Source organism: Adiantum capillus-veneris, chromosome 7 (genome assembly GCF_014529385.1).
Source record: "Adiantum capillus-veneris isolate H3 chromosome 7, ASM1452938v2, whole genome shotgun sequence".
In the NCBI taxonomy this organism is placed as follows: Eukaryota; Viridiplantae; Streptophyta; class Polypodiopsida; order Polypodiales; family Pteridaceae; genus Adiantum; species Adiantum capillus-veneris.
Window position 1 is genome coordinate 126,895,519 of NC_140937.1, and position 72,089 is coordinate 126,967,607.

General features: G+C 41.8%; 1 protein-coding gene across 1 annotated transcript; it reads right to left on the reverse strand.

Annotated features, from left to right (window-relative positions):
• Positions 1 to 20,557: 20,557 nt before the first annotated feature.
• On the reverse strand, positions 20,558 to 40,408 carry LOC147454585 (uncharacterized). The gene is made up of 4 exons (XM_086516487.1): positions 40,034 to 40,408; positions 21,402 to 22,073; positions 21,028 to 21,035; positions 20,558 to 20,891 (listed from the first exon to the last, which is right to left on the reverse strand). The coding sequence occupies exons 1-4, from the start codon at positions 40,260 to 40,262 to the stop codon at positions 20,706 to 20,708; spliced, it is 1,095 nt and encodes a 364-aa protein (XP_086372613.1). The 5' UTR covers positions 40,263 to 40,408; the 3' UTR covers positions 20,558 to 20,705.
• Positions 40,409 to 72,089: the final 31,681 nt, after the last annotated feature.

Sequence of the window (72,089 nt, forward strand, 5' to 3'; positions counted from 1 at the left end):
CTAGAGTTTTTTTGTAGCAGGTATCACCTAATTGGATACAACTGTTATTAAGTAGCCAAAAGATATACTTATATAAATCATCCTCTTTAAAGATGAACGGTGCGGATTTATTCGATTTTTTTACCCATCCTTTATTCCCTTTTTGTGAGATGCATGTGAAGCTCCTTTCTGTGGGCAAAGGCAATCTTTATAAGACAAGATAAGGTATAAACAACCCCATACGGTCCATCTAAAGGGATATTTTCATAACATTGAGTTACGTCTGCTGTGAAGATAGAGTAAATGTTTTCTAGGAGGTTGATATACACCTCGGCTGCGTTTTTTATGACCCAAAAAGGGCAATAATTTATATTTCTGAATCTCTTTATATCTTTGTGTTTGATGGCACAGATATCTTCGATTTCTAGTAGAACAAAATTTAAGCAGTGGGTGATATCATTCGTAACACAAGAGAACAGGCTTTTTGAAGCGTCGAAAATCCATCTAAATTTATGCTTATGATTCTTATATGTTGGGAAGAGTACAGGAATTTTCAGAGAGTCGGGACTATAACCGAGTCCAGATAATTCATTGTTCAATGTTGTAGCTACACAAAGCGGAGAGTTCTCAAGTTTAAGAAAGTCTTTACTATTAAGTCTTGAATTGGCAGCCTCGAAAGCTAATTTCTTACATATAAAGGACGTCGTATTTGAAACTTTATCTAGGCCAATAATGAGCCATTTCTTTTTAGTGTCAGAAATAGAGGTCTTCAATTTAGGCGTAAGCCAGGTAGTATCAGTGCTTAGCCATACTTGTGGAATAAGACTAGTCTTTTTCCAAAAAAATCCTTTGAGTGTTGAAGTAAGTTGGAAGTGAACTTCCTCCTCCACTTGGAGTTTTAAGGCCAAGTCGGCGAGGCATTCAAGTAGTGCCAATAAGGCACTTTGAGGATTTATTGGAAAAGGAGGAATATGATTCAAGCCTTTACTCAAGAGGCTCCTTACTTGTGGATCAGAAATGATTTCTCAGTTAGATGTACAAACATGTAAACCAAAGTCAGTGAAGTTTTTACAGAGTTTTTGAAATAGATGACAAGAGCAGATAGGTATCTCATTATTATGGAGAAATTCATTTGAATAAAAAAGATTCTTAATATGCGGCGAGTATTTCCATCCAATCATCACATCCTTTAGTAATAAATTCGATCCAAAAATATGTCCAAAACATTCTGAGAAAATAGCTTGGGGAGTAAAGAAATCCAAAATCTTGCTAGCAAACAAGCAATGTGATATAATCTTTTTACACGCTTCTTCCTTTGGAGGTAGGTAACGTCTTCCACAAGCACTCCTTCGATCCTGCATATTACATATCCAAAAGGTTTTTGATTGGTAGGTTTCTTCCCCGACCTCTCACATAACTTCTACCTCTCCCTCTTCCAAACACAGATTCACTCCAGGAGGGAGTTAAGAAAGAGGTGTAAGATGCTTTCGGAGAGACAAGAGTATTAGGACGTTTGGAAACTTGAGATTCATCCTCTTCAATATTCGGTTTGACTTGCCCAACCATACTTTTGATACCTTTAAAGCCGCCATAAGTGGTTAGAAGAGTACCACACCCATCCGATCCAAGCTCTTCAAGTGTGTCACACATAATTGATCTGTACTGAATAAAGGAAATTTGAGCTAAGACGAGATCCTTAGCTTGTCCACCAAGCCAAGAGCAAAAGAGGGAAAGGTGAAATTCTTTTGCTTTATCAGGAAAGATACTAGGGAGATTGTTGAGGGCGTACCAAATAGCATGGTCAAACCAAATTATGCTTGACTCGCACGCAGCTTTGGGGTCTAAGAATCTGCAAGCACACTTAAGGTAAGGCCTGAACACATTCCACACTGTCTCGGTGTAGTAATCAGCATTACTTTTACTAAAGGTCATAACCCCTTTAGTTCTTTCATATAAACCTGTATTCGAACTACATTTTTTATCATCAAGGAAACTCATATTGAAAGGAGCTTTAATCATATCCCCTTTGTCCAAGAGCTAGATCCCTTTCAAAACTTTAAGTTTGCATTCCTCAATAGTTGCAGGGGCCAAGTTGGCAAGGAAGACCCAGGTTTCCATGGATATGGGTGCTAGAAATCCTTTATTTGGGAACATCCACAGCCTGTGGTCTACCCCCAAGGATTCTACCTCAATTTTCCGTGAAGGTAAAAAAGGAAAGGCCCTAGAAACTTTCGGTACCGTGTCCAAAACCGAAGCTTCACTGAGTGAACAAAGGTCTTTCTGAAATTCTTTTACCGCTTCTAATGCAGCTGCATCTCTACAAAAGAGGCTATTCGGTGGAGGGACTATAGGCATAGAGGGAGCACTAACAAAGATAGGACTAAGTCCACAAAATTTTCTAAGAAGATTGGAAAGTTCAGAGCCTTTGGAAGAGAAAGATGCTAAGTCATGAATATGTGCTTTGGAAAGTCCAGCTAGATTAGAAGTAAATTCCATCAAAAGGTTGATACCATCAGATTTATTTTTTACAAGGAGAGCTAGTACTTTAACCCATTGGTCAAATGAAATAAGCTGGACAAGAGATAGACTAGACTCCTTCGAAGCATCGTAAATTAGGGCAGAGGCTTCTCTATCTTGTATACATTTTAGTACAAGAATAGAGGCAAGGGAAAGGGGTTCCACAAGAAGAGCGAGCCCTTGGGAAAGGGAAACAATCTGCAAAATTATCAGTAGTTAGAATTCCATAGTATTGGAAGAGAAGTGTAGACCTTAAGATCTAACACAAAGAGTTACATCTTTTTGAATTTTACAGCCCTATGTAGATAAGGCCTAATCCTAAGTGAGATATGAGGGAAGGTCTTTTCAATTTCTTTAGCGAGTCGTAACTTCTCCGAAATCAGAGCTCTTTTTTCTTGGTCAGAGCAGACTTTAATTCTTGCAGTGAGATTTCCCACAACCAGGTTAACAGAAGTCATAGATTATGTAAATGATAGTATTTAAGGTAAAGTGAGAAACATGAATATAAAGTGGAATGGTAGTGCTAGCAACCTTACACCAGCCAGGTTTTAAAAAAGCCACTGAGACTGTGTGATAGCACCCCAGCCTATTAGAGTATAAAACTTATACTATAATAGGCGAAAGTTTCTAGAGTCATTGTCTGAGAGAGATCAACAGCCAAGTCAATCTCTCTTTTGCATTTATTGTGTGTGTAGCAGTTCTAAATCTATATATATACGAAAACGAACACTAACTGTTCACAGACCAACAATTCTAGAAAAGTACAATGGATTTGTACAATAATCTATTTGCTATTGAAAATAAATTTTGTACAAGGTAATGAAGATAACAAAATATAGCTCAGGAATCCTCAAACCCAAAGTCTAGGAAATTTTGCTTCACAATAAGAGATCCACCATTTGTTAAGAACAGAACGTTTTAATCAAGGAAGGTAGCCCTCACCTGCACCCATAGCCACAAGAAAACAATTCGTTAGCACGTGACTGTACGTAGGTGATGCTGGGCATCCCAGTTGTTATCCATGTCACCATAAAAAAAACATAGTTCTTAACTTGTAATTTGTGTTTTTTTAGATTAAAAAGTTTCTTTTTAGAAAAAACAAAGTTTCATGGCTTTTCTGCAAACCTGAAACGGAAAGTGATCATCCTCATAGAGCAGCCATAAATCTGATTCCACTGTTTTTTATGCAAAGATTTCTTTAACCAATCCTTAAGATTTAAGGAGTTAAGTAAAATATCAAAAAATATTTACCAGAACTTCGTTCCTAACCGGATAGGAGAGAATCTATTGATTTATATACAAGCAATCTTAAGCCAGACCTAATCTTACCACTTCTTTTGTAAATACAACTTTTAGAACTAATCCTATATTTGGAACCAGATTTATAACCAAGCTGGGATCACACCCAAAAAAACAACTCAGGTTTTATCTCTTTACATTCCTCAGATACCCCTATCTTAGATAAATTCATAACTTTATTCAACAAATACCCTTGCTATTATGTTATGTCAAACATATTGCTGCCATATGTTAGCCAATCAAATGTATACCACAGTACACTGGACGACTCAGTCATAAAAGAGCCAGCTCAGACATCGTCCGAGAAATGTCTCAAAAGTCTTCGGCCAGGCTCAGATAAATGGAAAATTTATGACAACCTCATCGTATCAAGCACCCCCCTTTTTTATTTTTTATAAAAAACCAAAATACAAGGAACTATTGTTTCATACACAACAAGCTGTTTAGAAAAAGGACCAGTTAATATCCATTTGAGAGAAAAAAAAACCAGCAGTCAACGGCCAGCACTTATTATTGAGTATTCAAGGTTCCAAATGGCTAGTAAAAATTAGTGTGTATGCTGACTAGGTGAACAGTAATAGGAAAATTTCATTAATAATCTCCGTTAGTGAAGTAAAAAAAGTCCAGATACATTTGAAACCAGCTATCATCCATTTTCCTGTATATGTTGCCATTCATTTACTTCCAAAATATCCGGAACTAGGGCAACACACCAACAGTATTCAGTAGATTCCAAAATTCAGTAGTTTCAACATCTGTTCTAACAAATTCAGTCCAAGACCAGTACCATTATCTAGAGTACACTTTGTTTTTTAACTTACCAAGGTACCCGAACTTTCAGGCTCACTGTTTTTTGTTTATTTTTAAGTTTAACTTAATTTAAGAAATTCTAGCATTCAATCCGAGCCATGAAGTACACCCTACAACAGTGTTAACCTCCTTTTGGGAAGTAAACAAAACTCATAGAAATCCCAATTTCCATTTAGACATCATGCCCTAGTAATTAGTACAGTCATCATGAGCATACCATCAAAATCAGGCCGTAATCCCAGCTAAACAACGGTTTTCAAAACTCAGCCATTATTCGCCACTCCCCTTATTTTACAGAATTTTATAAGCGAATCACAAGTTCCCATTTGTTTTTTCAGTAAACCATAGTGAAATTCCCAATGCTTCATAGCAATATGAGAAAACATATCATAAACAAGAACGAAACAGTTATACAGTGCCTGGTTTTTTTTCAAAAAAACAGTTTTTTAAGCAAGTTTCAAGAATTCCATTCACCAAAAAAATACGCTACAGCCAAATCATCCAGCTATACAACAGTTCAAAGAGCATAACAGATTTAAGTTAACCTGTAGATTAGGAGCCGAGGAAACCTCCACAATCGTTTTTTCATATTTTTTCGACATGATGCGACCACAGCAGATATTCTCTCACCCAGTAATGAACTCACACACGTAGAGAGGTGAAAACGGAAAAAACGCTGCTAAGTGAGTATGAGTACTCACCTTTATTTATACGAGTTGTGCCATCTGCAGAAGACGCGACCCACAGTAGTACCAGCCCCTCCAATCGAGGTCACTTTATGCGGGCAAATCCTTAGGGATTACACCAAGCAAGAGATCCGGCAGAATCAAGCCCCTTACGCGCTAATTCTGCTTACCCTAATCGGCTGCAGATACCCCCCCACAGTGCAGGCGATAGCGTGCAGCAGGAGGCACGCTCACTCAATGCAAGGAGTAAAAGCCACCCACACAGTATTTCTAAATTTACCCTAAAAAAGGTAAAGATAACTTTAAGTTACATGCAAGGACAGGTATTGCCTGCCACCTTATGGCCCCCCAAAAAACTAAGCATTCCCATAGTCTACACCCAGTCGTAGTTATTGCAACCGGCCTCGAATCTATTATCATATAATTCCCCGAACCTTATAATAAGCTCTTTCCATACTAAAAGGTGAGAGATTTACCACCATTTGGGTAGTTTTATTTTTTCCATTTTGGTCTCGGAGTCGTACAGTGTGTTTACAAAAGAGAAAGTGATATTTTTTCAAAAAACCGAGTCCAGAGTCAATTTTCCGAAGCAACTCCAGCTACATTGCACACTTGAAACAAACCATGCTACAGAGCATTTTTTGAACAATGAACAGATAGTATAAAGTTAAATGCACGGACAACTCATATTGTACACCACATACCTAATTTGTAATGGATAACAAACTATTCCATAGTCGATACCTGGTCCGTAAATTAGTTAAGAATTTTATTGTATTAAGCCTTGGATGATCATAAATAGCAGTTTTACACCTACTTACCAACCCTATAGTAATCTTTATGTCATTCAGCTATCACTAGGGTAAAAAATCCACCAATCATAAAGGTGAGAGTATAACCAGTTTTGGGTTTAAAAAAATTTCTCTCTGGTTTAGGAGTCAAAAACCAGTGGGTCTATATAAGATGGGTGATATATTTACAAAAAACAAAGTCCAGAGTAACCTTTCCGGAGTTTAGCATCTTCAGCTAATCTTCTTACCAGGCGTATTGAATAAATTATGCCATACAGTCAAGAACAGGTTTTTTCCATAGCAACTGCACATCTTTATCTGTCCAGTACATCTACTCGGAGAGCAACCTTACTCCGGTATGAACTTCATTTATTTCCGCAGTTAGGAACCTCAGTTTGCCAAACCAAGTGGTGGACCTATCAGGACCGAGTGACTCGAGTGACTCTTTGGGGTCGAGAGCATTTCAAAAACAATATCCAATTGGCGATGGTTGCTGAGGTTGTGGGCCTAGGGCCACAGTATTATTACATAGAATATTCAATAAAGCCAGGTTTTTCAGATTGGTTATACCTGCTAGCCCAGTTTCTACCTTCTCATAAGATTTTCTTGTACCGTAGTTATGGTCATCAACTAAGAGGATATTTTAACATTACTCCCCGCACTCGGGAGTATGGGGTAGTCTTGGCGACTCGTATCCTACCTTTGGCCGATCGTCCAAACACGTGCTTCTACTGTGACAGTTGTTTGTGTGATCATGTAATGGGCGGTATAATAGAGATGTAGATGAAGGGTCCTGAAATAATCATCAGCTAAGCTTTTTTGTCCAGTGAAAGATTTTGTGTGTGTGTGTGTGTGTGTGTGTGTGTGTGTGTGTGTGTGTGTGTGTGTGTGTGTGTGTGTGTGTGTGTGTGTGTGTGTGTGTGTGTGTGTGTGTGTGTGTGTGTGTGTGTGTGTGTGTGTACTAGTGAAGGGTTGTTTGTACCTTGGGATTGTGAGGGTTTTGTTAGCAAGGGTATGTATTGTTAGAGTGGCTGGCTCTATGGCAAAAGGCAAAGACAACCAAGCTATCGTGGAGATGGCTGCTTCGACTCAATCTCAAGTGACTTAAGATATGGCTATGGAACTACTCTCCGAGCTTCGTGGATGTTTTGTGATTCACTTTTGATGTAGAACTCATGCATGTCTTGGCTATACTAAGTTTCAGTATAAATGTTATATGGTTGGCAACTTCCACTGACCCTTTGGTATATGCGGCCTTGTTTTTTACTCTCCTTTAAGTTTAGGGAATTCTTTCAATATATGTCTAATGACCTGTCATAGGCGTGTATATGAGCACCCTTTGGTATTTGCGAGATTGGTTTTTTACTCTCCTCTTGAGTTTAGGGAATTATTTCAATATATGTCTATTGACCTGTCTCATAGGCATGTATATGAGCAGTGAAATACTTTGAAAGGTTGTATCCTTTCTTTAATGCAGGATAATGGTTGCCTTGAGATTTTTTTTGGCTAAGAAAGTAATGATAGAATTTTTTTCGTACAACTTGGTGGATGACCCTATATTATATGGTAGGTACTGGCTTACTTTTGAGAGGTTTAAGATAAGAGGCATGGTCTATTTTATTGGGGTAGCTACTACGGTTATTTTTCTGATGAGGTGCCTCTGGGGTTTGTTATTGAGCTTGCCTTTCTTGCTCAGATACGGTCTATGCATGTTGATTGTTGTGTGACAGATCTTTGGCAAAGCTCTTGCACAGAATATAAGCCTGATGTTTTTTATGACGGTCGAAATATCGAGTAACATGGACAATTCTGTTAACTTAAACATGTACTTCTATCTAAGGATTGGGCTTGAACTTGGTACTTATAACTAGTCCTACCTTATAGCTACTCATATGGCCGAATATGTTTGTGAATGGTTGGTTGTGAATATGGCCAAATATGGTTGTGAAGGGTTGTGAAATGTGGTCGAACATGGTTATGAATGGCTACCTTATAGCTACTCACGTGGCCAAATATGGTTGCTTATTGCATCAATTTTCTGTTATTTAATGGGCCTTGGTGACACACTCCCTTGGCCTCTGGAACAACTGCGGGTTTTTGGAATATCCCACCTCTACATGTTTATGATTAAGAAGAATTGAGCATTCATACTTACTACCTTTTATGTGGTTTTTTCGACTCCATCTAGGAAGGTGTAGTACATACTTACTAACATCTCTTTGTGATACATGTGACTCCAAAGTATAGATTGACTGCATGTATGAGCACTATTACTAACCCAAAAAAAATAGCGTCAATTAATGCCAAACTCTGTAAAGTTAAGAAGCAGGTATATGGCCCACTTCGGGGCTAAAAAGCCTCATCGAACTCGTCTCCGGCATTATCTCATGAGAGCTTGCAAAGCAAAAGGGGCTCCACATTGTTTCCCTGCAGCCCCTTGTAAATGAAACCATCTCTAAATATATGTTATGATTAGCTTTACCTTTCTTACTATTTGTCTTTGAAAGAAAGCTAGTTGGGTGACATCTATAAATTGTGGGATACCCATCATATCACCTGCTTACGGTGCCAATGCTAACTATATGTTGTGTTGTTTCCATGGGTTCAAGTGAGGGTTACCTTCTCAACTATGGTTTTCAAAGTTCCTTGGCTTGAAGATGGCTGACTTATATATCTTTAGGCTCTTCATTCTCTTGTACTTGTGTATAAAGACTGTTTTGTACTGTGAATGGGAATTATACCACCTTTTCATTGACATAATTTCTAGTGTCTTTTATAATTTGTAAGGATTCTTTGGTGTATATGTTATATTGTTATTGGAACACACACACACACACGCATGCGTGCACATACATGGAGAGAGGGAAAGAGAGAGTGGAGATTCAATGTTGAAAATCATTGATGCTTGCTTTCCATCACTGTAGCTATGCTAGTAGACCAAGCTCCATATAAATTTTTACATGTGGTTACCCCCGTGGTATTTTGGATCCTCAAATGTAGAATTTTGTAAGGGTAAAGATGATGTTATAATGGATCTTGGTAAGAGTGAGTGGGCTAGGGTAGCAATAGGGGGAGCTGTGAGCATTAGTCTAGGCTATGTTGATATAAGTAGACAAAGGTTGAGTGTAGTAATGACTTGGGGTTGCATTGTGTTTAAGTTCAAGGGTACAATTGCAGAACAATGATGAAAGCAATCTCTTTTACTTTTGTTAATATAAAGTGATTAAGAAAAAATATTTTCTCTTTTTTTTCAAACAATGACAAGTAGAGAAGTAAGGCCAGCCTGAGCCTATACATGGCATTAACAGAGCCCCCTATCAAGCTTTCAAGATGGGAGATACTCTAACGGCTGACACAGCTTTCAAGGGACAGCAAGCCTTCGTTACTCCTTTGATTGGGAAGTTGAGGCTTCATGTCTAAAGCTATGTCAACGAAGAAGACTTTTTCATCTCTCCTCTCCAACATGAGGATGCTATCCTAGGGGCACCATGGTTCAATCGCATGGCTGCCAACATGAAGTTCCATGAAAGGAGAATCTACTTCACCTACAGGGGAAAGAACATGTATATAGATGCTAGTGAGTCTGATCGTACTGTACCACTTGTAAATCCTCTTGATTTTGATAAATCAATAAAGAGCTCAGTTTCTTTGTACATGATGTTTGTCAAAGAGTCCCTAAAAGGTACTATTGTTTCATCAAATGACAATGGTTGGAATCAAGAAGAGTTAGACTTGTTTAATTTTCTAAAAGGATTCCAAGATGTGTCCATCAATGATATCCCTAGGGACTTACCTCCAAAACGAGGGGATGATGACCATGGAATTGAGCTCCTACTAGGAAGCTCACCGCCTAACAAGACTCCTTATCGAGTATCCCAAGATCAATAAGAGGAGATCATGAGGCAAGTACAAGAATTGATTGACAAAGGGATGGTGATCCCTAGCTCCTCTCCCTTAAATTTGTTCTCCAGTCCTTTGAGTGCAAAAGAAAGATGGTACATATCGCATGTGTGTGGGCTATCGAGCATTAAACCATATCACTATCCAAAAGAGGTTTCTCGTGCCTCGGGTAGAAGGTATGTTTGATAAGCTACAAGGCTCTACCTACTTTAGTAGGATTGACCTTAAAAGTGGCTATCATCAAATAAGGATAGTGGATGAAGATATCCTAAAGACCGCGTTTCGTACAACGTTTGGTCTTTATGAATATCTAGTCATGTCTTTTGGCTTGACTAATGTACCAGCCACGTTCAATTGGTTAATGGAGAAAAATTTTAGACTCTATCGCAAATTCACTTGAGTGTTTACTGATGATATCAATATCTACTCCAAGTCCTTGGAGGAACACAAGCAACATCTCCAAGTGATTTTTTAGGCATTGAGGGAGAGCAAGCTTTTTCTCAACCAAAAGAAAAGCAAATTTTTCCTTCAAGAGATTCAATACTTAGTTCATATTATCTCTCAAGATGGTATTCATATGGATACCATGGAAGTTAGAGGTAATAAAAACATGGCTTAATCCAAGGAATCTACATGAGCTAAGAAGCTTTATTGATACGTGTCCATACTATAGACGCTTCATAGAAAAATTTTCTCAAATAACAGGACCATTACATGACTTAACAAAGAAGAAATTTAATTATTCAAGGACTACTAAGGAGCAAAATGCTTTTGACAAGCTCAAAGAGAAGTTTACCTCCCAACCACTCCTCATGCTTCCGGATCTTTCAAAGCCATTTGAGGTCCAATTTGATGCTTGTGGTGAATGCCTTGGAGCAATCTTGCTTCAAGAAGGGCATGGCATAGCATATGAGAGCCAAAGGCTTAATACGGATAAACGAGTCTTGGGCATTTATGAGAAAGATATTTTAGATGTTCTACATGCCTTAGACACATGGAAGTGCTGAACAGACCACCAAAGTCTCAAGTACTTCATGATGCAAACCAAGCTCTTCGACAAACAAATGAGGTGGGCAAACTATCTTTTGCAATTTTATTTTCATATTGCTCACATTGCTGGTAAGCACAATCAAGTGGCCGATGCACTTTCATGAAAACCAAAAGTTAATGTGATGTCTATAGCAACTCACAATGATCTATCTTCTATGATCGATGAGTATGCTACTGACCCTGACTTTAAAGACATAATGTCATCCCTTACTTTGGGAAAGAAAGAGGAACCATTCACCTTGCAGGATGGTTACCTTCTCCACAGCAATAGGTATGTGTTACCCACTCCCTTCGTGAGAAAGTTATGTATGAATCCCATGCTCCTCCCTAGCAGGGCATCGAGGCATTCAACCTACTCTCCCAGGAGCAGAGACGTATTTCTATTGGCCTACCATAAAAGTGGACATAAAGAGTATGTTTCAAAATGTGTGGTATGCCCAAAGACCAAGTATGATAGAGGGAAGCAACCTGGATTACTCCAGCCGTTGCCTATTCCAAATTCACCATGAGAGAGTATATCCATGGATTTCTTCTTTGGATTACCCAAGTCTATCCATGGGAATACAGGAATATGGATAATAGTTGACAGGTTTAGCAAGCAAGCACACTTTATTCATGTCAAAAAGCTATTAAGGCACACCAAATGGCAACTCTCTTCATATCACAGATTTTCAAACACCATGGATTGCCAACATCCATCATGTCAGATAGAGATCCTAGAATGACCAGTAATTTTTGGAAAGGTCTCTTTGAAAATCTAGGTACAAGATTGAATTTCTCTTTGGCCTATCACCCACAAACAGATGGCCAAAGTGAGATATCCAATCTTACGATACTCGATCTACTAAAGACTTATGTTATCAAAGTAAATCAACACTCACAATGGGAAAAGTACTTACCTCTTTTAGTTTATGCATACAATAATATTTTCCATGCTTCTACGGGAAAAGCACCTTTCAAAATCATTGACGGAAGACAGAAAAGTCCCTTGCTACTTAAAGTGCATGGGAAGATCTTCATTGCCGATGAGTATAGCCGTGACCTACAAGAATATTTTCAAAAGATCAAGGAGGCTATATCCATCTATCAACAAAGTCAAAAAGCTACTGCTGACAAGCACACAAGGGCCTTAACGTTCAAACAAAATAATTTGGTTTTACTTAAGTTTCCTAAGGCTCTCCTTGAGACAAACAACAGGCAAAAATCTTACCGGCCATCAAAAGTATTATGCTAAATTAGCAAAAAGATACTATGGTCCTTTTCAAATCTTGAAGCCAATCAATGAAATGGCTTATCAACTCAAGTTGCCCAACCATTGGCTCATACACAATGCTTTTCATGTGAGCCTACTCAAGCCCTACAAAGGAGAGCCACCAAGTGAACCAATTATTGAAGACCCTCCAGAAATCAAAGACCAGAAATCATACACAATGCTTTTCATGTGAGCCTACTCAAGCCCTACAAAGGAGAGCCACCAAGTGAACCAATTATTGAAGACCCTCCAAAAATCAAAGACCAAGAAGAGGTGCTACAACCCGAGGCTATCCTTCGGCATGAAGACAAGGTACTACAACATGGTAAGATTATCCGACGGTATCTTATTAATTTCAAACATTATCCTTTTGAAGATTCTAAACGGATGCAAGGAATATAGCTTAAGGATAATTCAAGTCTAAGTGATTTCTACCTAACTTGTTCTCAAATGTGTGCCAGACATCAAAAGCTACTTTCCTTACCGTAAGGTTATCTGGACAAATTTGTGCAGCTACGAGACTCTGAATACAACAAAACTTAATGCTTAGCATGAGCAGAGTACCCTTAACACTCTCGTGTTCTCAAATGTCATTTTTGACACCCGCAAAAAAATCACACATAAGATAAACAACCTATTTTAGATTGGTTGATTTCGGTATCCGAAGCACTCTATGGCTTCCTCTAGACGTACTCTATCTATTCCTAAGGTCAAAAACCAGTTTTGGTGCGTGTATTGTGCACAGGGAGCGAAAACAGCTCATAGATGGGCACGACTAAAAACACATTTTCATCACAAGAAACTTACTTTAAATGGAAGAGTTTTCACCTGCGAACGCGTTGGTATGCTTGGAATAGTAATGCAACACTGTATGAGAGAGACACAAAGGGTTAAAGAAAACAGTAGACTCATAGTAAGCTCTGCAACGTACGCTCACTTTCATTATCCAAAAACTTAGGTCAATAGTTACAAAAATTGGCTTGTATACCATAGCCAAGGTTTAAGAATGGATTCCTAGCTAATTGGGCTCAATGAGAAGGCTTAAGATTTGCATAAAGTTACAAACTTGGAATCGCTCAGTCCCTTTACACTCATTGTCAATCAATAATATTACAACTGCTTTGGACTTTGCGGGATTTCTCATTAATACAAAGGGTTTAAAACAATCAATTGGGGTAAAAAATGAGAGTGGTGTCCCTTTGATGCTCTTTCTCTGGCTTTGTTAGTTGAGCATCTAACGGGATTCCTCAAGCTCTCCCACATTTGTGCCAACACCAATTCCATCTTCCTTGCATGAAAATGCAACATGCTTAACCATCCTGATTTACACGCCAATTTAGTTAACTTTTGTTCTCGAGCACCCCATAAGCGCATTGATAATATTTAAAATAAGACGGTGAACATCTCTATAGAAGAGTTGAGACTTGGTTTGTTGGGATCCTCCATGGAGACACGTGACTTTAATAATTTGGCTTTTTTTTTTCCTTCAATCTGAGGACATATATCAATGAAGCTAGCAAGGCTAGAAAGACCTCTCAAGAACTAGGGGACTACAACAAGGTGAAACAATTGAAATGGCAAGTATGGAAGAATATTCAAATGAAGGCAATATTTGAAAATAGAAGGTTTATGATCCTTGGGTGGAAAGGAATGTTGCGTGTTGGCTCTCTCCATTGGTGAGGGACAAAGGCTACACACTATACTGGCCTATGGACTCACTAGTTCAACTCTAAGTTTGTCCCCTTGTAAACAAGAGATGAGGCATAGTATGGACTTCACTTGATTGAGTCGTCATTGTAGGGCCATCCTCTTTTTTAGAGGAAATGATCAATTTTCTAGAACTCCTTCTAGATGATAGATTTTTTGCTCTTCCATGTATGGATATCCTTGATTTCGACTTTCACCATATGGTGGTCTTTCTACTTGGTCTTGGTCTTGGACATTCCACAAGACCGATTGTAGCTCTCTTCTAATTTAAGTTTAATGTTTCCTCCTTAAAAACAAAAAAGTAAAATTTCCTAATGATTATGTGACCTTGGTCCCATCTAGAATAAAGATCCTTACCCTATACCAACTACAATCCTACACCCCCCACACCCATGGTCTTAGGCTGTTTGGCAAAACGGTTTTAGGATCCTAGAAAAAACGGTACATAGCGAGAACAATCTTTGGCATTGAAGATTTTGGCCTACTTTTCAAAATTTGATTCTTTTAACCCTATAGACCTAGGAGCTCTAATGATGTTAACCTCAAGTGACCAGAGCATTTGATTTTGGCCTTGACACCAAAACTTTGAGCAAAAAGATTTGAAACCTTAGACTAAAGGATAGGCTTTCCAACACAAACTTCATGCCTCTACTTGGTACCCCTATAATCATGCTCCCATCATAGCCAGATGCAATATAAGCTAGAGAGACCAAGCACGATAGTCGAGCTTGGGTTTCACTTAAAAATTGGCAACAAAAAGCTCAATTATCTTCAATAAACCCTAGTTTAGTTTGAGAGAGCTAATATCGAGTCATTGAGTAGAGAGAGAGAGAGAGAGAGAGAGAGAGAGAGAGAGAGAGAGCGAATGGAGAGCTCAAAGACTTAGCTGATGGAACCTTCCTTGAAGAAATCTTGGATGAGCAGAGTACGGATGCTCGACAACATAGTATCTTTGAGCCTTGAAGACACATAGAAGCAGCTGGCAGATATGCACACCTTACTAGTTGTAAGGAAGGCTCTGTGTTTAGGATATGCAGATGATGTTGAGACTTAGCTAAATTTCAAATGATGCATCCTCAACTCCCTTGCATTCTTGCATGCTTATCTAGAGAGTGTAACCAGAATGTGAGTTCTTGGCAATACAAGAAGCAGATCAATGAGCATGTAATGCAGCATCATAGTGGCCTAGACAAAGCACTTCTCCTCTTTCAACAACCAGGCTACTCCACTATAGGATGAGAAACCGAAGATAAAGGATGCCCCTCGGCATGTTTCACTTTCCTTGAGATGCTGGAGTGACAATGATATTCTACAACTGTAGGTGATGGTTGGCGGGTGTGAAAATAACATTGGGAAGTGTCTCTTCTCATTTGCATTCTAAAAGAGAGCGTGTGACATTTGAGGGTGTTCAAATAAGTGTTGTGGATCACTAAGCACACATTGTCTCATGTTTAGATCGGTAGTGAAACTTTTGGCTTTACCTTATAGTCATGTATTGTGTTGTGTTGCAAGATGACATAACAAAACCATATAATTAGCTTAGAGTCTACTTAAGCATTAAGCAGCTGAGTAAATTGATTCAAGTAGGATTGTCAAGGCATGGGTTCAACTATAAATTTTACTGAATTTGTCTTTTGATTAGCTAGGTTCACTTAGGGGTGTGAGACTGTCGGCCCAAGGTGGTGGATCTACAGTCCACCACCCTTGATTCAAGTAGGATTGTCAAGGCATGGGTTTAACTATAAATTTTACTGAGTTTGTCTTCTGATTATCTAGGTTCACTTAGGGGTGTGAGACTGTCGTCCCAAGGTGGGTCTACAATCCACCACCCTCGATTGCACCTAGCTAGGTATGTGGTTCCTCCCTTGTAGTAGCTAATGATGATGTTGTAATCTGTAATGTGGGGAATGTGCTAGAAACTTCTTATGTTAAGTGTAGCTTGAACAAATTTGCAAAGTAAGCTCACCAAGAAATATCTTTGTACAAAAACCTGGTTTGAAAGGTGTGGTAGCTATCGCCCTATTATCTAGTTTGCACAAAACCTCAATCTAGTGTCTCCAAAATGCAAATAGTGAGTGCACTATTAAGACCTTTGGCAATAATGGTGTCGAAATGTTATAGATATAAACCCGTTCTAACAAAACTTTCACCATGTCAAATTGCAATGAAGCAATTATTGATGCAAAGCAACAAAAAAAGTGCACAACCTCAAAGTGACAACAATTTTAGGTTTGTTACCTCGCTCTTGATAGAGTGGACTATGAACTTGGCTGTAGGGCATGGCATCAATTGCACCACTAGCAAAATGGTGCATTATCAAAGTGACACAGATTCTATAATACATGCATCATGAAGAGTTGGGTCATATTGCACACTAAAAGCCAATTTTGTATATTGCACCACATTTGCCAAAGCTGCATTGGCAAAAGCATCTTCAATGGCTAACATTTCCCTCTTTCTTTCGAGCCTCTTTAGCCTTAAGCTTAGGGCATTGCTTGATAAGATGGCTATTTGTCCTAAAGTAATGATATTTCAACTTTATCACGAGCCTTTTAACCCTATTTTTGTTAAAGAAGAAGAAGCTGTGGGAATAGCCCTGCATGTGCAGTAGCATTAGAAGTGGCAACATCGGCATTCCTTCTTTTGCTATGCAACTACAAATGCATGTTCAATAGTACGTTGTTTAGCCCTAGCTTTTTCATTGGGCCTCTTGCAGCAATGCAGAGACAAGACCATCAAACTTTAGATCATCAACTTTATTCTCTATCACAAGCCTAAAGGTGGAGGCAGAAGTCTGATAAAGATCGAACAAAACATCAAGCTGTGTGTGCGCAAATGTATTGTCAAAGAATGATCTCACCAATTTCAATTTACTACTAAGAAATACATACATATCAACCTCCTCGTATATAACCTTGGACTCCTGCTCCTTATGCAGGTAAGCATTTTTGTCAGCTTTGTACTGGAATACAACGAAGCTAGCCCATCCCATGCCTATTTTGTTGTTTGTGTTGAACAAAGGTGTGCAGTAATAAAACACTTGGCAAGCACAATCAATGCATGAGCCTATATATGCATCCGAACATGCGTGCTCAATAGTAGACATAACAATTTTAGCATCAAACCTGCTAGAACCTGCAGCACCATCCAGAGAACATGTATCCACAGAACCTAGTTTTACATCATATCCTTGCACAATGTTCCAAATGCCCTTTGCAACAAGGACATGATACATCATGTATGCCCAGGGTAGATGTCGCCATTGTTTGTCCTCAACAAACAACATAAAATATCATAGTTGTCAGCCATGGTTGATGACTATACATGATGCATGTATCCAAGAAAAACTACACAAAACCAACATGTGCTATATAGCACAACCCATAATAAAGTACAAGATGCCTATTTTGCAAAATTTGCAATGTTGAAAAAACCTGCACAAAAAAATAAAATTGCTTGCACAATACTATCGATAGTGGAAACGAAGGTCGAAATGAGCCATGCAAATTCTCATAAAAAATCACCTCACTTGGAGAACGTGAGCCGCCGCGGTGTTGTTTGTGACAGTGCCTTGGATGTCGAAGCCCGCCCTAATGTCAATTGGTACAAAAATGCACTAAAAAAAGGAGATAAAGAAGATGCTCAAGAGCACAGGAAGTAATATAACTGAGTGTGCCAATGCAAAGGTAAGGCTTGCACTAGAGTGATGGGAATATATACAAGCCGGAAAAATAACTCCTAAGGAGAGTTTAAAGTGTCTCGGCGGTCACAAGCATGCTCACACATCATACCATAAAATGGTAAACATGTGAGATTGGGGGGGAGGGGGATTCAGAGATGGCTACACACAAGCCACGTGTCTCCTCTCCATGTCTTACTATGACAATGCATCCCACAACAAGCCCTCTCATAGTTTGGCAATGTACCTCGTAGAACCTGCACGTCTTCTAGGGCGAGACCATCGTGCATACTCGAGGAAGCTCACAAGAGTGCCACAAGTGGACAGTGTCTCATGGGAGCGGTCAACAAGGAAAATTATAAAATATGATAGATTTTATTTACACTTTGACCTCTTGATGGTGTTGTGTTTGTTGTAGCGAAATGTTTGAAGTCTATTATTTCATTTTCATTTTTCTTGTAACTATTTTGAATAATGTGTGAAATCTATGATTTCATTGTCATCAAATCACTAGGGGTAGGGGTTTCTCAAGAATCTTTTTAGATTCTCTCTCTCTCTCTCTCTCTCTCTCTCTCACACACACACACACACACACACAAAAAACATAGCCTGTGGTGGTTGCTATTTTGGTGATTGTCCTAGCAAGTTGAGACTATGGGAGGTTGAGGTCGATCCTTAATTGGCAAAGGAAGGCGGGGAGGTGAGTGCAGAGAATTGCATGCTCTCTCTCTCTCTCTCTCTCTCTCTCTCTCTGGAAAACCAGGCAGTGGGAGACATTCACAGAGGGAGATCACTGACTTTTTTAGAGCAGGGACTCAACAGCCAAATGAGAATGTTTCACATCAATCTTCTGAGCCCACTTATATCAGTGGTATATTAGTGGACAGCGGAGAGCTAGACACCCAAGTTTATGAGGGCGACCACGACATCCACTGAGGCTCCTTCAGAGGATTGGGACTATTCTAGCACGATATGGGAGACACCCAGTACGACTATTTAGAGAGGTGCACATTAACGAAGCTCTTCAACGACTGATGCAATACCTTCTCAAACAGCACCAAGGCATTGATGACGATGATGATGATTTTAGTATGACAATTTTAGTCTTTTAATTTAGTCTCACTTTACTTCATTTTATTTGTGTACCCAGACATTGGATTAGATCCACAGAACTACCAGCTTTATTTTTGTACCCAGACATTGGATTAGATTTGCAAAGATTGTATCAATTTGGTCTCATAGGTCATTTTGGCCTTTTTACCATTTCATTTCATTTCTATCCCAATTCGAACAATGGTCTCTCTCTCTCTCTCTCTCTCTCTCTCTGGCCTAGGCCAAACAAGGGTGATTTAGTGCTTGATGGTGTTTTCTTCGATATGTATGCAATAGGGGTGCCGGAGGATTTGGGGTTTTTTTTTGGGGGAGGGGGGGGGGGGGGGGGGGGGGGGGGGGGGGGGGTACTGTCATATTTGATCAAGCTTCCTACAACACTTATCCTAGTTTTAGGGGCCATGCTGAGCCTGAGCAACAATCTCCATGTGGAGATTTGACTTCGGCAATTGAGATTTATAGCAAAAGAAGCTCTAGAAGCATTTCCATCAGATGGGCAAATGAGCAAGGAGCCTTCTCCCAAGCTTAATCAATGTACCAATGAGCAAAAGAAACTCTAGCAGCGTTTCCATCATATGGGCATTGAGTAAGGAGCCTTCTCCCAAGCTTAATCAATGTAGCAATAGCTTTGAAGACCCCTCTCTCACGGTCAATCATGATTAGATGGAGTTTTGTGTCCTAATCCGAATCAGACTACAATACTTTAGATCTAGTCTTTTTTCTTTTTCTTTTTGTTAAGTACGAGCATTCCGACTTGTAAGCTACAAATGTGCCTTCAAGCATCACTGAATCTCAATGGAACCCATGACCCAAGTCACGGAAGTCAATTGCTTGAACCAACTGAGCTAGCTCCCATCAGCAACTTTAGATCTAGTCTTTGAAACACTTCATTTTGAAGGACGCAAAGAAATCCTAATTACGTATAAGTCCTTTCAGTTTTCCTCTTTAGTTTACAATAAAAGCCAAAGTTCTCCGGGTGCTCCCAGATCATCGCAAGTTCACTTATATGCTGGAGAATAGTGTACACACCTCACTCTGTGTTAGTCTTCTCCACTATGTTGAGGTATCTATTCTGCCTTGCCACAATAAAAACACCCACTCAAAACTGCCCACTTTAAGTTTCGAATGAATCCCCCGTTTAGTCTTTGCTCACCAAATTATAATCCAGCAATATCTCCTATACATTTTAATGTCAATAAATTGTGGCCCTAAAATCACTATACCCTTGTCATTAGTTCAGATTCCTCGTGATTTGCTGACTTTCCACCATAGATACCCTTGCCCAAGCCATGGCCTAGTTCTCCAATCCGTCCAACAGTCCGTGATTTAGCTTGATTTCAACTATAAATCCCCCTGCCCCAACCCCTGCCATTTATTGACACAGTCCCAGGCACAATCCACAAAAAGCTTCAATTGCCACTGCTTGCTTCCAAAAGCAAAGAAATGCATGCTAGTAAGCGTGCTACAAACACACAAGCAAGAATAGCAACTTCGCAAGAATTGAGCTACAAACCAGAAAACTTGCTTTGCAAATGCTGGTTGTGAAAGCAGCTGAATTTGCCCAGCATGCTGCACATAAGAGCATATATTCTAGTATCCTGGCGAATAAACAAACATCGTTTCTTTGCACCAAATGCCAAATTCTGATAACAAAGGTAGATGGACAAACAGAGGACAAAGGAGGCTGTACAGCTTAGGCGTCTATGCTCAAGGTCACGAACACTTGGCAATGGCAGACCTGACGAAAGGCAATACAAATCTCAGAAAACTGTAACTACAGCAGACCATCTGGACTTAGCCAGCCAAGGAAGTATGTGAAGAATGAAGGGACAAGTCAGAGGAAACCACTTTCAAGAGGCTCATTCCATTACCGCCACCCCGGCCCCAAGATGGCACCCCCAGAAAATAAGCCCTTTCAGAGCCATTCATGTGATATCCCTCATTAATACCGCCACTTTGAAGGAAACCAATTTGAAGAGGCTTGGTCCAATCTCCAGCACACTAGCGTCCATTGCCACTGCTTCCGCCCCAAGATGGCAGCCCCAGAATTCACAATGCCAGGCAATAAAGTCATTCATGGGTGTCCCACATGAACACCACCGAGACGTTTCCTGTGAACAACATAAGCGATCCATAACATAAAATGTGTCCTGCATGCAATAGACCTGTGCCCATACTCTGCTTACTACAAAACCTCCATTACAATTTTTTGGGCTGCTTTGAACATGACCCTGTCCGACAGCCCACCTTGGAGACTGCATCATAATAAAATATAGGTCATGTCAACTTTACAAAAAGATATTTTTACATTGTTGAAACTCTGGTTATGCATGTGTGGTTGATGCTTTGACAGATGAAAAGCTTGGTCTGAAGTCCAAAAAACGAAGTATTTGGTCTGAATATCCCTCTCTACAACCTGAGCCTTAGCACAAGAAAAGAGCCTGCCTTTGACCACCATCTCTGTGAATTCTAGAGGCAAACTAACACTACAAAACATGGTACCGACTAGTCATATAGATGGATTGTTGCTTCCATCGTGTTCTGGGGATCCCAATTCAATCTGAGGAGATAAATATACATGCAGGAGGAGTTGATGGAGGATCACTAGCTGAGAAACTCACTCGATTTGAGCTGCTCATCACCGACATTGTACGGATCCCACAAAAGATCTTGTTCATGATCGAGGACGCTTTCTTCAGTTGTTTGAAAATCCCTGTTTTCATGGATTTGAAAATCTCTATCGTCAATCATTTGAGAATCCTGGACTTCACTAACATGAGAACTCATTTGAGACTCTGATAGCTTGTTTGTCACAAAAATCTTAGATGGGAGGCAAGACTGCCTTTGAGGCAACACAGAACTCTCACAAGTACCTACTTCCTGTTTATTGAAAGAGATGTTAATATCAAATCCGCCTTGAGGCCTTGCACCTGCTTCCAATGGTGGAGGCTTAGCGGCTGAACTCCCCAAACCAAAATCATACGTACGACCTCTTGGTTTAGGGATAGAGTCTAGAGTCAACTTTTTATCTGCACCAAAAGATTTAACTTTGGTCTGCCAATTTACACGTTTCTTAGGCACAAGCATCTCATTTGGGCGCTCGTAATTCTCAAAAAAGCTACTTTTGAGGGCTGGGAAATTTGTGAAATCAAAATCCTCAACATTTTCAGCTGAGGTGTGTTCGGTCTCAGCCTCTGTCCGGTCCATTGATAAGACTGCAGATTGAAAATCGTCAATTGATGAGAAAGGCCTCCATCCTGTCCAAGAAAGTCCAACTCTGTTTCTTTTGTGACCTGCACAGAAAGTATAAATCAACTCTTGGAATTTAGGTATTTATGTAGTCAAACAGCCCGCCTACATTTCCAAGTACTTAACAGTCTGCTCTGTGACATGATCTTACCTAATGGATTAACCCTTGCATAAAATGATAAAACAATGGAAACTCGAGAGGGCACATAGTTTGAAACATGACCTTTCCACAGAGAAGAAAACCCAAAATTCCAAGATTCAACTATATCATCGGCAATTTTGAAAACCCTTTCATAGAAAACATAAAATTCTAACAAAAGACATTTTTTCTAACATTGAAAGTGTGGAGGCCACAGTTGGACTTCACTCAGAGAAACTAGTAAAAAGAAAACCAATTGTGATGACATCCTCTCAAAACATGTACAACCAAAAATTAACCTTCGCAAAACGGCTGTTTCCCTCCAATTTGGGTGGCAAAGGACTGAGAATTTTAATAAAAAAGAAAGCCTCCCTTGATGGTGAAAATTGTAAGAGTAACCACAAAAATCTCATATCCATTCAAAACAAAAGCTTCCATGTGCAGAGTACCATTCACAATTCAACAAAATAAACAAAAGCTTTAATCTACCACACGTCTTATAAGCAAATTCCTTCTTTTAAGAACTTGAAATCTGAAGATGCCTGTTGTATTAAGATAGCAACTTCACATAGTAAACCTTAGATAAATACACTTCAGTACTTGACACGATGAAAAGCAAGCAAAGTCGACAACATGCCCACTATGCCAAAATAGCCACGGCTCCAAGTGGGCTTTTCTTGGCAGACCCTGGAACTTGTTTCAGTTGTCTTTCTCTATACTATTGTCCCTGAAACTCACCTGGACCTTGCTCATACCGGCGGGTGATCTCTGGGACAAAAGTGTGTAGTGTTCATTTGTTGTACAAAAACACTACCAGCATCACATGTATGCTTTGAAGTGGACCTTGATTCCTATTGGCCAGAAGACTAAAAGGTCCAATGAGAGTTTAAATAAATTACTTCAATTACCTAAAGCTCTCACAAAAGGGGAAAGGGGGACACTTGTCACAAGGCCATCAACTATGCTTCTTAATTGTTATTGGATAAACTCTGCAGGAGCCTATGGGAAGCCAGCAAGAGCAAATGGGAAGAGGGGTCGACCAAGAAGAGAGAGAGGTTGGCATTTTAAACTAACCAATTTTTGCTACACACACACACTACTCACATCTTGAGCAAGAACTCCATCTCCTTCTCCAAGCATTGAGAAGTAGAGGCCTACACCAACAACTCTTGGGCTAGAGAATGCAAATCCAACCAAGAGCCAAGCTTCAATGGCATGCTCATCTCCTCTACCATGCTAATTACTAAGCTAAGCTGTGCTATTAGAGTGATTATGTGAGGAGAACACTTCTTTCTCATAAGATACATCTTCTTCCTCTCAATCTTTCCTCAATCCTTGCTAGCTCTCACCATCTTTGAAGGTGTGTGAGGTCTTAGGACTGAGGCTAGGCCCACTATGTAACAAACTGCTCACGTATCAAAGCCTATAGAATGGAGCCAACTTACAGATGCCGGCAGAGGGGCCTAAACCCTAATAAGATCAAGTAACAGAAGAAGTCCTACCAACTTATGGGGAACCCGTCCGATGGGGCCCCAAGTGACATAAAGATTAAAATAAAGTAGGACCCGCAGCGGATTACGTGGCAGTTTCCAAAAATTGCGTTGACATGATGACGTGGCACGCTATACGGATTTCCGCGTTTTTCGCTGGCTGATGACGTGGCAGCTGTACGGATTTTCGTAAATTACGCTGGCAGCTTTTGGCATTGCTTTTTGGACCAGAAGCTTTTGAGTTTGAAGGCTTTTCATGTAAACTGCTTTTCAGGCCAAGGGCCTTTAAATATGAGGTTAGGGTTCATTCTCTGGTATGCTTCTTGGAGAAGGTGCAGAGTCTGGAGTACCGGCTTGTACTGTGTTGGTGCAATATAAAGAAATACCGAAAGGGGCGCCAAGGTTTGGGGCCAATACTCTCTGGGGTGAAATTCCGCCACTCCGTGTCGCGTGTCATCTCTCTCTCTCACTCAATTCAGTTGTTATTGAAGTGCTAAAAGTTTGTTCAGTCTATTGTTTTCTACTGGCACGTCGGTGCCTGTCTTGTGACAGTGTTAGGTTATGCGGGAGGAGTGTTCATCGGCGGCTTTATGTTTCTATGTCTTGTAACATGCACATGTGAGCATTTGTGAAGGGCTTGTCCAACCTCCCCTTGTGTCTCTTTTCACTCATTGAGAGCGGACCGTGCACTTAGCGGCCGTCCAATCCACGTGAGGTCGGAAAAAGCAACCTTGGTGTGAGCGCAAGGCCGCCAAGGGGTGCGCCCGCAGAAAGGAGTAGAACTCGGGTAAAGAGAAGATCCTTCTCCAACACGATTTGCAAGCGAAAGACAATCTCAAGAACCCCAAGAACCCAAGACCTTCAAGACTCAAGAACCTCAAGATTCTCACGAAGCAAGGACCTCAAGAACCCAAGTTCCTCGCGAGCTTAAGACCCCAAGATCCTAGTGCATGTTCGTCACCCGAAGCGGCATGGATACTTCGGATTCAGGTGATAAGCATGAGAGAGGCGACGAAGGATTCTCCCCACCAGGAGATTTTTCCAACCCTCCCCCTTCGCCATCTACGCCACGAGTTGTCCTCACTCCTATGGAGATGATGGTCAAGTCGATGTTGGACATGATGGCACAACAACAAGAAACGAATCGAGTTGCATTAGCACAACTCGCAAACAAAGCAGAAGAACAAGCAGCAAAGGACCGTGCACAAGAAGCCAAGGACCGCAAGCGTGATGAAAGAAACGCCACACTTGCCGCAAAACAAGAAGAAAATCGCCTTGCTTAGGACCGTGAGCGCCTTGCTCTTGCCGCAAAACAAGAAGAAAATCGACTTGCTTTCGAACGCGAGCACGATGAACGAGAGGCTCAAAGGGAGATTCGTCATCAAGAATTTATTTCCCACATCCTAGCCTCGAAGACCGAACCACCCAAAGATCGTGGAAGTTCGTCAAGTGGCGCAAGCCACGACGCGGATTCCAACCATCCAGTTACAAAAAAGTTGACTTTCAGTAAGTATCACGGTAAGATGGATGCTACAGTTATTCATTCTTGGTTGCATCAATTTAATGCTTATTTTGCGACAACTAAGAAGAAAGGAAATAGCAAAGTTTTAACGGCAGTTATGTACCTTGCCAGTGATGCCATCAATTGGTACCACGGATGGCAAGAAGCACAGCTAGCCGCGCACCTAGAGGCAGCCGACGATTTCATGCCCCTCTCTTTTAGTTGGGTTGATTTCCAAGACAAGCTCAAGGCGCGGTTTATGCCACCTCAGTACCTTGCACGATTGAAGGACGATTGGCGCGCTCTCAAGCAAAATGGTATGCCGGTTATGTCTTCTTCTAATCGTGTTTTGCAGCTAGGTACCCAATTATGCATGTCGGATGATGAGCGCAAAGAGGCTTTTCTCTTTGGATTGGACGAGTATATCAAGTACGATGTCGAGGTATTCGATCCAATCGATCTCAACAAGGCGGTAGCAATTGCTCTCGCACAGGAGATGAAGCACAACAAGGGAAAGCCTAAGGAGAACAAGACTTCCACAAGTACCTCGCAGACTTCTCAGAACCCGCAGAACGGTAAGAATGGTAAGAATGATAACTCTTCTAACCAATCTCCCAACAATCTCTCATCAAAGAATTCTTCCAATGAATCTAAGGGTAAAGCTAACACAACTGCTAAACCTAAGCTTACTCCAGATGAAAAGGTAGCACAAGGAATTGTAGGAGAATACATCACTTCGAAAGAACAAAGCACTTATTCTAAAGAAGGTCGTTGTTTTCATTGTCACATTAAGGGTCACATAAAAAGAACATGTCCTAAGCTTGAATCGAATGAATCTAAAGAACCCACAGCACCCACTACATCTGTCAATGCAATGAATGATAACACGATTGTGCCCAAAGGTTCTCAGGACCCTCCCATTGATGATTCTCTCATTAAATGTTATGGTCGTACATCGGGGCACCGTTTTGTCATATTGTTTGACCCAGGTAGTATGCATGATGTGATCAGCCCCTCTCTTGTTGAGAGAGCCCGCCTCGAAGTTAGTCCGAGATCTCCTATCGAGGTCTCTGGCTTTCGTCCTGGTATGGACGCTCTCATCACGAACGAGTGCCTTGATGTGTTGTTTGCAATTCAACAAGCCTTCTGTAACTAAGTCAGACTTTGTAAATAATTAATTTATTTACGAGAAAAGAATTATCTAATTAGTTGTGTGCACACCAGAATAGACCTAGCAGTTCTAAGGCCTCAGGTGAGCCTAAATGCGGGCCACAACACCTCAGAGGGACCTTAGCAGAAATTACCCTGAAGCCCTAGTGATTGGGAAATTGGGTCTTCAGAAAGGGGTAAGCAATAGCCTCAGATTTTAGGCTCAGGAAAAATACGCGCGTCAGTACAAGCACATGAATGAGATGGGGTCCTTAGAACAGTGACCCTAAGGCTAATAAAGCTAATAAAGCCTTAGGGTAAGTTTCGTTAAATTAAATTTAACGGTCCGTGCCCGAGCAGGCGGCCGGACAAGTGTGAACAAGTAAAGGCAGTGCAGTGCCAGTGCAGCATTGCGCTGGCAGACCTTTGGTGTTCTCATAAAAGAATCATTGGTAGCATTTGTTAGTTAGTTGCACATTTTTAATGAATGAGCTAGAAGTTTTTAAAGTCAAAAGTTGAATGGTTTTTAAGTTTTTAAAGTAAGTGTGCCAAGTGGCACACTTACCAATGCAAACTAACTCTCTCACTCTCACTCTCACCCTCTCTCTCTTCCTAGCGCCCCCTCTCCCTGATGGCTATTTAGGAGCCCCCCCTCCCCCATTTTCAGGGCTGGCAGTGCACCTACCCCCCCCTAATGTGAGCGTGCTCTACGCGGTGGAGCCCTCCATTGAAGCTTGAGAACAGCCCCTTGCGACATATGTGGTAGCCTTGTGCTCCCATTGTCAAGAACAAGGGATCTCACAGTCATAGACACCTTCTGGTGAAGTTTCATCGCGAGAAGCTGCCGTAGACGCTCTCTTAGTAGAGTGCAGCTGCTATAATTCTCTGTTTTCAGCCCCTAATCACCTCGATTAGGGCTGTTTTCAGCAGATCAGCCATAGAAATTCTCTTCTCTCTCCTTATCCTAAGTCTACATCAAGTTTGGCGCGATTCCATCGCGAAGAAGACCTCTGTTTCGGCGTAGGGGTGTGCATAGGTAAGAATTTCAGGTTATGTGCAGAAAATTACAGCAAGCATGTGCGTGTGCATTTTGCTTGTTTCTCTTTTGTGTTCGATGCATGAATGAATGAGCATGAAGGCAACACATAACGGAAGATGGACTCTCCTCTGTGAGAGCTTCCGATGAGCTGTTTTGGAAGATAGACTCTCTTTTCGAGAGCTTCCAACCAGTCTCGCAGAAGAGGGGAAATCCCCTAAGCAGAAAGAAAGTGGAAACACTTTCTCAGTCAGTAGTCAGAACAGAACAGAAGAAAGAATAGAGGACGGGCGTATGCCCCATTCCTTTGCTTGTAAAGATTCTCCCTTAGTAATAAAGATATTCTCTTTATGGGGGGGGGGACCAGCCCATCTTATGGTCCCCAACGGAGTGTCAAGTTTTCTCTCTCCCTCTAATTCTCTTGAGTATTTGAAGTGCAATTAAACGTCAGTTTACGCTTCCGTATTTTTGTGACACCTTCACTAGAAGATTTGTTGTTTTTCCTCTCTCAGGATGTGATATGATTTTAGGCATGAAATGGTTTCGTGAAATAAACCCTCTCGTTGATTGGGAGGCTAACACTTTAACTCTCAATGCCAAAAGTGATTCTCCTACGGAGTGGACACTGCTCCTTCTCCATCTCTCATTGCTAATATGCAGGACAAGGTTGAAAGGATTCGAGATAAGGAGACTCTCTCAGTCTCTTTTTCTCCACAGCATGACACACAGAACTTGCATGATTATGAGAAGCATGATGATTTGGATAAAAAAGACAAGCATGATGAATTGCATGAAGATGATGTGATTGTTCACAAGGATGATGTGTTAGTTGCTGCTTTTTCTAACGAAGCTAACCTCGTTGTAGATTCGATCAATCACCAAGAATCGATCTTGGCTTTCGAGTCGAGGTCCACATATCACCCACAAGACGATTCGATAGATCCCGAAGAAGCGATCTTGGCTCTCGAGCCTTGGTCCAAAGAACCCTCACAGGAAGTATTATGTGTTCGCATGATTGATACGCACGCATTGTTCGAGTGGTTCATTCGTGAAGGTTTCTTGTATTTTAGTCAACATCGTTATGTGATCCCTTTTCCTAGGCATGACATATTGTATGTTGAGCACGTTTCTCTCATGGATGAGCACGAATGTATGCGGAATTTTCATGAAAAGTTGAAAAGTCTGTATGTCAAGAAGTCACATTTTATGTCTCTTCCTTGGCATGATACAGCTTCCAAACGAGCACATGATTGTATGAGCACCAAGCATGGGCATTTCCATTGTGATTTGCCACAATTAGATGATTTTGATCAAATAGAAAAGATTCGATCTCATTGTTTGCATGGTTTGATGAACGGGTTGTCACTCCGTCTCTATGTTCATCTACATTGCATACACAGTCTTTAGAGAAAACACGATTTTTTTCCTTCACTTTACATGGAATGGGTATGTTCATGGTTTTGTGTTGGAGATGGTTTCAGGAAATTTCAGCCATGGAGATTCTTGAAGACGGAAGAAGCAGGACTCTAGACGAAGTTGACACAAGAAAGGAGATTCAAAAGACTTTGAGTCGCTTTCGGTGCGGCCCAAAGAAGCAAGCGTTGCAGACCTTTATGAAGTTCAAGTACCGCACGACCCACACATCAGAGTGGGCCGGCGAAGAGTCCCTTCCAGGATTCCGGATGTTGTTGGCGATCTCCCTCAACGCCATACAGTTCGGTACCAGTACCTCACTTTGAAAAGGAGGGGATGTCACGTGACACATCCCAACCCCCTGTGTCCGTGGACAAGCTACACCATAGCAGGGTTCTCGTCAGTTCAGTCAGTCTAGATTAGCAGTGATCTGGCACTTTTGTGAGTCTATTCGTAGACCGTGCATGCCCAATCACTTAGCATAGATGCATATCCTCCGGTTGCACACAGCATGATCAGTGATATTCCCATCAGAATCCATTAGCATCAATTAGGGGAATTTTCCAGTGCATTTAGCCTATTTTCCTATTTATTGGTTATTTTCACTTATTATTTTTAAGTGACTTTCCAACAAAAGTAGGTAGGGCAATTTTGCTAAGTTAATATATAGGCAAACCCAAGTTAGCACTTTCTGGCAGAAGAGGCAGCAGGAGCTTCCCGCTCAACAGGCAACTTCTCAGCAGTACCCCCCCCCTCAACACCCTCAGGACTTAGCCTCGCCATCTTCTTCTCCCATCCCCTTGGCGTTTCCACAACATCATCCCTCGCCTTGAAGCTTTCCCCCTTCTGGCGACAATTCCCCTGTAGATCAGCACCAAGGCCTAGCGTTTGGGATCTCAGTCCTCAGCAAAAACGCCTACAAGTCACTTCAGCCTTTCAACGTTTTTCTCAACAAGTACTAACGCTAGACCCTGCTGCCCATCCCAGCGTTTTCCATTTCAGCCACCAGCGTTTTTGCCCAAGCAAGCTTCAGCATTTTTGGCTAAAGGACATCTCAGCCAGCGTTAGTGGTTTTCAGCCCCTAACCGCAGCAGATACTCGCAGTTTTCAGCAGATGAACAGTAGCAGATACAGCTCAGAATAGTTGTAGAAGTTCCCCCATCATTAGCCAAAGAAAACGTAGCCAAAACAGTCATTTTCAGCCACCAAAACATGCCCCCGAATTCAGCAATTAGAAGATCCCAGATTTCAACCATCAAGTCGTCGTCGTCATCACCGTCGTCGGCATCGGCATAGTTCCATTGCATCAGTCCATTGCATTCGCATTGTACACCTTTGTGCAATCAAAGTAGACCACTCTCGCCGATGAGACTGGAGCCTTCGGAGGAGGGTTATACAACCTCTCGGGTGTCGTATCTCTTCTCTCTCCTTCTCTCAGTCTCATTCACTTGCACCCACAATCCACTCACTTTGTTCGTGATCATAGCACTCTCCATAAGACGAAAAGCTCTCTCTTTCCCTAAGAACTAAAAGGAACCTTGAGCAATAAAGATCACTAATCTTGAGAAAATACAACATTCATTCCGCTGCACCTAACAGTGTGATGGCTAATTTTACTACGCCGGAATATCAAGAGTTCTGATCTAGACGAAAGGAGAAGCTAACTCCTTGATCAAAAGAGCCGAAAGGAGAAGCTAACTCCTTAACAAAAAGAGTAGATTGATTGTCCCTCGGAATGTCCCTCGAAATGACCCTCGGAAATTTTTTTAAGCTAACTTGAGTTGTTTTGCAGATATGTTGTAATCACGGACGATTACTCTCTTTCAAGAAGGGGAGATGTAACAAACTGCTTACGTGTCAAGCCTAAAGAATGGAGCCAACTTACAAATGCTGGCCAAGGGGCCTAAACCCTAAGAAGAGTAAGTAACAGAAGAAGTCCTACCAACTTATGGGGACCCCGTTTGATGGGGCCCCAAGTGACATAAAGATTAAAATAAAGCAAGACCCGGCGAATGATGTGGCAGTTTTCGAAAATTGCACTGACATGATGATGTGGCAAGCTGAACGGATTTCCACGGTTTGCGCTGGCTGATGATGTGGCAGCTGTATGGATTTCCGTAAATTACGTCGGCAACTTTTGGCATTGCTTTTTGGACCGGAAGCTTCTGAGTTTGAAGGCTTTTCATGTAAACTGCTTTTCAGGCCAAGGGCCTTTAAATATGAGGTTAGGGCTCATTCTCTGGTATGCTTCCTAGAGAAGGTGCAGAGTCTAGAGTACCGGCTTGTACTGTGTTGGTGCAATATAAAGAAATACAGAAAGGGGCGCCAAGGTTTGGGGCCAATACTCTCTGGGGTGGAATTCCACCACTCCGTGTCGCGTGTCGTCTCTCTCTCTCTCACTCAATTCAGTTGTTATTGAAGAGCTAAAAGTTTGTTCAGTATGTTCTTTTCTATTGGCACGTGGTGCCCGTCTTGTGACACACTAGGTGTGTGTTTTAAGTATAATTTGGTGCATGAAGCTTCCATCTTCATTGCACCAACGAGTTTTGTCAAGGAACACAATGATTGTGTTGTATAAAAGTCTCCCTTGATGAGAGAAGCTATAATACAAAGCCTTTTTGGAGGAGGGACCAGCTCCATGTAAATTTGGTCCTCAACTATTGTCAATTGTTCTATTTCTCTCTTTTCAAGTATTGTCTATGCCAAACTAGCTAGATGTAATTGCTATGTTGTTGTCTTCAACTAAGTACTCTCTCTATGCTCATTAGGAACTTGTTCTTAATGAAATGCTCACTATGTAATCATTTTCTGCTACACACAAGTTACTAGTGCATTAAATGTTACATTGGTATCAGAGCTATTGGTTTCTCTTTTCTTGCTCAAGAAGAGAGATCCTCAAGCTTGCTACAAATGGTTGGTGTTATTAATTGCAAAAGAGTAAGTAGAATAGGGCTTTTCCATCCTTGAAGCACGCCTGCTTTATGCAATTAACAGAGATATCGTCGAGAGCTATGGTCTTAATAATGGAGTCCTACGGGGCTTGCCTATGGCTTAACCATTATTGAGCTATTGATCTTGTTTCGGCTCTATGAAACCCTCTCTTCTATTCCTTGCAATTAATAATATTTGAGCCACGGGTATAGATGCTTGAGTGCTTATCTTTGAAGGTAAAGAGAAGTAGCAACTAGGGCTTGAAGTGCAGAAGTACAAGTAAAAATTTACATCTAAAATTTGCTAGTATGGCTGACAAGGGAAAAGAGATTGAAATGAATGTTGATAGCTTTGATTTTGCTAATAAAAGAGCAACTAATTATGCCCCTATGCTTGTAAACTATCTTGTTTCTAGGCTTCAACAAGCCCTAGGCAATCCATCCCTCCAAGGTGAAGTGCTACAGCAATTGCGCACCCATGGTATTCTCCAAACTCCCCACCAAGAAGAGAGAGTACCTAGGAAAGCTCCTGGTGAGACTTCCAAAAGAGGACTCTCTCCAATAAGGGAAGAAGAGGAGGATCCGTACAAAGGGCTCAAAAACTTACTACTCGATGAGGCATCTCCCTCTCAAAGGAGAGCCCAAGTTTCAATGGTAGAGCCCCCACCAAAAGAACGAGAAATAAGTGAGTCTCCTACCACCTCGGCGGAGATAGCTCCACGAAGACGACGGGCAAAACGCTCTCCAACACCCCCTAAATGGAGAAGACCATCGCATACTCCTCTTCACCATAATTCAAAGAGGGAAGAAAGGAAACAAGAGAAGAAAAATACGAAAAAGAGGTCACCCTCTTCTCCATCTTCCTCATCCTCTTCCTCTTCTAAAGAAAGTAATGGTGTAGAAGAGGAGGAACAAGGGAAGAAAAAGGCGAGAAAGAGGTCACCCTCTTCTCAATCCTCCTCATCCTCTTCCTCTTCTGAAGAAAGTGATGGTGCAGCTTTCGAACCGCCCAAGAGAAGAGGCCATAGGAAATCCTATGCTGCCTGGAAAAGGTCGTCCAAGCTCAAAAAGTTCAAAGAGGGAGGAAAGAACATCTCTTTCCTTACCTACAATGGCACCTTTGGTGCTACGCACAAAGTCTTGGCCTTTATCCAACAATTCGATGCGGCGCTTGGAGATGAGGGCTTCACGGAGTCCTCTAAGCTACGTCATGTAGCTATGCATTTTCAAAAGTCCGCAAGGCAATGGCGGTCTAGCCTACGAGTAAATGGTGAAGCTCCACGAACATGGAAAGCTTTAAGAGCTTCCATCATGAAGCTATTTTTGGCTAGCGATGCCAAAGACAAAGTTCTCACAGAATGGCAAAGCTTGAAGCCCTCTCCCTATGAATCTATTCACAAATATGTAGACAAGTTTTGGGATTTACATCTCAAAGTCACTGTCTACAAAAAGATGGATTTTGAAGAGCAAAAACAACAATTTTGTGCGGATTTATATGAGGATATGGCGGAGTATATTAACTCCCAAAGGCCTCGCACCATATCTGCGGTCATATACCATACCATGGTGGCTTTAAGAATCAACTTCCAACAAGGGGCTAAGAGAAATCTTAAGCCCATGGAAAACAAGGACCGTAGTGAGCCTAAGGGGAAGGACAACGTCCAAAAGTCTCCCAAAGGCAACTCCAACAACAACAAAGCCAAGGAGAAAGGAGTTTATAAAGGCAAAAATAAACTCTCCTAAAGAGCTAGAGCGCTATCGAAAAGAATAGTCGAAATTCAAGAAGAGGATGCTCATCACAAAGGATCTCCTCTATATCATGCTTGGGGAAAGGTAAGAGAACATGATGCTTTCATTCTCTTTGACCCTGGTTCTACTCACAATTTCATATCCACAGAGTTGGCCACCAAGCTAGGCATTCAAGCCTATGAGATGGGAGATGTCCTACCTGTGGATGATGCTTTCAAGGGACAAGAAGCCTCAGTCACTCCCTTAATTGGGAAATTGAGGCTCCATGTCCAAAGCTATGTGGACAAGGAGAATTTCTTCATCTCTCCTCTCAAACATGAGGATGTAATCCTAGGGGCACCAGGGTTTGATCGCATGGTTGCCAATGTTAAATTCCTTGAAAGACAAATCTATTTTAGGTACAGGGGAAAAGACATGTACATAGATGCTAAGGAGTCGGGTAGCACCATACCGATTGTACATAAGCAAGCTTTCAATAAGTCAATAAAGAGTTCTATTTCCAATTACATGATTTTTGTTAAAGATTCTCAAAATGAACCTAATGTTTTAGCAAAAGTAGATATAGACAATCAAAGGAATTAGAGTTATCCAATTTCCTAAAGGGATTCCAAGATGTTTTTATTGACGACATCCCTTGTGAGCTACCTCCCAAACGAGGGGATGATGACCATGCAATTGAACTTCTTCCGGAAGCTCGCCGCCTAATAAACCTCCTTATCAAGTTTCTCAAGCTCAACAAGAGGAGATTATGCGGCAAGTACATGAGTTGGTTGAGAAAGGCATGGTTAGGCTTAGCTCATCTCCATTTTGTTCGCTAGTTTTATTAGTGCAAAAGAAAAATGGCACATATCGTATGTGTGTCGACTATAGAGCACTAAATAGAATCACTATCAAGAATAGATTTCCCGTTCCACGAGTAGAAGACCTATTTGATAACCTACAGGGGTCCACCTACTTCAGTAGGATTGACCTAAAAAGTGGCTATCATCAAATAAAAATAGTTGATCAAGACATTGTAATAAAGACCACATTTCGCACTACGTTTGGTCTTTACGAGTACATTGTCATGCCTTTTCGCTTGACCAATGCACCAACCACATTCAACCGTATGATGGAGAAGCTATCCAGGCCTCACCGAAGCTTTACTGGAGTGTTCTTTGATGATATAATCATTTCTAATTCATTAGACGAACACAAGCAACACCTCCACGTAATATTTCAAGTTTTACAAGAGAATAAACTTTACATAAATCGAAAGAAAAGTGAATTTTTCTTACAAGAGATTCGGTATTTAGGTCACATTATCTCTCAAGATGGCATCCAAATGGATCCATCAAAGTTAGAGATAAGAAAAAGATGGCCTAATCCAAGGAATCTACATGGACTAAGAAGCTTTATAGGTATGTGTGCATACTATAGACGCTTCATAGAAAAATTCTCACAAATCGCAGAACCATTACATGACCTAACAAAGAAAAACGTTAGGTATATATGATCCACCAAGGAGAACAATGCTTTCGAAAAGCTTAAAGAGAAGCTTATCTCTCAACCTGTGCTTACACTACCGGATCTCTCAAAACCCTTGGGTCCAATGTGACGCCTGTGGTGATTGCTTTGGAGTTGTTTTGCTGCAAGAAGGGCACGCCGTAGCCTATGAAAGTCAATGGCTCGACCCTGTTGAGCAAGCTCTAGGTATATATGAGAAGGAACTCTTAGCAGTTCTACATGCTCTAGACTCGTGGAAGCACTATTTATTGGGGACTCCTTTCATTCTGCGAACGGATCACCAAAGCCTTAAGTACTTCATGACGCAGACCAAGCTCTCTGACAAACAAATGAGATGGGCAAATTTCCTTTCGCAATTCCATTTTCATATTGCTCACACTGTTGGCAAGACGACCGAGAGTGAATGCGGTATCCATAGCAACTCACAATGATCTATCTTCTATGATAGATGAGTACGCTATCGATCCCGATTTTAAAGATGTGATTTCAACCCTTGCACTAGGGAAGAAGGAAGAACCATTTACCTTACAAGATGGTTATCTTCTCTATGGCAACAGGCTATGCGTTACTAACTTACTACATCAGAAAGTAATGTATGAATCTCATGCTCCTTATGCGGGGCATAGAGGGATTCAATCTACCCTAAAAGGGATAGAAACATACTTCTATTGGCCTGCCATGAAAACAAACATATAAGAGTATGTTCAAAATGTGTGGTATGCCAAAAGACGAAGTTTGATAGAGGGAAGCAACCTGGATTGCTTCAACCTTTGCCAATTCCTAATTCACCATGGGAGAGCATATCCATGGATTTTATCTTTGGATTGCCCAAGTCTATCCATGGGAATACAGCAATATGGACGATAGTGGACAAGTTTAGCAAACAAGCACATTTCATACCTGTCAAAAAGACTATCAATGCCTATCAAATAGCAACCCTCTTTATATCACAAATCTTCAAGTACCACGGCTTGCCAATGTCCATAGTGTCGGATAGAGATCCTTATGTCACGTGACACATCCAACCCTATGTGTCCGTGGACAAGCTACAGCATGATCAAGGTTCAGTCAGTCCAGTCAGTCTAGATTTAGAAGTGATCTGGCACTTTTGTGAGTCTATTCGTAGACCGTGCATGCCCAGTCACTTAGTGTAGATGCATATCCTCTGGTTTCACACAGCATGATCATCAGTATTCCCACCAAAATCCATCAGATTCCATCAAGGGAATTTTCCAGTGCATTTAGCCTATTTTACCTATTTTTGGCATTTTCACTTATTAATTTAAGTGACTTTCCAACAAAAGTAGGTAGGGCAATTTTGCTAAGTTTGTATATAAGCAAAGTAGAGCTAGCACTAAATGGCAGAAGAGGTAGCAGAAGCATACGCTCAACATGCAACTTCTCAGCAGAACCCCCCCCCCCAAGAGACCTAGCATTTTTGGAGTAGAGCCATCACCTAGCGTTTTCATCACCAGATCAGCCAGCGATTTGCTTTTGCAGATTCCGGCGACAACAGAATCTCAAATCATCCTAGCGTTTTGCATTTTGCAGAGCAACCGGCGACAACAATAGAATTTCAGCCCTAGCGTTTTTGGTTTGCAGATCAGCCCCGGCATTTTGCAACTTTACCGCAACGGAACAGCAAGGAACATCAGTGTTTTCAGTTTTCAGCAGTTAGACACCGCAGATCAAGTCCCGAACCTTGCAGATCTCACCTTCCCGCATCAGTTCCTCGCCACATGGTCAGTTTCCGCAAGGTTTACAGTTTCAGCCCGGAAAACGCAGATTTCAGCATCTGTGTTTTCAGCGCGTCGTCGTCGCATCGTCGCCATCGACATCGTCACCGACATAGAGTCAGAATTCAGCAGATAAAAGGTTGCAGATTTCAGCCATTAGCAGTTGCAAATTTCAGCCCTTAGCATTTTCAATTTTCAGCACATCTCGTCGTCGTCGACATCGTCGGCAAGTCCAAGCATTGTAGAGATTTGTGCAATCATAAGTAGACCGCTCTCGCCATAGAGAGTGGGGCCTTCGGAGGAGGGTTTGACAACTCTTCTGGTGTCGTATTCTCTTCTCTCTCTATCTCTCAGTCTCATACACTTGCACGCACAGTGTTCATTCACTTTGTTTGTGATCATAGCATTCTCTCATTAAGAACGGAAGGCTCTCCCTTCCATAAGAACAAAAGAAACCTTGAGCACAGTTCGGAGCACTCATCTTGAGCAAAGCGCAAACATTCATTCCGCTGCACCTAACACCTTAAATGACCAGTAATTTCTGGAAGGGTCTCTTTGAGAATTTAGGTACAAGGCTAAACTTCTCTTCCGCATATCACCCACAAACGGATGGCCAAAGTGAAATAGCTAACCTAACAATTCTTGATCTACTAAAAGCTTATGTCACAGAAGTAGATCAAAAGTCCCAATGGGAGAAGTACTTACCTTTAGTGAAATATGCTTACAATAACATTGTACATACTTCCACGGGAAAAGCACCTTTTGAGGGGATAGAGGGAAGATCAAAAAGTCCCCTCCTACTCAAGGTACTTCATTCTTTTCTTTAAATCCCGCCCCGAATTTCAACTTTTCTCTCTCCCCCCCCCCCCACACCCCCCGACCCGAAAGGTGTTATCTTCGTCAAATTCTCCGAGAGAACCCATAAGTAACATGGAGTTCTTTATGGCTTATGCCCTTTAAGAAAGAGTGATGAAGACAGGAGCGCGTCCGATGCGCGATGGACGAAGGGTGGGAGTGGCTAATAAGTCCGAGTTCGGGACACGAAGACTCTTGCACAAAAAACTACATGTGCATTCTTTCACAAAAACCCGTAGAAGAGCTCTGATACCAATGTAACACGCTTGTACACTCCAAGCGAGAAATCAATAGCAGCACGTGAACTGAAACTTCAAAATCACATGGACAGAGAAATATTGGCCCCAAAGATCGGCGCCACTTTCGGTATTTCTTTGTCATTGATCATTGCAAAGTACAACTCCTGAGGGACCTCTACTCTCAGACTCTGCGTCCAAATGCTCTGCAGAGTGAGGCCCCAAGGGCTCTTATAAACAGTACAAAGGGATGCCCAAAAGCAACGCCCCACAAGCAATCAGTTCAAAAGCTTGAAGTCCCAAAAGCATCTGGCCCAAAAACAACCAACACGTTTTGCGGGAATCCGTACAACTGCCACGTCATCATGTCAACGCAAATTGCAGACGTCTATACAGCCTGCCACGTCAATGCGATTTGCGAAAATCTGCCACGTCAGCAGCTGCACACAATTTCTTTAATCTCTTTGTGTCCACTGTCCCTATGGGCCCCATCGAACAGAACCCCCGTAAGTTGGGATAACTTATAAAATAGTCATTTTATCCATCATATCCATCAATAGGCCATGCCATGTCATCATTTTGTGACAGCACAAGGAGTCAACGCTTCCAAGAATTATGCCGCGATCTGTGGGCTACCACGTCAGTAGGCTGACTGAAAGATGCGGGTTGTGCTACGTCAGCAATTCCATACGGTTACCCTCCCTCTCTTCTCTTGTGCCGCAGAATAGCCACGTCATAAATTTGTTACATTGAGCTTTACCTTCATAAAAAATGATTGCATGGAAATTCACGCTTCAAACTTGATGGAAAATAAATGTCCAACAAGGTGAACGCTCGCATCATAGACTCTTCGAGCTTTGACCACATTCGCATTACTCGCATTGTAATCAATGGATATCCTCAAGCAGAGTCCACCTATTGTTGCCGCACCTCATCAGTCTTGTTTCCGCGTCGTCGATGATGACCCACAAGCCTTTTTGTAGGAACCACAAATGCAAGATCAATTTCCAATGAGAATACTTGTCTCTGATAAGTTTATCACTGGCATACGGACAGGAGTCATTTCGATGACAAAGCCTCGCAAAAAGAAGCAATTTCCAAAAAAAGACAAGGCTTATCCTATAGCGTGTGAGCCAGGGCTCTAAGGGTTTTAATAAAAGTGACCTTTATAGCATGAGACAAACCAAACTCCATCCCAAAAAAACTCACAAGTGCAACAACCACTAGAAAAAATGTGTCACTAGCCTCTAAAAACGCTACTTTTTATCTCGACTCCGAAAAAATGTAGCACTCGTAAAACACAATCTCTATCTAGAACGCTACCACTTGAACACCTCTTGTATGCAAACTCCTCCTCTTTCGTGGTGGTTCTCCCACGATCACGAAGCCTTGTGCTTTGATACCATGTCAAAGTTCCCATTGCGGAAGTGTACAGAGAATTCGTGAGAAAGAAAGAGAGAGAGAGAGAGAGAGAGAGAGAGAGAGAGAGAGAGAGAGATTACTCAAACCAACCAAACACGCTATGAATTAGATGATTATTACAATGGGGGCAGGTGGTGTTTATATACTCCTTTGAGGTCTTATATACCCCTCACATGAATTGCCCGACCCAAACTCGTGTCAAATAAGTTATATAAATACCCAAAATGACAAATTAAATAAGTAGGATCGCATTAGGCATTCACTTGAGATGCGAAACTTTATCAACAAGGTTTACAAGTTGCAGAAGGCTCTCTATGGCCTGGAGCAAGCTCCTCATGCTTGGTGCCCAAAGATGCCCTCAAGGAATGTGCTTTTCTAATTGTATCTGTAATCACACCATAAATGCTGAATTGGAGAACTCGTGCTTTTATCTACTTTGGTGCAATTTTGTGCTTAGAGGATTGTTCCCTATGTGAGATATGTACAAAGAATTCAGAAGAAAAACAAAATTGCAATCCCGTTCTTAACTATCTCCGTCCCCTTCCCATTTTCTTTCAAGTAGTGGTGCCCTTGCAAATCATAAGGAAATCACGACTTCCCACGGTTTCCTGTAGAAAGAGTTACTTATCAAATTCAATTTCCCGTTCATTCACCCCCAAAAAAAAAAATTGCTAACAATTCCCTTACCTCTCGACCCCATTGGGGCGTTGAGGGACTACAACACCAGACATGACTACAGATGCAAATGAAAAACAAACAATGAGGACGACAACGTACTCAGTTGCAGTGAGTATGCATTCTAACTGCCCTTTAAATCAAAGGAAGAATGTAAGAATAGTTACCTGTAGGCTTACAGGAGAACCCCACGGGAGCTCTACTCTTGATGTCATTTACATTTGATGTAGCCTCGGAGCTGAAGAAGCCAAAGCCCGTGTGTCCATGAGCCGCAGAGAAGTGTTTTGACGTAACTTTATGTATGTCATGCAAGCAAACCTTTGAGCGAGGGCCATTTCTACAAACAGAAATCAAGCGGTACCCACGTCTGGAACCTCCTCTTAGTAAAGCTGCCATTCTCTCCGGCAGACAGAGAGAGAGAGAGAGAGAGAGAGAGAGAGAGAGAGAGAGAGAGATGCCCTGATATTCAAGGGTTGAGTTTACACAGGGGTTTTAGGGGGTTTTACGTGGTTCTACAGTCCTACTAATGAAGGAATGTTTGTGGGTTTATAGGCAGTGTTCGGGAAAGTCTTTTACCCTAAACAGTTGTGCCGCCACCTTGGAGTGTGTCGTTAGGGATAGACAGTAGACAACACTCGCTCGCTTAGTGTGTGCACAAAAGGGGTTTAAAGTGTTCTAGTCTCAACTATGGTAGGATTATGGGAGAGTCATAAATTGGGGTCTTGCAAAAGGGTGGGCATATTGATTCAAATCTCAAACCAATAGGGTTATGTTGTGGGTGTGCATGCACGTGTGTGGGGGAGGCATTGAAGAAACCAAGTAAGTAGGAACTTGAATACCAAGCTAGTTTTCAAGGAGACCACATTCAAGGCAACGCATACTATTTAATGCTCTTCTTGTCTCTCTCTATGCAATCTTGGTTGTGGTGTGCCTATCTATGCAAGATACTTGGCTTTGAGGTCTTCCACTATTGCTATAGGCATGGACAAGGAGGAAATGAAGGTGAAAGCCAAGAGGTGCAATTGGAGGATAGGCATGTGCTCCACATCCATTGTTATCACAAAAAGGAGAGAACAAAGTTGTTTTACTTCTCGGAATGCACGCAAGGCACCTTCTTGTCACATTTCAGCCTAATTACCATTGCCAAAGTGGAGGTGTATTGGTCATGCATGGTGGTTGCATTTGAAGAAATTAAGTGTAGTAGGAAGCTTGAGTTTATTTCTAGTAAACACAATAGCTGAGGAAGAGATCTTCCAAACTCAATCATGAGTCCATGCAATGAAGACTGTTTCAAATTCAAGTAATTTTCCACTACTTCTATTGACCTTACACTTGCTTATATCAACATTCTCAAGAGAAAGAGAGGTTTGCTTGCACTCTAGTTGACCCTATTTGAATCAATGTAGTCCTAGCATACATGAAATCATGATAAACTTTCCATCAACAAGAAGAAACATAATATATAGAGAGAACAGGAATGGCTACTAGTACATGTGGGGAGAAAAAGGAGCCTAAGCTCGAACATTGGTTGTGCATATACTTGAGCAAGTTGCGATTCAAGTTGTCCCTCCAACTAGACTAAAGGTAAGTTTCATGCTAAAGAGTTGCCTACTATTTGAAGTGAGGGGATGTCAAGAGGACTTGGTGCAGCATAGGCCTTGAGTCCACCAAAAGCAGGACGGTTGAGAATCCAAGTTGACAACAAATGTTGGGAGCTGGGGAGGGGGGGCAGGGAGGAGAGAGAGAGAGAGAGAGAGAGAGAGAGAGAGAGAGTTGTCATGTTGGAGGGGAGAAACACCACTAAACTAAACCATGGAAACTCTACACACACAATCAAGCATCTCTTTCACGCTTTCCAAATCAGACGTAAACATACTAGACACAAACTTACACACACACAATCAATCAACTATGATAGTTGTAATGGAAATGGCCTATGAACTTTGAGAATAGTGGAATTAAGAGAACTAGAGTGAGTATTTTTAGGAGACTACTTTGAGAACATAGAGGGTGAACTTAATTAGCGGTAGCAACATAACCATTAGACTTAATTAACTTGGCATGGACAATACTTTTGCAAGAGAGAGAATTAGAGAACATGACAACATTTGAGGAACGAATTTATGTGGAGCTGGTCCCCCCTCCAATAGGCTTTTGTATTATAGATTCTTCCATAAAGAGAGACATGGTACAATACAATCTTTGTGTGTGACCTAGGTGATGCAATGAAGATGGAAAGCTTCATGCATTACGAACATAACATAAACTTTGTAAAAGCATTAACCATCCCCGGCCTCAGTCCCAAGGCCTCAAACACCTTCGAAGGTGGAGAGAGCTAGCAGGGAATGAGGGTAGGGAAGAGGAAGAAGAAGTAGCATACAAGAAAGAGATAGTTTCTCACTCATCATCACTCTTCTTGCATAGCATAGCATAATAACATAATAATGATGATGAAGAAGATTGCAAGCTTAAGAATTGAAGCATGGCTCTTGGTTGGATTTGCATTCCATAGCCAAGAGTGTTGGTGTAGGCTCTCAACTTCTCAACAAGCTTGGAGAAGGAGATGGAGCTCTTGCACTTTGCCAAGCAAGGAATGAGCATGTGAGTGTGTGTGAGAGAGAGTATACCCCCCAAGAACACCCCCAGCTTACCCCCAGCTTGCTTTGGTCGACCCCCCCTTATAGCTCATGCTAGAAGTTGATTGGACCCCTACAAGCCTAGCCAATCACATGCATAGTGCATATCAAGCAACCATGCTAGCCTTGGGACAAGTGTCCCCCTTTCTCCTTTGAGAAATAGGACTTGATAAATGCATATACAATTAATTCAATTAGCTAAAAGATTATTGGACCCCTTTAGAGGCCAACCAATAGGCTTTAGGAACCTTATGAGGGAAACATGGAGAGGAACTTGACATGTGTCCTTGTTGCTTCTTTAGACTAGGCTTGTCTTGTGTGAGGGTGTGTGTGTTCTCTCTCTCTTTCCCCTACAATTAGGGCTCGCCCCCCCATGAGTAGGGATTGTGGTTGACTTTGGGAACGCCTTAAGCCTCTCAAGCACCTTAGTCATGGAGCACCTTAAGCACCATAATGATGATGAAGAAGATTGCAAGCTTAAGAATTGAAGCATGGCTCTTGGTTGGATTTGCATTCCATAGCCAAGAGTGTTGGTGTAGGCTCTCAACTTCTCAACAAGCTTGGAGAAGGAGATGGAGCTCTTGCACTTTGCCAAGCAAGGAATGAGCATGTGAGTGTGTGAAAGAGAGAGTATACCCCCCAAGCACACCCCCAGCTTGCTTTGGTCGACCCCCCCTTGTAGCTCATGCTAGAAGTTGATTGGACCCCTACAAGCCTAGCCAATCACATGCATAGTGCATATCAAGCAACCATGCTAGCCTTGGGACAAGTGTCCCCCTTTCTCCATTGAGGAAGAGGACTTGATAAATGCATATACAATTAATTCAATAAGCTAAAAGATTATTGGACCCCTTTAGAGGCCAACCAATAGGCTTTAGGAACCTTATGAGGGCAACATGGAGAGGAACTTGACATGTGTCATTGTTGCTTCTTTAGACTAGGCTTGCCTTGTGTGAGGGTGTGTGTGTTCTCTCTCTCTTTCCCCTCCAATTAGGGCTTGCCCCCCCATGAGTAGGGATTGTGGTTGACTTTGGGAACACCTTAAGCCTCTCAAGCACCTTAGTCATGGAGCACCTTAAGCACCTCAAGCACCTTAGTCAGCAAGCACAACAAGCACCTCAAGCTTGGGCCGGGTTCCCACCTCAGGCACATCCCTAGCTTTCCTAAGGTCTAAGGACTTCTAACACTAACCTTTGGAGGTTTTATGAAGCTAACCCTAAGGTCTTTAAGCTCCATTAGCTAGCCTTGCTCTTTGACAGACCATCTCTCATTTGGACCCCTTTAACCTTGGCCCCGTGTTGAGATAGCACATGTCTATATTCTAACCCTTGTTCCCGTTTATTCTCTCACATTAAATGATCGATTTAATATGAGAAAATCATTTGGGTTGGTTACATATTAGATTTTATGACAATTGTATACTAAGTTAAGAATTATAAGATTGATGCCAATAAGATATATCGCATAAATGCATAAAGTAGAGAGGAAAAGAGGGAATGTGCACAACAAGGACTTAGATCCTAGCCTACAAAGTGCATAGCACAAGACTCTTTGCACTTGGATATTTGAAATGATTTGTACCAATTTTTGACCTCTCTTTACGAGCATATTATTCTCATCCACATTTTTATGAGAGATGCTTTCCATGAGACAATGCATTCATCTAAGGGATAGGGAATGTGTTTTAGATTGGGATCTTATTAAAAGCTCTATAGTCTATACACATATGAAAGGTTCCATTCTTCTTCTTGACAAGAAGAACAAGAGCTCCTTATGGTGAACTATTAGGCTTTATAAATCCCATATCCTAGCAATCCTTGAATTTGGGATTGTATAGCTTTATGTGCAAGTGGGTTTACATAATAAGGTGTCTCATAGACACAGACTTGGTGCCTTCCCGAACTAAAAAATTTATGACATACTTTTTCGTGAACCCGTTAAAAATAGGATAGAGTGAAGGTTCAAAATCACTGGATCGACAAACCCTGAATTGAATGCACACTCCATCTTGATCGACCAGTTGCCTAGTGCCATGGAGAGATGCCACAAATGGCAAAGAGAATTTTGGGCACCCTAAGAAAGATGTAATTTGCCTCTATCAATATATTAATGAAATTCGTGGATTCACTGGTCTATCTTGTGCATTGTGTTGAATTATGTTTCACAATCTTTTAAGAGTGTTAAATTATTAATTGCTATTTAATTATTGTAAGTATTTTTGTTTCGTAAATCCACTTAACTCAACCGGGGGGTTGGGAGTGGGTGTAAGAGACTAGGGACAACCACATGCACATCACCACTCATACATACTATATATAGGCCCTTAGCCCTAGCTATATGTAGACCCTTGTATTGCATGTGTGTCCTAACCCTTGGCCTGACATTACTCCCCCTTAGAGAAGCGTTTTTGTCCTCGAAAACAAAAGTGGTGATATCTTTATAAGAACACTAATGTTATCCATAGTGGCACCTCTCACGGATCCAACTGTCCATTTGACTGATACACGGTTTAGTAGGAAGTTCAAAGAAACCTAGAAGAGCATCTTAATTGTCTTGTCCCTCTGCAAACATTTGTGTAAATGGCTTATATCCAAAATAGTGTAGAGTGAATTTATAACTTGCTTGAGTATTTTAAATGAGTTAACACCACTAAGAGGTGGCTAAAAAAATGACCATTTTTCAGACTTTTTGAAGGTGCTAGAACATGTAAAAATACCTCTTCTCAACTTTGCACGAAAGTGACTTGCCGACAAATCTCATCAACACAGATTAAGTCATTGACGTTTTGTCTTTCCTCATTAGTAGGCAACCTCACCATAACTAGTGATCAAGGTTGAAACCCCAACATAAACATGCAGGGACTAAACTTGGTCGCAACATGCATTGCATCATGATAAGCAAACTCCAAACAAGAGAGGTAATCTTTCCAATCGGATTGCTTCTCGTTAGCGTACGCTCTTAGCATATACTTTAGCACTAGATTAATATTTATAAGCTACCCATCCCTCTCTGGATGAGTGGCAATATTGATATAGAGTTGTTTGGGTCCCAACCCTTTATAGACAATCCTCCAGAAATGACCAATAAATGTGGATCACAATTACTCCCAATATTGTTGAGTAATCTATATAACCAATATAGATTATGAACAACCAACTTGGATCCTTAGAGATTGAATAGTGAACTGAATAAACTTGACAAGGTTTAGACAACTTATTTACAAGCACCCATATCGAGCCATCACCTCGTATGGTTGTTGGTAGACCCACAATAAATCTCATAGAGATAGTGCACGTGTGGTATGAAATGCTTCATAATAAGCATGTTGTTCCAAATATATCTTTGCTAAACACTAGGACCCATAGCACCTAGTGTGCATGCATTTACAAAAAAACTTATCCAAATCTGTATTTTCATGACTATAGGTGCCAATACTTATGGCGTGTCATGAAAATTAATTTCTAACCTTCTAAAAGTATTTTCCATCTTAATTTGCCCACTTAAGTTGAGAAAAAATAAAAGAGAACAAGTGAAGTTGATTAAGTGCTTATGGACCAGCTCAGTCAAAAGCTTGGGACAAAAAGGGGAGAAGTCAATAAAAGAGCAAGGGTAATTGCTATTTAGTCATAGGTATAGGTCAAAGATATGTTCAATTCTCATTGGCTAAATGGTATGTATTCTAATTGAAAACTAGTTACAAATTTTGCATGAGATAAAAGCAAGGACTCATTGGGGTTTTGCTTTCTTGCTCCTCTCACACACTCTCTCAAGTGCCCAAGTTGGCAAAGCCAGCTCTTTATTTCTCTCTCTCCCTCCTCTCATGGGAGCTCAAGAGGAGACAATCACGCTCAAGCACTTGGCTATGGATGAGAATCCAAGCAAGTGAAAGCTTCTTCTTCTTCTTCTTCTTCTCTACTATTCTATTATGCTAAGCTATGCTAAGAGCTTGTCCTTGAGTAAGCATATACAAAATAAAAATTCTCTTGCTTGAAAAATACTTCTTTCACCCTCATGTACCTCTTACCCTATAGTTTTTTCTCCTGTTGGGATGTTTAGGGCTTGGGAAGGAGAATTATACCATGGAATCTTGAAAAAAACCATCTTCTTGGTTTGAGAAAAGCTCCACAGGCTCGGTCGCAATCAAAGCTCTCTTTGAGAGAGAATTATAATACAAAAAGCTCTCTTTGAGAGAGAATTATGGTACAAAGACCTTTTGGAGGGAGGGGGGGACGACTCCAAGTAAATCCAATCATCATCCAGTTATCAATCTTAATTGTCGTATTCTCTTTGAATTATGTGCATGATTTTAGTCTTTCAATCTATAATTGTGTAAAGATATTAACATGGCACAACCTCTAGTCCCCTTTTGTTGAATTCTCTTAAGGAAAACTCTCTCCTTTCATATATTAAAATTTTGCTAAATCTAAATGAAGAATTTGATATAGTGGAATTTGAACATATCAAAGGTGAAGCTTCTCTTTTCTTACCTAACAAGAGAGGTCCTTGAGTAATCTATGAAAGGTTGGAGTTGTTCATTGCAAGAGGGTAAGTTGGGCTAGGATTTATTATCTTGGCTGGCATACCTACTTAAGGGTACTGGGAACACCATCGGTAACTATGGTCTTAATAATGGAGTCTTTCAAGACTTGCCTACGGCTTAACCATTATTGAGCTATTAGCTGCTCAATAAGTACCAGTGCCAGCTTAACACTAGTAAACTCACTCCACCACTCTTTGCATTTAACAATATTTTAAACCATGGGTGTAGTTACTCAAGTTCCAATTTTTGAGAGGAGTAGTAGCCAAAGTTTTGGAGTGCCAAGGAAAGAGCTAGCATTCACATACAAGGAAATTTAATCATGACACAACATAATCAAGAGAATGTAATCAATATTGACAATTTAGATCTCGCTCATGGTATAGAATTTGATGATGGTTGCAGAGTTGTCAACTATCTTGTTGACAAATTACAAGAAGCAATGGGAAGCCCTATTTTGCAAGCGGAGGTTCAAAGCTGAGTTCAAACCCTTCAAGTTCCCCAAGTTCTCAAGAAAAGAGAAGTTTTGTGAGGCCTCCTAGTGAGACCTCCAAAAGAGGAATCTCTTTGGATAATGAAGAGGAGATACCAGAGGGACCTCCAAGTCAAACTATTCAAGAAGAAGAAGTGTGTCATAAACTTTCAAGGGAGAGGTATGAAAGCGATACCTCTCCTACCTCTGAAAGTGATGTTGTCCCCAGAAGACGGCGGGCATGGCAGTCACCTAGTCCTCCCAAGAGGAAGTCATCAAGCACTCCCTCCCATGCCAATCCAAAGAAGGAAGAAAGAAATCCAAGCGAGAGGAAGCAATCACCATCCTCGCCTTCCTCTTCCTCTTCCTATTACTCTTCATCATCACCATGTTCTGACATGGAGGGCAGTGACGTGCCATCCAAGAGAGAGAAGAGAACATCACTTTCCTTACCTATGATGGAGCCTTTATATGTCATGAAAGAGGTACAAAAGCTAGAAAATTTTAAAGAGCGAGGAAAGAACATCACTTTCCTTACCTATGATGGAACCTTTGCAGTAATAGATAAAGTGTTGGCTTTTATCCAAAAAAATTGACGCAGCTTTTGGAGATGAAGATTTCTCAAAATCTTTAAAGCTCCAAAATGTTTCTATGCATTTCCAAAAGTCAGTCCGTCATTGGGCAAGCCTACGTGCTCAAGGAGAAGCTCCAAAGACATGGAAGGCTCTGAGAATTGCTATTATGAAGCGATTCCTTGCAAGTGATGTCGAAGTCTTCATGGAATAGAGAAGCTTGAAGATGTTCCCATATGAGTCTATTCAAAAGTATGTGGATAAGTTTTGGGAGTTACATCTCAAAGCCACTATCTATAAAAAAGCCTTTGCGGAACAAAAGCAACAATTTTGTGATGGTCTATGTGAGGAGATGAGTGAGTATGTCATCTCGCAAAGACCTAAAGCTATCTCGACGGTCACACTATGGTCTCCTCGAGTCTTCAATTCCAATAAGGGAGTAAGATAGGCTCAAAGCCAAGAGAAGCTAAGGAACCAACTGAGCCAAAGGGCAAGAACAATGCGACACAAAATTCTCTCAAGGCTAACAACAACAACAATAAAGGAAAGGTGAAGAAAAAAAGCTACAAAGGTTAAAACAAACTTTTGCTTGAAGAGGTTGAGCATTATCATAAAGATAACAAGTGTTTCAAGTGTGAGGAGCAAGGTCATGTTTCTTGGGCATGTCCCAAGGCAAGTGAACGTAATGAATCTTAGAGCCACCATGGTGGAGGTTCTAAAAGAGGAAGGCCATTGCAAAGGATCACCACTCTCTTATGCTTGGGAAAAATTAAGAGAGCATGAAACTTTCATACTGTTTGATACAAGCTCTACCCACAACTTCATTTTTTTTGAGCTAGCTACTAAGCCAATAATTCATGACTTTGAGATGGGAGATGTGGTACAAGCAAATGGAGCTTTCAAAGGGCAAGAGGCCTCAATCACTCCATTGATGTGCATAACTATGTTGACAAAGAAGATTTCTTCATCTCTCTCCACTCAAGCATGAAGATGTTATCCTAAGGGCACCATGGCTTGATCGCATGGTTGCAACTATGAAGTTTCTTGAGAGAAAATTCCTCTTTTCCTATAGAGGCAAGGATGTTGCACTTGATGTAAACAGTGCAAGCAACACTATACCACTTGTACAGACTCAAACTTCAGACAAGTAATGAAAAACTCTCTTTCTTGTTACATGGTTTTTGTCAAAGATGAGATGCATGTGTTCCTAATAAGGTCAAAAATAAAACTAAAGAGAAATTAGAGTTCTCTAGTTTCCTAAATGAGTTTCAAGATGTCTTTACGGATGACATTCGTAGGGAGTGATGGGGGCTTTTCACAAGCCAAGCTCCCATACCCCTCTTCTCTCGTCCCCACCCCATGAAAACCCCCTTTTAGGGAGGGAGTGATAAAAGGCATTGGAAAAAGTAAGAAAAAATAAAGTATGATTATGTAAATATATGAGAAAGGTAAAATAAGCCACCTCATGCCTGCGGGACAGCCCATCCCCACCTTGCCTCCTTTTTCTTCACTGTTGCCCCGCCGTGTGTCCCTTTTCCTCTCCTCCACTCAAAAGGTCAACCCCCTCTCTCTTCCCCTTGTCCTTTCTCCTTTCTCTCTCCCCTCAAGCTACCCCACCTCTCACCAATAATGCATTCTAACTCACCAATAATGCACCCTAACTCACATGCAACTTACCCTATCTTCCAAAATAATATACCCCACCCCCCCTTTCTCTCTCCTATCATATCCCATGACCCAAATACCCCCCCCTCTCTCTAAAGGGCGCCATGTCTCTTGTCTTGTAGCTAAATAACCTCCCCCACACTCACACACACACACACACACTCAATTTCACTAAAAAAGGTGCCCACAGACCCATCCCCACCCGGTGGTTACCTGATTTTTCTTGTGTTCACACACATCTGCACACAGATTCACCTCTGAACACACTCCCCTCTCTCCCCTCTTGTAATTACTTTATTCTCCATGTCACCTCTCACTTTTTTTCATCAACCCATCTCTCTCTCTTAGTCTCTCTCTCATGAGACTGCTGTTCTGGCACATATACACACAGCCAGACAAGTGGGACCCACAGTCACATGGCCTATGTAAATAATGATTTCTTTATTTCTAAATTCTAGAATTTCTCCCCCCTCCTCCCCTATATAAAGAGGGGTCACCATCACACTAAAGACACACACAACATCACCAAAGAACACACTATGCATTGTGTGTGCCTAGTGCACACACACACACCCACACCATCACCATCACCGCAATCACCATGCTTGTCTTGAGCATGACCTCTACACCCTTTGGCTATGGAAGATGAAGGGCAACTAAATGAAGGATGATGGCCATAACCCTCGTGTGAGTCTTCGCCATCAACTCCCACCTATCCGCCATGTGCTCTACCACTCTCTCCCTTCTCATTTCCCTACCCCATGCTCCCCATTTGATCGCCTTATTCTCTAAATAAAGCTTGAGGTTTTGTGAGTATGTTTTCTTGCAATGTTTTGCCCATGTGAGGTGTGCGGAATCGCCACCTAGTCTTGTGTTTGGAGTGAGCTTGTGTATGTGTGAAGGGTGTGCAGATTCGCCATCCTTTTGTGGTGCCTAAGTACTAGGCCGCTATACCTCCTCTCTCTCTCTCTCTCTCTCTCTCTCTCTCTCTCTCTCACTTGATCTCATTCCCTTTCCTCTTCATCATTACTCCCAAGCATCCATCTCTCTTGGATGAAAACTTTGTTATGGTGGTGTGTTGTTTGCATCCTAGCCGCTGAAGCTAGGTGGTGCCCCTGTTTGCTTTACCATGACAGGCTCGAGGCGCGCCATTCGGTCCCCGGTGTTTTAGAGGCCGTCAGGGTTCGGGGTTCGCTTTGCTCCCGTCATTTGGTGCCCCCCACTGAGGATCTTTTCATGAAACCCTCCAGTTTACAAGACTGAAACCCTTAAACTATTGTGAATGGATGAATGGCTAGCAGGATTTGCTAATTGGACGACAGAAGAAGAAGAGCTCCAAGCACAACTAGACGAACTTCGCATCTCCATCGAAGCTCGAGTGCCAGGCGTAACAGTAATCGATTTGCAGTGGGAGAGTCAACCAACACGCCAAACCCAGTGGATATACATAGGCCAAGTGCCAAGAAGAAGAAGGAGAAGGTCGAAACCATGTCCGCAACCTACAACCAACCCACAACAACAAAATGGAAGGAGCTCTACACAATAGAGAATCAACACTATTCTACTTTGAGAATCGGGTAACTCAAGTCACCGACGTAATTATCACAGTCAGTTTTCAAGTCGCACCTAATGCTGCAGCACAGATAACGGAAGCATTGGCTCACACTCTCACTAGAGAAACTAGGGATCTACTGAGTTTGTTTCAGGAAAGAACACCACCCCCTCCCACAAGCTTGGACAGTGACTAAGCACCTCTAAGCTTCACATGAATCAGTACAACCTAGCTCAAGACAGATCACACATACCAACACGTGTACGCTCAATCAAGGTAATACTGGATTTGAAGGCTCACTACCAGCACGTCATTGACACCATGCTGGGTGGGGAGCGATTTTTTGAGGTTCTGGCATCAGATCAACCATTTGTCTTACCTTTGGTACAAGGCAATGTACCGTTTGAAGTTTTAATCTATGTCCTAGTATAAGAGGGTATACACGCCTCCTTGTAAAGAAGAAAAAACTTTTGTAAGTTAAGCAGTGTGTCTTTCTAGCTCTCTCTCAGTAATCATGGCAAGTGTAGCATTTCCAACATTTAAAGGAAAGAAGGGGGAGGATTTGGTAACAGACTTCCTAGATGACTTTGAAGTAGCATGTGTAGTGAGCAACAAAGATACGGATGAATCCCGGGTTAGAATCTTTAAGCATCTCATGAAGCTAGAAGCTAGATCATGGTACAATGCACTTCCACAAGCAACCAAGGATGACTGGGAACCCTTAAAAACCGCTTTTAAGAGGCGCTTTGGGGGAGGTACCACTTCAGAAAAGTTGTGGGACAAGTTGAGAGACTTGAAGCAGGAGGGTCTTTTCCACCTATGAGTCCAAATTTGTGGATTTGTGGGAACGGTGGGTTGAGTCACTGGCAAGGGGGAAAGCCGCACCCGATTTCCTAAAAAAAGATCGGTTCATGCATGGCTTATGGCCGCTTCTCAAGGAGAAGGTGAAAGGTAGATTCCCGGCTACGTACGAGTTAGCCGTTGAGATTGCTCGCCTTAAGGACAAGAAGCTGCGAATGAAAGCCAAAGAAACCGAGTCAACAGAAGAAGGAACATCGCGTCGACCAGGAACTACGACAACCACCATACCACCACCACCGGCTCTTGGGGTAAGAGATGACCAACAAGATATGTTGGCCCATATTACTGACCAACTGCAGAATTTGTCTGTCCACTTAATACAGCAAGGGAGGAGTCAAGAAAGAGATCAAGACCCTGGAAGAGCACGACGACAAAACAGGGAGTATCATTGCTACAACTGTGGAGAAGACGGTCACGGTATGTACTACTGTCCCAAACCACGACAAAACTATGATAGAGGAGGTAGGAGGAACCAATTGTCACCCCCTAGAGAAAGAACACCCCCACCCCGAGCACCACCCCCACCAACACAAATTCTACGTCCACCCCAGACACCACTACAAGCATCCATCCCACCTCTTCCACCAGCCCCACCACCTGATCTCCCTGTAAACATCATAAGGCTAGAAGAGAAAGGAAAAGCCGTAGTAGTGGATCCACCCAGAGCAAAGGAGAGGGACAAGGGTAAGGAGAAGGTAACCTTTATAGAAGCACTTGAAGCCATGACTGTGAAAAGAGCTAGGAGGGAGAAAGCTACACAATCAGATGATGAGAGAAGCATGAGAGGAGAAACTAGCAAGAGGCCATCCAGGCCACGACGGAAATTGGGCATCACCGACTTCCAGCTAGGGGAAAGTTCTAAGCCCTATGATCTAACATTGAATGTGGCAGAGCAAGGACCGAAGATTACATGGCCACAGCTGCTACATCTTGCACCAAAAGTAAGGCGACAATGGTCTAAAATGGTAAGTACAAGACACTCCAAAACAAAGGTAGCCGGAGCAATTTCGGGATGCAACATGGATGAAATCCTTCCAATTGTCGACGTAAACATAAAAGGAAAGAGGGTTGGAAACACCTACACTGATGGAGGTGCACAAATCTGTGTAATGAGCGAAGCTATGATGCTTCGATTAGGGCTCGAGGTTGACATGCCTTCTCCATGCAAGGCAAAGATGGCAAACAACGCAAAAGTAAAGTGTGTGGGTGTGGTAAGTGCCGTAAAAATAAAAGCTTTCAACACTGAGGTAGAGGTAGATGTTTTTGTAATGCCTACTAAGGGGGAAGGCTATCCACTAATCTTGGGAAGACCATGGTTGATGGCCATGAAGGCAAAACAGGACTGGGGTACTGGCCTTCTACGCATGACCGGTAAGAAAGGGGAGACAATCTACTACGACATGCGGATTAGTAAGCAGAAAAAAATGAATCTGGAAACATCGACAGATGAAACCACTAGCGAATCTTCCAGTTCTGAGGAGACCACATCCACCGACGAAAGTGACAGTTCCATTGATGTGATGGGTATCATTATGAAGGATCCACAAATGGTAAGCACAACTGGTGATCCGTCACCAAAAGGGCAACCCAATGAAGAGGAAAGCAAATCACCTGGCCTAGGAGGAAGTAGGTTGAAAGGTATGTTGTCTACGGAATTAACACTTGAGGAGAAAGATAGTTTTTTGCAAATGTTGATGGGATTTCCTAACCTATTCATTGATAACTATGAAAGAATCACAGGCATTACAGTGGTGGAACATCATATTAAGTTGAAGGAAGGGGTAAAACCAGTTGTGCAAAAGCTACGACGACTGGGGGTCATACAAGAAAAGGCACTCTTGGCCGAGGTAAGGAAACTGCTGGAGGCGGGATTCATCTATCCTGTAGAAAACTTAGAATGGGTGTCACCCGTAGTGGTGACGCCTAAAAAGAATGGTAAGTGGAGGGTTTGTGTTGACTACAAACCACTAAATGCAGCTACAAAGAGAGACCACTTTCCTCTCCCTTTCTTGGATGAAATTCTGAATGAAGTAGCAAGTTTTGAATGCTATACCGTCTGTGATGGTTATTCAGGATACTTTCAAATACGCATAGCCTTGGAAGATCAGCTAAAAACCACTTTTATCACGCCATGGGGTTGTTTTGCATACAGGGTTATGCCATTTGGTCTCACAAATGCACCTGCCACATTCCAAAGATATGTCACATATGTTTTTCAACCGTTCTTTGGAACATCCATAAGAGTGTTCATTGATTATTTTTGTATATATAGCTCCCGTATTTCACATTTAGAAAAGGTAACTGAAGGTTTGACCAGGTTGCAGAGCCTAGGTGGGCAATTAAATGTGGATAAATGTCACATTGAGGAGAGTAAAGTCATTCTACTAGGCCATGAAATTTCAGCAAGAGGTATCAACGCCGACCCAAGTAAGGTGTCCGCACTCATAGCCCTACCTTCACCAACGACCGCACGTCAACTGGTCTCTTTTCTACAGAAGGTGAGGTACTTAAGTAGATTCATACATCTACTATCACAACTTGTTCTACCACTGCAACAACTCACTCAAAGATCAACTTTCACTTGGGACGAGGAAAGCGAACATCACTACAACAAGGTAAAGGAGGTCTTAGCCACTCTGCCAACTATCTCACCACCTAAGTGGGATGAAAAATTCTATGTCACCTCAAGTGTTGGTGATGACTCATTGGGGGTTGTGCTACTCCAAAAGGATACGACGACATCTTTCATGAGGCCAATCTACTTCTCTAGTCGAATGATGACAGCAGGAGAGAAAGGTTTCACCCATGTGGAACACTAAGTCCTAGCTCTTAGATTTGCAACTACAAAGTTTAGGTCATATTTGCTGCCTAAGCAATTTGTGATTCTAACCACGGATGAAATATTTCCCTATGTTGTACAACACATGGATGTGTCTGCTAGAATTACTAAATGGCTAGTTCGTCTGCAAGAGTTTGACTACACGGTACAGGTAGAAAGCACGACAAGGGCAAGTTTGGGGGGACTCATGACCTACCAAGTCTTTGAAGGGAAGGAGAAGCCATCTAAGGAAGGAGAAGTCCGATTACCTCCAGTACCACCGATGGTAGAAGGAGCATACTCTCTCTACTTTGATGGAGCCTACAAGCGAGCGTCCAACAAAGCAGCTGCAGGCATAGTGGTCTTTGATGACAAAGGTATTTTCGTTGGGCCAATTGTTAGATTCACATTCTAACAATGAAGCTGAGTATGCAGCACTAACCAAGGGTCTACAATGGTGCGTCTCACAAGGTGTACAACACCTTAATGTATTTGGGGATGCTCTACTTCTGGTAAGGCAAGTAAATGGAGCATGGACATGCAAGAATCCTAGTTTAAGGACTCACTTAAGTGGTGTAAAAACCTTGTTGGGTAAGTTTGAAGAAGTTCAAATACACCGTATCCCAAGGGCTCAAAACCAAGAAGCAGATGCCCTAGCAAGTGAAAGACTACAGGAAGTGGTGGTTGGAGCAATAAAACTAAAGCTCCCTCTATTTCAAGGAAGTGATGCCTTGCCTGACATCATGCATTTTTTGGAAACAGGGGAATGCCCATCAGATTTAACAAAGGGACAGAAGCAATGGCTGACGCGGAAGGCCACAAGGTATCGACTCATCAATGACGGTTTGTACTGTAAGGGTAATGACCAAATACTCAGGAAGGTCCCTCTCTCTCAGGAAATCACGGGAGTAATTGCTAGTTGTCACGACGGGGTTTGTGGTGGTCACTTTGCCCTAGACATAACAAGTAGGAAAATCTTGCAGGCAGGCTTCATATGGCTTAGCCTCAACCATGATGTACACCACTGGTGCAAAACGTGTAAGTTGTGTCAAAAGGCCGGCACTAGGTCACTTATGCCTGAACCACAGACACCTATTCTCTCATATGGCCCATTTGAAAAATGGGGTATCTATGCCATTGGGCCATTACCTAGGGCCAACTCAGGAAAATTCTACATTATCATGGGGGTCGACTACATGACTAGATGGGCAGAGGCTACAGCCACCACTAGAATCATAGTGGTAGAGGTAGCTAAATTTATCTACGAGCACATATGCTGTAGGTTTGGCACACCTTTAGAGATCATCTCTGATAGAGGGCCAGGTTTCAGAGCAGACTTGGTAGGAGAATTAATGCAGAAACTGGGCATTACAAGGAGGCACTCTTCACCATATTACCCTCAATGTAATGGCCTAGTTGAAAAGGTAAATGGAATGGTTTCTAAAATTATTACCAAGCAGGTAAACAATCATCCTGGAGACTGGGATAAGTATCTACTACCAGCTTTATGGGCCTACAGAACTTCATTTCGTACATTCTTGGGATTCACACCGTATCATCTAGTATTTGGTAAGGAAGAAATCTTGCCAATTGAAGTGCAACTACAAAGTCTCAGAGTAATGGCAAGCCAGCTTCAACAGCCCAACATGCATTTGAGAGATCACATCATCAACTTGGAAAGACTGCAGCTGGACAGAGAAGAAGCAATAAATTATTATGCAGCACAAGGAGAGCATAGACGGCTTAGCTTTAACGAGCATCTCCGGAAAAAAGAATTGAAGAAAGGAATGTTGGTGCTCCGCCACGACAATCGCTTCGACACGCGCAAGGATAAGAAACTCCTACTCCGATGGGAAGGTCCTTTCATCGTCAAGAAAAAGTATGCCAATGGAAGCTACCAGCTTATGGAGGCTGATGGAAAACTTCATAAAACCAAGGTAAATGGTTGGCGACTTAAACCTTATTTTCTTCGATTTGACTAGGCTCCACCTATTGACATTCCAGATGAGGACACACCATCAGCCGCCACCTCCGACGATAATGATCAAACAGATGAGCTAGAGACATGAATGCCTCTAGCCAAAAGGGGAGGGCTAATGATGGGGGCTTTTCACAAGCCAAGCTCCCATACCCCTCTTCTCTCGTCCCCACCCCATGAAAACCCCCTCTTAGGGAGGGAGTGATAAAAGCCATTGGAAAAAGTAAGAAAAAATAAAGTATGATTATGTAAATATATGAGAAAGGTAAAATAAGCCACCTCATGCCTGCGGGACAGCCCATCCCCACCTTGCCTCCTTTTTCTTCACTGTTGCCCCGCCGTGTGTCCCTTTTCCTCTCCTCCACTCAAAAGGTCAACCCCCTCTCTCTTCCCCTTGTCCTTTCTCCTTTCTCTCTCCCCTCAAGCTACCCCACCTCTCACCAATAATGCATTCTAACTCACCAATAATGCACCCTAACTCACATGCAACTTACCCTATCTTCCAAAATAGTATACCCCACCCCCCCTTTCTCTCTCCTATCATATCCTATGACCCAAATACCCCCCCCTCTCTCTAAAGGGCGCCATGTCTCTTGTCTTGTAGCTAAATAACCTCCCCCACACTCACACACTCACACACACACTCAATTTCACTAAAAAAGGTGCCCACAGACCCATCCCCACCCGGTGGTTACCTGATTTTTCTTGTGTTCACACACATCTGCACACAGATTCACCTCTGAACACACTCCCCTCTCTCCCCTCTTGTAATTACTTTATTCTCCATGTCACCTCTCACTTTTTTTCATCAACCCATCTCTCTCTTAGTCTCTCTCTCATGAGACTGCTGTTCTGGCACATATACACACAGCCAGACAACTGGGGCCCACAGTCACATGGCCTATGTAGATAATGATTTCTTCATTTTTAAATTCTAGAATTTCTCCCCCCTCCTCCCCTATATAAAGAGGGGTCACCATCACACTAAAGAAACACACAACATCACCAAAGAACACACTATGCACTGTGTGTGCCTAGTGCGCACACACACACCCACACCATCACCATCACCGCAATCACCATGCTTGTCTTGAGCATGACCTCTACACTCTTGGCTATGGAAGATGAAGGGCAACTAAATGAAGGATGATGGCCATAACCCTCGTGCGAGTCTTCGCCATCAACTCCCACCTATCCGCCATGTGCTCTACCACTCTCTCCCTTCTCATTCCCCTACCCTATGCTCCCCATTTCATCGCCTTATTCTCTAAATAAAGCTTGAGGTTTTGTGAGTATGTTTTCTTGCAATGTTTTGCCCATGTGAGGTGTGCGGAATCGCCACCTAGTCTTGTGTTTGGAGTGATCTTGTGTATGTGTGAAGGGTGTGCAGATTCGCCATCCTTTTGTGGTGCCTAAGTACTAAGCCGCTATACCCCCTCCCTCTCTCTCTCTCTCTCTCTCTCTCTCTCTCTCTCTCTCTCTCTCTCTCTCTCTCTCTCTCTCTCTCTCTCTCTCTCTCTCTCGATCTCATTCCCTTTCCTCTTCATCATTACTCCCAAGCATCCATCTCTCTTGGATGAAAACTTTGTTATGGTGGTGTGTTGTTTGCGTCCTAGCCGCTGAAGCTAGGCGGTGCCCCTGTTTGCTTTACCATGACAGGCTCGAGGCGTGCCATTCGGTCCTCGGTGTTTTAGAGGCCGTCGGGGTTCGGGGTTCGCTTTGCTCCCGTCAGGAGCTACCTCCCGAAAGAGGACAAGATGATCATTCCATAGAACTTCTACCTCATAGTTCACCTCCTAATTAGTCTCCTTATCGAGTTTCACCATCTCAACAAGAGGAGATTATGAGGCAAGTGAAAGAGCTTGTGGAAAGAGGGATGGTCAGGCCTAGTTCATCTCCATTTTGTTCAGTAGTCCTACTAGCATAAAAGAAAGATGGTACCAGTAGAATGTGCGTGGACTATTGGGCACTTAATTGGATAACCATAAAGAATAGACTTCTTGTTCCCAACGATAGAGGATCTATTTGATAAACTACAAAGGTCTACATACTTTAGTAGAATAGATCTCAAAAGTGGCTATCATCAGATAAGGGTAGTGCATGAAGACATTCATAAGATGGCCTTTTGAACGAAAAACGTTTGGCTTATATGAATTCCTTTGTTAGACAAGGGGAACTAGAACCTAGGAGTCCACCTCCCAACCACCCACTATATAGCATGGCTCCTAGCCCTTTGCCCTAGTTGGTGGACTCCCTTTCCACATTGCCTAGCCCGGCCTTGCGCTTGTCTAGTCCAGCCTTGCCGTTGTCCTGACATTACTCCCCCCTTAAAGAAGAGTTTTTGTCCTCGATTACAAAAGTGGGAAACTTATTTTTAAGAACACTAATGTTTTCCCAAGTGGCACCTTCCTCAAGTCAAACTTTCCACTTGATTAAGGCTTGTTGACGTACATGATGACGTGTATGTAACTCATGATAATCGAGAACACGTTCAGGTTCATGCGGTAAGGTAGGAGGTTCAACAAAATTAACCAAAATCTGTTGGTCAATGACATTGTTGTCCCCGTGTAACCGCTTACGTAAACGAATTACATGAAACACCGGATGAATACGAGAATGTGTAGGTAGTAGTAATTTGTAGGCATGAGCACCTACGCGCTTGAGTATTTTGAAAGGCCCACAATATCAGGGAGATAATTTAGGTGTTGGCCCAGTTTTCAGATTTTCTGAATGTTTTGGCACACGTAAAAATACTTCCTCCCCTTCCTCAAAGGTAACTTGCCGACGTTTCTCATCAGCATACTTCTTATACTGATCCTGTGTTTGTCGGACATTCTGATGAGCGAGTTTCAGCATATCCATGTGGTCATGGAGAAAATCCTTAACCTGTTGAAGCTTTTTGGTTGCCAACCCCACCGTAACAGGTGACCTAGGTTGAAACCCATACATGAGCATGAAAGGACTAAATCCAGTTGTGACATGCTTAGCACTATTGTAGGCAAACTCGAGAATAGGTAAGTATTCTTCCCAGTCTGACTGTTTTTTGCTAACGTATGCTCTTAGCATATCCTCTAGCACTTGGTTAACTCGTTCATTCTGACCATTTGTTTTTGGATGATCGGATGTACTGAGGTTTAGTTATGTACCCAATCATTTAAACACAGCCCTCCAAAAGTGACTGTTAAACTTGGCATCACGATCACTGACAATGTTACTTGGCAAACCATACAACTTGTATAGGTTGTCCACAAATAACTTGGCTAGTTCTGGTGTCTTAACCATTGATTTGGTTGGAATAAATTTACATAGTTTAGTCAACCGGTCTTCTACCACCCATACTGAGTCATGACCTTGTACAGTGGTTGGTAAACCCACAATAAAGTCCATAGAGATACTTTTCCATTTTCCATTGGGAATCTCCAGAGGATGTAAGAGTCCTCCTGCTTTCAAGCGCTCTGCTTTGTTAACTTGGCATTTTTGGCAATGCAAGACATAAACTTGAACAAAGCCATGTATACCTAGCCAGTAAAACTGTCGTCGCATCAGAGCATACGTTTTTCTAATACCCGGGTGCCCTGCACTTGGACTATCGTGACATTCATAAAGAATTTGGCACCGAATGTCTATGTCCGTCGGTACACAAACTCTCTCCTTATGGAGTAGGTACCCATTGTCGATGGTGAAATGCTTCTATCACTGTAGTTCATCACTCGATAGAGGAGAACTAGGTGTGGAGGTTAACGTTACACTACCATCATTGGAGTGAGGAGGATCCTTCATTTGTACATGGCTCCACACTTTGAAATATGCTTCATCATGATCATATTTGCTTTTGAGATAATCCAAAAATTCACTATGAAGTTCCGTGAACAAGAGAGAATTGATCTCCAGCATACGACTTAGAGCGTCAGCCACCACATTGTATGGACCTTTACGATACCAGAGCTTGGCGTAATATTCCTGAAGAATCTCAGCCCACCTGGCTTTTCGACCCTTCAAATCCGTTTATTGTGTAAACCATTTGATGCTTTCATGGTCAAACACAATCTCAAACTGAGCACCATACAAATAATGCCGCCATGTTTTTAAGGTAGAGACTATTGCATAGAGTTCACGCTCATAAGCAGAGTAGTTCTGTTGAGCTGCATCAAGCTTCTTGCTTTCAAATGCAATTGGCTGTCTGTCTTGTAACAGGACTGCTCCAATAGCACGGTTACTGGCATCCGTTTCCAAAACGAATGGTTTCAAAGGATCTACAATAGCTAGTATGGGAGTTGTAGCTAATGCATCCTTGAGCGTATCGAAACTATGCTGTTGAGCGGGTCCCCACTGAAAAGCTTGCCTTTGCCTTTTAGTTGATCCGTCATGGGAGCAACAATATTAGCATAGTTATTAACGAACCTGCGATAAAAACCTGTAAATCCTTAAAAAATCTGTAACTCTTCCATATTTTTAGGAGAAGGCCATTGCCGAACTATATCCACTTTGGATCGATCCATATATAGCCCATTAGCTGAAATAACATGCCCTAGATAATGAATTTCTTCTTTCAAAAAATCACACTTAGATTCCTTAGCATATAATTTATTTGTTCGTAACAACTCGAACACTTGCCTGAGATGTTGTAAGTGTTCTTCTTTAGAAGCACTATAGACTAGAATGTCATCGAGAAAAACGATGAAAAATTTGCCCAAGTACGACTTCAAGACACTATCCATAAGTGTCATGAATGTTGCAGGCTCATTGGTTAACCCAAAGGGCATCACCAAAAACTCGTAGTGTCCAAACCTTGTTTGGAATGCAGTTTTGGGTATATCAGCAAATCGAATACGAACTTGGTGATAACCTGACCGCAAGTCTTTTTTCGTAAAAATACAAGCATGAGTGAGTTTGTCGAACAACTCATCCACTCGTGGCAATGGGTACTTGTTCTTAACAGTAACCGTATTTAAGCCACGGTAGTCTACACACATGCACATACTGCCGTCTTTTTTCTTCACTAATAGGATAGGAGAAGCCCATGGTGAAGAACTGAGTTGTATAAACCCTCTGCTAAGGTAGTCAGCAAGCTGACGTTCCACCTCAGCAGCTTCAGAGTAACTCATACGGTAGGGCGGTTTACTGACATGTTTACAGCGAGCAACCACGTCGATGGTATGTTGCACCGATCGTATTGGCAGTAATCCTGGTGGCAAATCATTAGGAAAAACATCTTGAAATTCCTTTAATAATTTTTGTAACTCACTAGGAACGTTTGCTTGTTTGGAAGTAGCCATTGGTGGAAGAGATGAGAGAGAAGCATGCGGCGTTGAGGAATGTTCAACAGATTCAATGTTAGAGAGAAAATGAGACAATGAGTAACACAAGAAAACTTGATCTATTTTATTATCAGAAACGAGCTGCATAAGCTTAGCGGTACATATCAATGGTGAAGAAGGTACATCCTTCTCTCCAAACAACAACACATGTGCGCCATGGGATTCGAACATCAAGCTGTTGTGCTCATAGCTACGCTTCAGTGATGGTCCTAGGCTATGCAACCATTCCCTACCTAGGACCATGTCTACCCTCTCCATGTTCATAACCTGAAAATCCAAGGATGTGGAGTAACCTTGTACTTCCAAGGAACAACTCGGACTTGAGTATCCCAGATTTCGGTATCATGTCCATTCATCATTGCTACCTTGTAGTGGTGGGTACTCAGAGTTTGAGGCAATTTGAGTTTTTTCACCAATCCGTAATTGATGAAATTGTGAGTAGCACCGTCATCTACCAAGATGCGCACCTTGTGCCCTTGCTGATATCCGTGCATACGTACTAACTCATGTGGTCCGAAGGTCTGTTGCCACATGGAAGCTGTGAGACAACATTCATGCACCACCTCGGTGTGTGTTACTTCCACTCCCGGGGTCTTCACTAAGGATTACCGTATGGTGTCACGTGAGTGTACAATAGGGGGGGTTTATGAGGCCAAAAAGGTAGACTTTACAAAGGAGGGTACCGTATATAGGGGATAAAATGGCAGTTTTGGTGCACGCAGGTGACGTCTTCCTAGTACTACTAGTTAATCCCCCGGGCTTCCACTGTAGAGAATCGTGAGGAAGACTTAAGAGGCAGCAGTTGCACCGTGTGCACTGCTTTCTCCTTGCCATGAGCAGCAAATTTCCCCTTCGGACAATCCTTTGTACCATGACCGCTTCCTAAACATTGAAAACATAATTTATCTTTCTTAGCTTTATCAAAGTCCTCAGGAGAGAGAAGACCTCTGGACCCCTTGGGTTTTTTAGATGCTTCTGAATTGGCTACTATAAATTTCCTTTTATTGTGCCCATACTGTGTGAGTGTATTACCATGTGTATTAGCAGACACGTGAGTATTATGTGCTTTCATTTCATATGGATCATCGTGAATATGTGCTTTCACTATGGCTTCCTCAAGTGTTTTAGCGTCTTGGGTCTTGACGTGCTTCTTAAGCTCTGGTGTCAGACCACTTATAAATCCCCGTACTTGCTGAAAGTTATCTAATCCTTCCAACTTGAGGATAACATCCCGATAGTGAGATATATATTCAATTAATGATGGATATTGGCGCATGGAACAGGTGTCCCATGTTGTCCAATTCCGATCGGCCTCATTTGTAGGCAAAAATTCTTTGCGAAACATAGCTTCAAAAGCTGCCCAACTTTGTGGTATGATATTCTTCTCCTTGAGAGACATCCACCATTTGTAGGCCTTGCCTTCCAGAGTTAGGCTCGTTTGCAGTGCTCTGACTGCGTCCGGAGTACGCCGTAAGGCGTGAATTCCATCCCACTTACTGAGAAAGATATTCACTGCATCCTTATTGCGGTCTCGATCTTCTCCCTCAAAAGTCGGTGGTTTGGTGTTTTTCAACAACTCATCCACCTCTTTTGCAGTGAGAGTGTGCAAAGCATCAGCAGTTGGACCTTGTCCTTGATTAGAAGGGCCTTGCCCCTGTGTAGCAACGTGCTCATGCATGTGCGCGTCAGCAAGACCCTTGGAGTGTTGTTGCATTAATTGAATCACTAATGTGGATAATTTAGTGAAATTTTTATTTAAAGATTTAAAATTTTCTTCCATAACTGATATGCGTGTCTGAAGTGCACGAAATTCTTGAATGTCGAGCAATTCGTAAGTGTCATCACCTGCCGTAGCATCGCGGCTACTCTCCTTGAGAGCATACGGTCCCGCGGGCCATCATGGGCAGGATCAGGTGTACTTTGCTCAAAATCAAAAGTCTATTGATATCTGAATCCATGGCAACACAGTGCAGTGAAAGGAATATCAGAAAAATACCTGAGATTGAGAGCACTTGCAAAGTTTAATTACCCTTGCTAATCCCATCGAAGTCCGCCGTGTAGGGAATTCCTTAATCCCTCGTAGCCAAATCGATTATGGGTAAAATTGCATTCGACCATAATCGATTTTGAGAAATAATGTCACTTTGAACTCCCCTTGAGATGCCTTATTAAATTTTTGATTTTCAATCGATAATACGCAGAGAATGTGTGTGGTGGATGTACTTGCCGGCCGTGTCAAGATGCCGAACTTCACCGTAGCTTCACAAGAGGGAGGGGGGGGGTACTCCACTGTGGGTACCGTCCCCTAGTTATTGAAAAAAAACTTGGCCACTAACCCCCAATGGGGTTGGGCGCCCGTCGGGTGTGAAATTCCCTTGCTTCACCGGCTATGGCAACCCACAAACAGCACGAGGGGTTGAGCAAAGCTCCCCCCGCCTCGTATGATGGTCGTCCTCGCCTGCTACAGGCACGGGAATTGTTCCCCATGCCGGCATGATGCCGTAGAGCCCGCAAGGGCGTAGTTTGATACAGGTCGCCAACAGGCGGCTTCTCCTCGCAAGGGATGTTGCCCATGCCTTGGGCCCTGTCCTCCTCCTCACAGGAGGTGAGCTCCACGCCCCCTTGACCCCGACATGCAAAAAAGCATGCAAAGTTGTGTGGCTCCCCTCCTCCACGGCTGTGCCTTCCCAAAAAGGAACCTTGCTCTTGAAACCAATGTTAGACAAGGGGAACTAGAACCTAGGAGTCCACCTCCCAACCACCCACTATATAGCATGGCTCCCTTTGCCCTAGCTGGACTCCCTTTCCACACTGCCTAGCCCCGCCTTGCCCTTGTCTAGTCCGGCCTTGCCGTTGTCCCGACACCCTTTTGGGCTTACCAATGTGACATATATCTTTAATTGAATGATGGAGAGGCTCTTTAGACCTTATCGAAGCTTCACGAGAGTGTTCTTTTGACAACATTAGAAGTTTATTGAAGAACATAAGCAACATCAAGTTTTGAGAGACAATAAGATTTATATTAATTTTAAAAAGTGAGTTTTTCTTAAAGAAGATTCAATATTTAGGTCATATCATCTCCTAGGCAGGGATCCAAAAATGGACCCTAAAAAGTTGGAGGTAATAAAAGGATGGACTATACCACAACGAATCTACATGAATTGAGAAGCTTTATAGGAATGTGTGCATCTTATAGATGCTTCACAAAAAAAATTTCATTCACATCAGGGCCATTATATAATTTCACGAAAAGTAATGCTAAAATTGTATGGACTACAAAAGAGAATAAATCTTTTGAAAATTTAAAGGCAAAGCTTACCGTTAACCATTGTTAATATTAACAGACCTTTCAAGCCTTTTGAAGTCTAGTGTGATGGTTGTGGACAATGCCTTGCAGCTGTTTGGATTCAAGAAGGGCATGCCATAGCATACAAAAGTATGAGATTGGATGTCCAAGGAAGAATTTATTCATATATGAAAAGAAGCTGCTAGCTAGCGTACATGCTCTAGATGCATGGAAGCATTATCTCCAGCACTCCATTTATTTGTGCACAAATCACCAAAGTCTAAAGTACTTTTTGACACAAACCAAACTAAGTGATAAACAAATGAGGTAAGCAAACACTCTTTACAATCTAGCTTCCATATTGATCACATAGCTGATAAGCACAACCAATTGGCCAATGCACTTTTACGAAGACCAAGGATGAATGTTGTATCAGTAGCTACTCACAATGATCTATACTTTATGAAAGATAAGTATTCTATAGATACATACTTCAAATATGTAATGTCAACCATTGCACTGGGGGGAAGAAAGAGAAACCATACAATGTGCAAGATGGTTAACTTTTCTATGACAATAGGATATGAGTTACACATAATTTACGTGAAAAGGTCATGTGTACGAATTTCGTATTCCACCTTATGCAAGGCATAGAGGGATTCAAGCTACTTTCAAGGGAGTAGATATGTACTTTTATTGGCCAACAATAAAGGTAGACATACCAAACTATGTTTCCAAATGCATTGTATTTCAAAAGACAAAGTATGATAGAGGGAGTCGGCCTGGCTTACTTTAGCCATTTCCTATACCTGATTCCCCATAGGAAAGTATATCCATGGATTTCATCTTTAAATTGCAAAAATCCATTCATGCAAATACAAAAATATGGACAATAGTAGACCAGTTTAGCACGCAAGCACATTTTATACAAGTCAAAAAGACTACTAAAACACGTCATATAGAAACTCTCTTTATCTCACAAGTCTTTAAGTATCATGGCTTATCGACATCTAAACTATTCGATAGAGATCCAAGAATGATCAGCAATTTTTGGAAAGGTCTCTTTGAGAATCTAGGTACTAACTTGAATTTCTCCTCCGTCTATCACCCACAAAAGGATGGGCAAAGTGAGATATAAAATTTAAGTATTATTGATCTACTTAAAGCTTATGTTACGAAAGTAGATCAACAGATCAAAGGAAAAAGTACTTACCCTTAGTAGTGTATGCATAAAATAACATTGTCCATAAGTCTACAGGAAAGCCACCCTTCAAAGTAATTGAAGGAAGACCCAAGCTGTCATAGATAATCAAGACACTTGGGAAGATATTTGCTACTGCTGAGTATAGTAAAGACCTTAAAGAATCTTTTCTAAAGATTAAGGAAACTATATCCATCATGCAACAAAAGCAAAAGGCTGCTACTGATAAGCATAGACAAGCCTTAAACTTCAAAGAAAAGGATTGGATACTGCTCAAATCTCCAAAAGCATGCCTAAGCCATACTACAGGCTAGGAAACACAAGGACACCCAATGGGTCACCAAAAATGTTATGCGAAGTTTGTAAAAAAGATATTATTGTCCACTTCAAATTCTTAAGCCTATCAATGTGTAAGATCCACAATTTTTGGGTCTCTTCTAAAAATAAGAAAAATAGATTTCAATATCTATTTTGCCAAATTTTGACTTAAGATGCTTGATTGACAATATTGGAAGGTTCTAAAGTAAAAAGCAAGTTTGTTTCCATGTTCGAGTAGATTAGACGGACGTTTGGTTCAGTTTTGAAAAAATATGTTATTTCTAGCTTTTTATGCTTTTAGGTGCTTTTTTACAAAAAGCAAGGTTGGATCCTTAATCTACGTGTTCGGGGGAAGCTATGATTCAATTTTGTAAAAATATGCTTTTTGAGTGTTTTTCACGCTATTTATAGCTTTTCATGATTTTTAGTGCTTTTTATTGAAAAGCGAGTCCGCTTTCTTATTCCAGTGGACGAGAGGAACCCGTGGTTCAATTTTAGAATATTTTGCTTTTTATGCTATTTTTAGCTTTTCGTGCTTTTCGACGTTTGAAAAGCAATGTGCTTTTTATGATGACCTAAATGTAAAAATATTAATGTCAGTCTCCGTCGGATTTAAAAATGATCACCCGGAGCAAAAACGGGACCAGACGAGATTTTTATGAAAAATGTATTTATAAAAAGCGGTACCATAAATACGACGGGGCAGTACGGAAAAGTCATCATAATGTCGGGACATTACGGTATGGCATAATCAGCTACGGTTTCCATTAGTTGGCCAGATACTGCTCAGATGGTCAATTTTGCTATAAAAATTGAATGCTAAGTGGAAGAGTTGACCACCAAAAGCTGTGCCATGTGTTTACAAAAGACTGAAGCTTTTTTCCAAAAGCTAGGAGCTATTCCAAGCTGAGAACTAGCGCCATCTCTCTGCTTGGGGCACACTCCATCATGCTGCACTTGCCTATAACTTGCTGGTTAGTGCTCAGTTTTCAATGTCGTCTGTTGCGTCTACTACCGCAAGGCTATACATATCTATTATACGGCGTGGTGCAAGCTCTTCATCACAATCTCCATAAGCTCTTCTCTCGAGAAGAAGAAGAAGAAGAAGGACACACTCTCTCTACTTGCTTATTATCTTCTCTCTCGTTTCACGGTGTACGCGCTCTCTGGAAGCTTTTGTGGTGGATACCTCTACGTAGCTCTCATCACCGCTCTCTTGCGGCAAAGCAAGAAGCCTTTCAACATCCCCTAATCAATTCTAAAGCACGGGAGAAGCTCTAAACTCCATAGCCATCATCTCTCTCTCTCTCTCTCTCTCTCTCTCTCTAAGTCGTTTTTCTGAGAGGTCACTCTCTCGGTCATTGTTTTTTTCACATATGAGTGCATGTATGGATCAACCGAGTACATACGAAGTTGCCCCATGATTATTTCATCTAGTTTGACACGCTGATTTATGCACATGATGCGTTTATGGTCATCTGTGTGCATAAAAAGTGCTTTTTGTTTCACGTCATAGAGGCGGTAGGAACACTGTTTTGGTCATAAATCACAAACCGCTATGAATCAGCTCGAACCCTTTGAACCAGAGATAAATTACATCATTTAGAACATTTTCTCTCTCTGGTGTCATGTGAAAAACACACACGAACTAAGAGATATGGTCAAAAAACAGTTTGTTGTGCACTGCACAACCAAATTTTTTGACTCCAAGCTCCACGGAGAACCACTGCATTGATTCACTAGATGGGCAAACCCGCTTAACCAATTGAAAATCTTAATGAAACTTGATGATAAATGAATTTAGGTTTTCATTATCACTTCGGGAATGCGAGTTATTAATCGCTCTATAGCCGGTTTTACCTACACGCGTAGGGGTGCTACCAAGGGGGGGGTACCATATGACGTCGTGAGTTGATCGAGCTGTTTTTCTATGTTTTATGGTTTGTTTTGGTGAGTTGATTTCAATTATTAGATGGCCATAAACTTATGTGAAAGTATATGGTTTTACCTACACGCGTAGGGGTGCTACCAAGGGGGGGTACCATATGACGTCGTGAGTTGACCGATCTGTTTTTCTATGTTTTATGGTTTATTTTGGTGAGTTGATTTCAATTATTAGATGGCCATAAACTTATGTGAAAGTATATGGTTAAACATCCCGAACCGCATAGGCTGATATGAATAAAGTGGCTTTCTTTTGGGGTTACCGTTTGTTGTGTGAATACCATATGGGTGAAGTGATGTGATAGAGTGATAGTCTATATTATGGATGTGAGCTTGATGCATTGGTTTGAGGTAGAATACTTTCAATTGGATGTTTTGCATACTCCCGAAAATGCCAAAATTTTGTTTTTTTGCATATGTGTGAAGTTATGGTTTATGGTTGACCTAAAGTTCGGAGCTGTTTTGCATCATGTTTATGGTGATGGAATGTTATCATATGATGTATGTGAACTCATGGATTGATGTGGATGCCTCTTATGCATGGTCGTGGCTGCTTTCCACCTTCCTAGGTCAAAACTAGCTCTATGTGCTAGGGAGGTGAAGTGCAGATGTGGTGCATCAACTTTGCATGATTGGATGTGGTCAAAATTGGATTTTCATAACATAATTAGTTTCTAGTCGGACTCTTTTTATGCATGAAAGAATTACGTCTTAAGGGTCACATGTGTGTAGAATCCGATTGATTGCAGGGGATGTGTCAAACTAAGTGTGGGGGTTCGTTTAGTGTGATTATGATTCATGGTCAAGGGCTGAGATTCCCTTATGGATTATGGTTGATATTCTATGGTGTAAGCCGGTGTGACTCATGGTTTTTTTTTTGGATTTGGTTATGCTGCCGAAATTTTTGCAACCATGTTATGTTCTAAAGTGGTTATGCAGGATTGGTCATGCCTAACAAAAGTTGGGTGGAGTGCTCGCCCGTGTGATGTGATTGGATTGTGGTTTATGGTTTTGGGATTGGATTATGAAGTGATTTGGATGGTTTATGGCAGGCGTATAAGGGTAGAGACCCTGTACAGTCTCACTGCTTAGAAAAGATTGTTTGTGCATCTGGGAAGTGCTATTGTGATTGAACTCATGTGTTATGTTTCTCATGGCAGTGTCGCTACAAGACTAGGATCAGCTACATCTCTTAGCCTTAGACTAAAGGATCGTTGACCTTGGGCTTTGTTGGATTGGGGGTATTGCCTAGGTCTTCTTCTTTTTGTTAGGCTCATCTATACGCTTAGTGCGTCGGGGGTTGAATGACCTACACGGCTAACGCGTCGGGGATTTTGCCTTGGCTTTGCCTAAACACCCGGTGTTGGGCATCGAAGAGGCGTGGTGCTTAAACTGGTATGGTTGGTGTTGATACCCTACCACCTACTAGTATTTGGGATCCTTTCAGAGCTTGGGTTCATGGAGGGAGGCGAAGCGGCCTCAGCTATGTCTGGCTCAGGTAGGTTGGAGGTGATCAGGATCGCTCTCGACGAAGTGAAATTCTCTCTGTCCGTAGTAGAGCAGAAGTGGATGGGTGGACCGGTCGATCCCTACACAGGGTCCGGTTCTCTGCTAGTTATTTTGTCATAAACTTTTTGATGTTATGGTATACCTAGATTTTGTCATTGCATTAATACATGGTTGCATGTTCCATTTAGATAGGCATTTAAAGATTCTCTGTTGTCATCTTCTCATGTCTCTATGCACTCTATTTCACCCTCCACTATATTCTCTCTCTCTCTCTCTCTCTCTCTCTCTCTCTCTCTCTCTCTCTCTCTTCTCGCAACGCGGTGTACACATATATTCACCCTCCACAATGTTATATTTTTCTTGAGTACACTTTCATTCATAACACCCATTCAAGGGTAGCACTAGTCGCTAGGTACCTCTGGATGCAGTCCGGCTCATGGCCTAAACTCCATGCTTGGTCAAGCGGGCGCTGGGAACTCCTCCCCTATGCAAATGCTTTCGTAACTCTGATGTATATTGAAAATTATATAAAAGTGTAAATTTGTATATTTTGTGCATAGACCCCTCGGGAGGGGTATCTCTCACAATGAAACAACTTGCAAGTTAAGGTTACCAAGTATCTGGCTCATTCAAGGGCGAGCCACCTAAAGAACCAGTAATTGAAGAACCACCCGAGTTTGAGGGTCAAGAAGAGATCTTGCAGCCAGAGAGCATCCTACAACATGACAAGGTTTTAAGAAGTGGTAAAACTATCCCATGATATCTTGTCAAATCTAATAATTAAATAATAGATGCAAGACATCCAACTAAAGAATAACGTAAACCTTGTAAATACTTACAATGAGTCCTGTTGAGTCATACAAACTAACGAGCGAGTATTTTAGAGCATTAAGATAATCGAGCAAGTTCTTTGAGACAATTTTTACTTCTTACAGTGAATTGGAAAAGTGCAAGAGGGTGATGGTTATCCATTTGTCACAAACTAAACAACATGAAGACAAAAGAGACTTTGTATGCTAAAGAGAATTCTCTCTATTGTGGAGACATCCTTGCATACATGAGAGAGAAAAGTAGGTACACATTAATATATTGAGACTTATTAGAAATACTGAGAAAACATTACTAAACCCTTATTTGGATCAATAATCAAAGCCATTACATCATTGTTCAAAGCTACATACAAATTATTAACTTGAAGCACACTCATCATCTATGATGAGATGCCTTCTTCGAGGCCTATCTTTTGGACGACCATCGTAACGGGGGTTCGATGTCATACGTCTCGCCTCTGCCTTGATGTATTCAGGTAATACACTTCAATGAAACAAAATACACACAACATTTCAATTCAACAAAACAACAATGGCCTCTGAAATCATATGCACAAAAACCTACAAGTGGTAATAGCAATGTTTATCCATGACTTGTACAATTCTAAGGAAGACAATAAAAAGATAATCAACCATAAATGTGTGCTACCATAACCCAAACAAAAGAAATACTATGAATGTCTTGTGTTAAGTCGAGAGTGCGAATCTCACAAATCATCAAAAGGG

Bases quoted from the DNA above. Each gene is read 5' to 3' on its own strand.
- LOC147454585 (XM_086516487.1), bottom strand. From the start codon at position 40,262: ATGGCAGCTTTACTAAGAGGAGGTTCCAGACGTGGGTACCGCTTGATT. The intron at 22,074-40,033 runs GTAACTATTCTT...CTTTCTGTGCAG, and splicing joins GTTCTCCTGTAAGCCTACAG to GTCACAAAAGAAACAGAGTT.